The sequence below is a fragment of the Castor canadensis genome, chromosome 4, assembly GCF_047511655.1.
Source record: "Castor canadensis chromosome 4, mCasCan1.hap1v2, whole genome shotgun sequence".
In the NCBI taxonomy this organism is placed as follows: Eukaryota; Metazoa; Chordata; class Mammalia; order Rodentia; family Castoridae; genus Castor; species Castor canadensis.
This window is the reverse complement of record NC_133389.1, coordinates 72,591,203-72,663,291: the sequence shown is the minus strand read 5'-3', so window position 1 is coordinate 72,663,291 and position 72,089 is coordinate 72,591,203.

The window sequence follows — 72,089 nt, the reverse complement described above, 5'->3', positions numbered from 1 at the left end:
CTCCAACTTGAAAACCATGATTTGCAGGAAGTATTCTTTTAGAAAACTAACTCAGTTCTCACAGGGAATCAATGTGCTAGATGCTTCAGCTTCTAACATAAATAGTTTCTTCAGAGAGCACCATGAGTTTCTTCAACTCAGCTGAATAGTGCCATTTGGAAGAAAATGAGCCTTTCTGCAACTTGAAAACTATAATTTGCAGGTTGTATTCCTTTCAAGCACTAGATCAATTCTCATAGGGAATCAATCTGCTACATGCTGCAGATTCTAATAAAAATAGTTTTCTTCAGAGAGATACATGTGTTTCTTCAACTCAACTGAATAGGCCTATCTAGAGAAAATAGCGCCAATTGCCACCTTGAAAAGTGTGATTTGCAGGAAGTCTTCCTTTCCTAAACTAACTCAGTTCTCACAGGGAAACACAGTGCTAGATGGTCCTTCATTTAACAGAGATGGTGTTCTTTCGAGAGATACATGTGTTTCCTCAACTCTGCTGAATAGGCCTATTTGGACCAAATAGAGCCTACCTCCACATGAAACACCTCAGTTGCAGAAGTATTCCCTTCTAAAACTAACTCAATTGACAGAATGAAACAATGCACAGGATTTTCCTCATTCTACCATACTTTGTTTTCTTCCTAGAGATTCAAGTGTTCCTTCAACTCAGCTGAATAGACCTATCAGGAGCAACGGAGCCTTACTACACCTTGAAAACTGTGAATTGCTTGAAGGATTTCTTTCAAAAATTTACTCAATTTTCACAGTGAAACAATGCACTAGACACTCCCACAGCTAACGCAGATGTTTTTCTTTCAAGTGATACATGTGTTTGTTCAAGTTAGCTGAATAGGACTACTTGGAGCCAACAGAGCCTACATCCACGTTGAAAACTACAATTTGCAGGAAGCATTCCTTTCAAAAATTAACTCAATTCTCAAAGAGAAACAGAGTAGTACACGCTGCACCTACTGACATACATGGTATCCTTTGGAGAGATACGTGTGTTTAACTCAGCTGAAGAGGCCAATTTGGAGCAAACAGTGCCTATCTCCCCCTTGAATCACCTAAATTGCAGACAGTATTCCTTTCAAAAACTAACTCAATTCTCACAGGGAAACAATGGGCTACAACCTGCACCATCGAACATAGATGATTTTCTTTGGAGAGTTCCATGTTTTACTTCAACTCCACTTTAAAGGCCTATTTGGAGCAAACACACCCTATCTGCACAGTAAAAACTGTGCTTCATAGGAAGCATTCCTTTCAAACACTAACTAAATTGTCAAAGGGAAACAATGTGCCAGATGCTGCAGCTTCTAACATAGATGGTTTTCTTTATAGAGCTACAGGTGCTTGTTCTACTTAGCTGAATAGAGCTAATTGGAGCAAACAGAGCCAATCTTCACCTTGAAAACTAGGATTTCCAGGAAGTATTCCTTTCAAAAACTTACTCAATTCTCACAGGGAGGCAATGTTCTAGATGCTGAAGCTTCTAACATAGATGGATTTCTTTGGAGATAGACATGTGTTTCTTCAACTCAACTGAATAAGCCTATTTGGAATGAAGAGAGCCTATCACCACGTTCCAAAACCTACGTTGCAGGAAGTATTCCTTTCAAAATCCAGCTCAACTCTCACAGGGAAAGAAAGTGCTAGATGCTCCTGCTTCTGACCCTGAAGGTTGTTTTTGGAGAGATGATGTGCTTCTTCAACTCAGCCGTATAGGCCTGTTGGAACAAAATGAGCTTTTCTCCACCTTTAAAATTCTGACTTGCAGGAGTATTACTTTCAAATCTATCTAAATTCTCACAGGGAAATAATGTGCTTGATGTTGTGGCTTATAACGTAGATGGTTTTCTTTGGAGAGATACATTCAACTCAACTGAATAGGCCCATTTGGAACAAAATGAGCCTTTTTCCAGCATGAAAACTATGATTTGCAGGAAGTATTCCTTTCAAAGAGTAACTCAGTTCTCACAGGGGAACAATGTGCTACATGCTGAAGCTTCTAACACACATTGTTTTCTTTGGAGTGAAACTTGTGTTTCTTCAACTCAGCTGAATAGGCCTATTGGAGCAAACAGAGAATATCTCTACTTTGAAAAGTATGATTTGCAGGAAGTATTCCTTTCAAAAACGAATTCCATTCTCACAGAGAGACCTTGTGCCCGATGCTCCCGCTTCTAACACACATGCTTTTCTTTATGGAGATACATGTTTTTCTTCAACTTAGCTCAATAGGCCTATTTGAAGCAAAGAGAGCATATCAACTTCTAGAAACACCTAAGTTGCATGAAGTATTCCTTTCACAATTTAACTCCGTTCTCATAGTGAAACAATGTGCTACATGGTGCAGCATCTGACAGAGATGATTTCCTTTGTAGAGATACATGTGTTTCTTCAACTCAGCATAATAGGCCTTTCTGGAGCAAACACAGCCTATCTCCACAATGAAAACTAGGATTTGCAGGAAGTATTTCTTTCAAAACCTAACTCAATTCTCACACAGAAGCAATGTGCTAGACGCTGCAGCTTCTATCATAGATGGTTTGCTTCGGACAGATACATTTGTTTATTCAACTCAGCTGAATAGGCCACTTTGGAAAAAACTGAGCCTTTCTCCACCTTGCAAACTGTGATTTGCTGGAAGTGTTCCTTTCAAAAACTAACTCAATCCTCTAGGGAAACAAAGTGTATGGGAACCTGCTACTAACATAGATGGTTTTCTTGGGGAAATACGTGTGTTTCTTCAACTATGTTGAATAGTGTTTATAGGAGAAAACAGAGCCTATCTCTCCCTTCAAGCACCTGGTTGTAGGAAGTATTCCTTTCAAACACTAATTCAGTTCTCACAGGGAAACAATCTGCTAGATGTTCCTCATTCCACCATAGTTGGTTATCTTCATAGATATACCAGTGTTCCTTGATCTCAGATGAATAGGCCTATTTGGAACAATATTTGTCTTTCTCCACCTGGAAATCTACGATTTTCAGGAAGTATTCCTTGCAAAAACTAAAGCAATTGTGAGAAGGGAACAATGAACTACATGCTACTTCTAACAGAGATGGTTTTCTTTGAGGAGAAACGTGTTTCTTCAACTCAGCTGAATAGGCCTATTTGGAGAAAACAGAGTCTGTCGCCACCTGAAACACCTAAGATGCAGGAAGTATTCCTTTCAAACACGAACCCGATTCTCACAGGGAAACAATATGCTACGTGCTCCTGCTTCTCACACAGATGGTTTTCTTGCGAGAGATACATGTGTTTCTTCAACTTAGCTGAATAGGCCACTTTGGAGCAACAAGAGCTTTTCTCCCCCTTGACAACTATGAATTGCAGGAGTAGTCCTTTCAAAAGCTAACTCAACTTTCATACTGAAACAACGTTCTAGGTGCTCCTGCTCTAACACAGATGGCTTCCTTTGGAGACATACATGTGGTTCTTAATCTTAGCAGAACACGCCTATTTGGAGCAAACACAAGCTATCTCCACCTTGAAAACTATGATTTCCAGGAAGTATTCCTTTCAAAAACTAACTCAATTCTCACAGGGAATCAATCTCCTTGATGCATCAGGTTCTAACATAAATAGTTTCTTCTGAGAGATGCAAGAGTTTATTCAACTCAGCTGAATAGCCTTATTTGCAAGAAAATGTCCTTTTCTCCAACTTGAAAACCATGATTTGCAGGAAGTATTCTTTTAGAAAACTAACTCAGTTCTCACAGGGAATCAATGTGCTAGATGCTTCAGCTTCTAACATAAATAGTTTCTTCAGAGAGCACCATGAGTTTCTTCAACTCAGCTGAATAGTGCCATTTGGAAGAAAATGAGCCTTTCTGCAACTTGAAAACTATAATTTGCAGGTTGTATTCCTTTCAAGCACTAGATCAATTCTCATAGGGAATCAATCTGCTACATGCTGCAGATTCTAATAAAAATAGTTTTCTTCAGAGAGATACATGTGTTTCTTCAACTCAACTGAATAGGCCTATCTAGAGAAAATAGCGCCAATTGCCACCTTGAAAAGTGTGATTTGCAGGAAGTCTTCCTTTCCTAAACTAACTCAGTTCTCACAGGGAAACACAGTGCTAGATGGTCCTTCATTTAACAGAGATGGTGTTCTTTCGAGAGATACATGTGTTTCCTCAACTCTGCTGAATAGGCCTATTTGGACCAAATAGAGCCTACCTCCACCTGAAACACCTCAGTTGCAGAAGTATTCCCTTCTAAAACTAACTCAATTGACAGAATGAAACAATGCACAGGATTTTCCTCATTCTACCATACTTTGTTTTCTTCCTAGAGATTCAAGTGTTCCTTCAACTCAGCTGAATAGACCTATCAGGAGCAACGGAGCCTTACTACACCTTGAAAACTATGAATTGCTTGAAGGATTTCTTTCAAAAATTTACTCAATTTTCACAGTGAAACAATGCACTAGACACTCCCACAGCTAACGCAGATGTTTTTCTTTCAAGTGATACATGTGTTTGTTCAAGTTAGCTGAATAGGACTACTTGGAGCCAACAGAGCCTACATCCACGTTGAAAACTACAATTTGCAGGAAGTATTCCTTTCAAAAATTAACTCAATTCTCAAAGAGAAACAGAGTAGTACACGCTGCACCTACTGACATACATGGTATCCTTTGGAGAGATACGTGTGTTTAACTCAGCTGAAGAGGCCAATTTGGAGCAAACAGTGCCTATCTCCCCCTTGAATCACCTAAATTGCAAACAGTATTCCTTTCAAAAACTAACTCAATTCTCACAGGGAAACAATGGGCTACAACCTGCACCATCGAACATAGATGATTTTCTTTGGAGAGTTCCATGTTTTACTTCAACTCCACTTTAAAGGCCTATTTGGAGCAAACACACCCTATCTGCACAGTAAAAACTGTGCTTCATAGGAAGCATTCCTTTCAAACACTAACTAAATTGTCAAAGGGAAACAATGTGCCAGATGCTGCAGCTTCTAACATAGATGGTTTTCTTTATAGAGCTACAGGTGCTTGTTCTACTTAGCTGAATAGAGCTAATTGGAGCAAACAGAGCCAATCTTCACCTTGAAAACTAGGATTTCCAGGAAGTATTCCTTTCAAAAACTTACTCAATTCTCACAGGGAGGCAATGTTCTAGATGCTGAAGCTTCTAACATAGATGGATTTCTTTGGAGATAGACATGTGTTTCTTCAACTCAACTGAATAAGCCTATTTGGAATGAAGAGAGCCTATCACCACGTTCCAAAACCTACGTTGCAGGAAGTATTCCTTTCAAAATCCAGCTCAACTCTCACAGGGAAAGAAAGTGCTAGATGCTCCTGCTTCTGACCCTGAAGGTTGTTTTTGGAGAGATGATGTGCTTCTTCAACTCAGCCGTATAGGCCTGTTGGAACAAAATGAGCTTTTCTCCACCTTTAAAATTCTGACTTGCAGGAGTATTACTTTCAAATCTATCTAAATTCTCACAGGGAAATAATGTGCTTGATGTTGTGGCTTATAACGTAGATGGTTTTCTTTGGAGAGATACATTCAACTCAACTGAATAGGCCCATTTGGAACAAAATGAGCCTTTTTCCAGCATGAAAACTATGATTTGCAGGAAGTATTCCTTTCAAAGAGTGACTCAGTTCTCACAGGGGAACAATGTGCTACATGCTGAAGCTTCTAACACACATTGTTTTCTTTGGAGTGAAACTTGTGTTTCTTCAACTCAGCTGAATAGGCCTATTGGAGCAAACAGAGAATATCTCTACTTTGAAAAGTATGATTTGCAGGAAGTATTCCTTTCAAAAACGAATTCCATTCTCACAGAGAGACCTTGTGCCCAATGCTCGCGCTTCTAACACACATGCTTTTCTTTATGGAGATACATGTTTTTCTTCAACTTAGCTCAATAGGCCTATTTGAAGCAAAGAGAGCATATCAACTTCTAGAAACACCTAAGTTGCATGAAGTATTCCTTTCACAATTTAACTCCGTTCTCATAGTGAAATAATGTGCTACGTGGTGCAGCATCTGACAGAGATGATTTCCTTTGTAGAGATACATGTGTTTCTTCAACTCAGCATAATAGGCCTTTCTGGAGCAAACACAGCCTATCTCCACAATGAAAACTAGGATTTGCAGGAAGTATTTCTTTCAAAACCTAACTCAATTCTCACACAGAAGCAATGTGCTAGACGCTGCAGCTTTTATCATAGATGGTTTGCTTCGGACAGATACATTTGTTTATTCAACTCAGCTGAATAGGCCACTTTGGAAAAAAATGAGCCTTTCTCCACCTTGCAAACTGTGATTTGCTGGAAGTGTTCCTTTCAAAAACTAACTCAATCCTCTAGGGAAACAAAGTGTATGGGAACCTGCTACTAACATAGATGGTTTTCTTGGGGAAATACGTGTGTTTCTTCAACTATGTTGAATAGTGTTTATAGGAGAAAACAGAGCCTATCTCTCCCTTCAAGCACCTGGTTGTAGGAAGTATTCCTTTCAAACACTAATTCAGTTCTCACAGGGAAACAATGTGCTAGATGTTCCTCATTCCACCATAGTTGGTTATCTTCATAGATATACCAGTGTTCCTTGATCTCAGATGAATAGGCCTATTTGGAACAATATTTGTCTTTCTCCACCTGGAAATCTACGATTTTCAGGAAGTATTCCTTGCAAAAACTAAAGCAATTGTGAGAAGGGAACAATGAACTACATGCTACTTCTAACAGAGATGGTTTTCTTTGAGGAGAAACGTGTTTCTTCAACTCAGCTGAATAGGCCTATTTGAAGAAAACAGAGTCTGTCGCCACCTGAAACACCTAAGATGCAGGAAGTATTCCTTTCAAACACGAACCCGATTCTCACAAGGAAACAATATGCTACATGCTCCTGCTTCTCACACAGATGGTTTTCTTGCGAGAGATACATGTGTTTCTTCAACTTAGCTGAATAGGCCACTTTGGAGCAACAAGAGCTTTTCTCCCCCTTGACAACTATGAATTGCAGGAGTAGTCCTTTCAAAAGCTAACTCAACTTTCATACTGAAACAACGTTCTAGGTGCTCCTGCTCTAACACAGATGGCTTCCTTTGGAGAGATACATGTGGTTCTTAATCTTAGCAGAACACGCCTATTTGGAGCAAACACAAGCTATCTCCACCTTGAAAACTATGATTTCCAGGAAGTATTCCTTTCAAAAACTAACTCAATTCTCACAGGGAATCAATCTCCTTGATGCATCAGGTTCTAACATAAATAGTTTCTTCTGAGAGATGCAAGAGTTTATTCAACTCAGCTGAATAGCCTTATTTGCAAGAAAATGTCCTTTTCTCCAACTTGAAAACCATGATTTGCAGGAAGTATTCTTTTAGAAAACTAACTCAGTTCTCACAGGGAATCAATGTGCTAGATGCTTCAGCTTCTAACATAAATAGTTTCTTCAGAGAGCACCATGAGTTTCTTCAACTCAGCTGAATAGTGCCATTTGGAAGAAAATGAGCCTTTCTGCAACTTGAAAACTATAATTTGCAGGTTGTATTCCTTTCAAGCACTAGATCAATTCTCATAGGGAATCAATCTGCTACATGCTGCAGATTCTAATAAAAATAGTTTTCTTCAGAGAGATACATGTGTTTCTTCAACTCAACTGAATAGGCCTATCTAGAGAAAATAGCGCCAATTGCCACCTTGAAAAGTGTGATTTGCAGGAAGTCTTCCTTTCCTAAACTAACTCAGTTCTCACAGGGAAACACAGTGCTAGATGGTCCTTCATTTAACAGAGATGGTGTTCTTTCGAGAGATACATGTGTTTCCTCAACTCTGCTGAATAGGCCTATTTGGACCAAATAGAGCCTACCTCCACCTGAAACACCTCAGTTGCAGAAGTATTCCCTTCTAAAACTAACTCAATTGACAGAATGAAACAATGCACAGGATTTTCCTCATTCTACCATACTTTGTTTTCTTCCTAGAGATTCAAGTGTTCCTTCAACTCAGCTGAGTAGACCTATCAGGAGCAACGGAGCCTTACTACACCTTGAAAACTATGAATTGCTTGAAGGATTTCTTTCAAAAATTTACTCAATTTTCACAGTGAAACAATGCACTAGACACTCCCACAGCTAGCGCAGATGTTTTTCTTTCAAGTGATACATGTGTTTGTTCAAGTTAGCTGAATAGGACTACTTGGAGCCAACAGAGGCTACATCCACGTTGAAAACAACAATTTGCAGGAAGTATTCCTTTCAAAAATTAACTCAATTCTCAAAGAGAAACAGAGTAGTACACGCTGCACCTACTGACATACATGGTATCCTTTGGAGAGATATGTGTGTTTAACTCAGCTGAATAGGCCAATTTGGAGCAAACAGTGCCTATCTCCCCCTTGAATCACCTAAATTGCAGACAGTATTCCTTTCAAAAACTAACTCAATTCTCACAGGGAAACAATGGGCTACAACCTGCACCATCGAACATAGATGATTTTCTTTGGAGAGTTCCATGTTTTACTTCAACTCCACTTTAAAGGCCTATTTGGAGCAAACACACCCTATCTGCACAGTAAAAACTGTGCTTCATAGGAAGCATTCCTTTCAAACACTAACTAAATTGTCAAAGGGAAACAATGTGCCAGATGCTGCAGCTTCTAACATAGATGGTTTTCTTTATAGAGCTACAGGTGCTTGTTCTACTTAGCTGAATAGAGCTAATTGGAGCAAACAGAGCCAATCTTCACCTTGAAAACTAGGATTTCCAGGAAGTATTCCTTTCAAAAACTTACTCAATTCTCACAGGGAGGCAATGTTCTAGATGCTGAAGCTTCTAACATAGATGGATTTCTTTGGAGATAGACATGTGTTTCTTCAACTCAACTGAATAAGCCTATTTGGAATGAAGAGAGCCTATCACCACGTTCCAAAACCTACGTTGCAGGAAGTATTCCTTTCAAAATCCAGCTCAACTCTCACAGGGAAAGAAAGTGCTAGATGCTCCTGCTTCTGACCCTGAAGGTTGTTTTTGGAGAGATGATGTGCTTCTTAAACTCAGCCGTATAGGCCTGTTGGAACAAAATGAGCTTTTCTCCACCTTTAAAATTCTGACTTGCAGGAGTATTACTTTCAAATCTATCTAAATTCTCACAGGGAAATAATGTGCTTGATGCTGTGGCTTATAACGTAGATGGTTTTCTTTGGAGAGATACATTCAACTCAACTGAATAGGCCCATTTGGAACAAAATGACCCTTTTTCCAGCATGAAAACTATGATTTGCAGGAAGTATTCCTTTCAAAGAGTAACTCAGTTCTCACAGGGGAACAATGTGCTACATGCTGAAGCTTCTAACACACATTGTTTTCTTTGGAGTGAAACTTGTGTTTCTTCAACTCAGCTGAATAGGCCTATTGGAGCAAACAGAGAATATCTCTACTTTGAAAAGTATGATTTGCAGGAAGTATTCCTTTCAAAAACGAATTCCATTCTCACAGAGAGACCTTGTGCCCGATGCTCCCGCTTCTAACACACATGCTTTTCTTTATGGAGATACATGTTTTTCTTCAACTTAGCTCAATAGGCCTATTTGAAGCAAAGAGAGCATATCAACTTCTAGAAACACCTAAGTTGCATGAAGTATTCCTTTCACAATTTAACTCCGTTCTCATAGTGAAACAATGTGCTACATGGTGCAGCATCTGACAGAGATGATTTCCTTTGTAGAGATACATGTGTTTCTTCAACTCAGCATAATAGGCCTTTCTGGAGCAAACACAGCCTATCTCCACAATGAAAACTAGGATTTGCAGGAAGTATTTCTTTCAAAACCTAACTCAATTCTCACACAGAAGCAATGTGCTAGACGCTGCAGCTTCTATCATAGATGGTTTGCTTCGGACAGATACATTTGTTTATTCAACTCAGCTGAATAGGCCACTTTGGAAAAAAATGAGCCTTTCTCCACCTTGCAAACTGTGATTTGCTGGAAGTGTTCCTTCCAAAAACTAACTCAATCCTCTAGGGAAACAAAGTGTATGGGAACCTGCTACTAACATAGATGGTTTTCTTGGGGAAATACGTGTGTTTCTTCAACTATGTTGAATAGTGTTTATAGGAGAAAACAGAGCCTATCTCTCCCTTCAAGCACCTGGTTGTAGGAAGTATTCCTTTCAAACACTAATTCAGTTCTCACAGGGAAACAATCTGCTAGATGTTCCTCATTCCACCATAGTTGGTTATCTTCATAGATATACCAGTGTTCCTTGATCTCAGATGAATAGGCCTATTTGGAACAATATTTGTCTTTCTCCACCTGGAAATCTACGATTTTCAGGAAGTATTCCTTGCAAAAACTAAAGCAATTGTGAGAAGGGAACAATGAACTACATGCTACTTCTAACAGAGATGGTTTTCTTTGAGGAGAAACGTGTTTCTTCAACTCAGCTGAATAGGCCTATTTGGAGAAAACAGAGTCTGTCGCCACCTGAAACACCTAAGATGCAGGAAGTATTCCTTTCAAACACGAACCCGATTCTCACAGGGAAACAATATGCTACGTGCTCCTGCTTCTCACACAGATGGTTTTCTTGCGAGAGATACATGTGTTTCTTCAACTTAGCTGAATAGGCCACTTTGGAGCAACAAGAGCTTTTCTCCCCCTTGACAACTATGAATTGCAGGAGTAGTCCTTTCAAAAGCTAACTCAACTTTCATACTGAAACAACGTTCTAGGTGCTCCTGCTCTAACACAGATGGCTTCCTTTGGAGAGATACATGTGGTTCTTAATCTTAGCAGAACACGCCTATTTGGAGCAAACACAAGCTATCTCCACCTTGAAAACTATGATTTCCAGGAAGTATTCCTTTCAAAAACTAACTCAATTCTCACAGGGAATCAATCTCCTTGATGCATCAGGTTCTAACATAAATAGTTTCTTCTGAGAGATGCAAGAGTTTATTCAACTCAGCTGAATAGCCTTATTTGCAAGAAAATGTCCTTTTCTCCAACTTGAAAACCATGATTTGCAGGAAGTATTCTTTTAGAAAACTAACTCAGTTCTCACAGGGAATCAATGTGCTAGATGCTTCAGCTTCTAACATAAATAGTTTCTTCAGAGAGCACCATGAGTTTCTTCAACTCAGCTGAATAGTGCCATTTGGAAGAAAATGAGCCTTTCTGCAACTTGAAAACTATAATTTGCAGGTTGTATTCCTTTCAAGCACTAGATCAATTCTCATAGGGAATCAATCTGCTACATGCTGCAGATTCTAATAAAAATAGTTTTCTTCAGAGAGATACATGTGTTTCTTCAACTCAACTGAATAGGCCTATCTAGAGAAAATAGCGCCAATTGCCACCTTGAAAAGTGTGATTTGCAGGAAGTCTTCCTTTCCTAAACTAACTCAGTTCTCACAGGGAAACACAGTGCTAGATGGTCCTTCATTTAACAGAGATGGTGTTCTTTCGAGAGATACATGTGTTTCCTCAACTCTGCTGAATAGGCCTATTTGGACCAAATGGAGCCTACCTCCACCTGAAACACCTCAGTTGCAGAAGTATTCCCTTCTAAAACTAACTCAATTGACAGAATGAAACAATGCACAGGATTTTCCTCATTCTACCATACTTTGTTTTCTTCCTAGAGATTCAAGTGTTCCTTCAACTCAGCTGAGTAGACCTATCAGGAGCAACGGAGCCTTACTACACCTTGAAAACTATGAATTGCTTGAAGGATTTCTTTCAAAAATTTACTCAATTTTCACAGTGAAACAATGCACTAGACACTCCCACAGCTAACGCAGATGTTTTTCTTTCAAGTGATACATGTGTTTGTTCAAGTTAGCTGAATAGGACTACTTGGAGCCAACAGAGCCTACATCCACGTTGAAAACTACAATTTGCAGGAAGTATTCCTTTCAAAAATTAACTCAATTCTCAAAGAGAAACAGAGTAGTACACGCTGCACCTACTGACATACATGGTATCCTTTGGAGAGATACGTGTGTTTAACTCAGCTGAAGAGGCCAATTTGGAGCAAACAGTGCCTATCTCCCCCTTGAATCACCTAAATTGCAGACAGTATTCCTTTCAAAAACTAACTCAATTCTCACAGGGAAACAATGGGCTACAACCTGCACCATCGAACATAGATGATTTTCTTTGGAGAGTTCCATGTTTTACTTCAACTCCACTTTAAAGGCCTATTTGGAGCAAACACACCCTATCTGCACAGTAAAAACTGTGCTTCATAGGAAGCATTCCTTTCAAACACTAACTAAATTGTCAAAGGGAAACAATGTGCCAGATGCTGCAGCTTCTAACATAGATGGTTTTCTTTATAGAGCTACAGGTGCTTGTTCTACTTAGCTGAATAGAGCTAATTGGAGCAAACAGAGCCAATCTTCACTTTGAAAACTAGGATTTCCAGGAAGTATTCCTTTCAAAAACTTACTCAATTCTCACAGGGAGGCAATGTTCTAGATGCTGAAGCTTCTAACATAGATGGATTTCTTTGGAGATAGACATGTGTTTCTTCAACTCAACTGAATAAGCCTATTTGGAATGAAGAGAGCCTATCACCACGTTCCAAAACCTACGTTGCAGGAAGTATTCCTTTCAAAATCCAGCTCAACTCTCACAGGGAAAGAAAGTGCTAGATGCTCCTGCTTCTGACCCTGAAGGTTGTTTTTGGAGAGATGATGTGCTTCTTAAACTCAGCCGTATAGGCCTGTTGGAACAAAATGAGCTTTTCTCCACCTTTAAAATTCTGACTTGCAGGAGTATTACTTTCAAATCTATCTAAATTCTCACAGGGAAATAATGTGCTTGATGCTGTGGCTTATAACGTAGATGGTTTTCTTTGGAGAGATACATTCAACTCAACTGAATAGGCCCATTTGGAACAAAATGAGCCTTTTTCCAGCATGAAAACTATGATTTGCAGGAAGTATTCCTTTCAAAGAGTAACTCAGTTCTCACAGGGGAACAATGTGCTACATGCTGAAGCTTCTAACACACATTGTTTTCTTTGGAGTGAAACTTGTGTTTCTTCAACTCAGCTGAATAGGCCTATTGGAGCAAACAGAGAATATCTCTACTTTGAAAAGTATGATTTGCAGGAAGTATTCCTTTCAAAAACGAATTCCATTCTCACAGAGAGACCTTGTGCCCGATGCTCCCGCTTCTAACACACATGCTTTTCTTTATGGAGATACATGTTTTTCTTCAACTTAGCTCAATAGGCCTATTTGAAGCAAAGAGAGCATATCAACTTCTAGAAACACCTAAGTTGCATGAAGTATTCCTTTCACAATTTAACTCCGTTCTCATAGTGAAACAATGTGCTACATGGTGCAGCATCTGACAGAGATGATTTCCTTTGTAGAGATACATGTGTTTCTTCAACTCAGCATAATAGGCCTTTCTGGAGCAAACACAGCCTATCTCCACAATGAAAACTAGGATTTGCAGGAAGTATTTCTTTCAAAACCTAACTCAATTCTCACACAGAAGCAATGTGCTAGACGCTGCAGCTTCTATCATAGATGGTTTGCTTCGGACAGATACATTTGTTTATTCAACTCAGCTGAATAGGCCACTTTGGAAAAAAATGAGCCTTTCTCCACCTTGCAGACTGTGATTTGCTGGAAGTGTTCCTTTCAAAAACTAACTCAATCCTCTAGGGAAACAAAGTGTATGGGAACCTGCTACTAACATAGATGGTTTTCTTGGGGAAATACGTGTGTTTCTTCAACTATGTTGAATAGTGTTTCTAGGAGAAAACAGAGCCTATCTCTCCCTTCAAGCACCTGGTTGTAGGAAGTATTCCTTTCAAACACTAATTCAGTTCTCACAGGGAAACAATGTGCTAGATGTTCCTCATTCCACCATAGTTGGTTATCTTCATAGATATACCAGTGTTCCTTGATCTCAGATGAATAGGCCTATTTGGAACAATATTTGTCTTTCTCCACCTGGAAATCTACGATTTTCAGGAAGTATTCCTTGCAAAAACTAAAGCAATTGTGAGAAGGGAACAATGAACTACATGCTACTTCTAACAGAGATGGTTTTCTTTGAGGAGAAACGTGTTTCTTCAACTCAGCTGAATAGGCCTATTTGGAGAAAACAGAGTCTGTCGCCACCTGAAACACCTAAGATGCAGGAAGTATTCCTTTCAAACACGAACCCGATTCTCACAGGGAAACAATATGCTACGTGCTCCTGCTTCTCACACAGATGGTTTTCTTGCGAGAGATACATGTGTTTCTTCAACTTAGCTGAATAGGCCACTTTGGAGCAACAAGAGCTTTTCTCCCCCTTGACAACTATGAATTGCAGGAGTAGTCCTTTCAAAAGCTAACTCAACTTTCATACTGAAACAACGTTCTAGGTGCTCCTGCTCTAACACAGATGGCTTCCTTTGGAGAGATACATGTGGTTCTTAATCTTAGCAGAACACGCCTATTTGGAGCAAACACAAGCTATCTCCACCTTGAAAACTATGATTTCCAGGAAGTATTCCTTTCAAAAACTAACTCAATTCTCACAGGGAATCAATCTCCTTGATGCATCAGGTTCTAACATAAATAGTTTCTTCTGAGAGATGCAAGAGTTTATTCAACTCAGCTGAATAGCCTTATTTGCAAGAAAATGTCCTTTTCTCCAACTTGAAAACCATGATTTGCAGGAAGTATTCTTTTAGAAAACTAACTCAGTTCTCACAGGGAATCAATGTGCTAGATGCTTCAGCTTCTAACATAAATAGTTTCTTCAGAGAGCACCATGAGTTTCTTCAACTCAGCTGAATAGTGCCATTTGGAAGAAAATGAGCCTTTCTGCAACTTGAAAACTATAATTTGCAGGTTGTATTCCTTTCAAGCACTAGATCAATTCTCATAGGGAATCAATCTGCTACATGCTGCAGATTCTAATAAAAATAGTTTTCTTCAGAGAGATACATGTGTTTCTTCAACTCAACTGAATAGGCCTATCTAGAGAAAATAGCGCCAATTGCCACCTTGAAAAGTGTGATTTGCAGGAAGTCTTCCTTTCCTAAACTAACTCAGTTCTCACAGGGAAACACAGTGCTAGATGGTCCTTCATTTAACAGAGATGGTGTTCTTTCGAGAGATACATGTGTTTCCTCAACTCTGCTGAATAGGCCTATTTGGACCAAATAGAGCCTACCTCCACCTGAAACACCTCAGTTGCAGAAGTATTCCCTTCTAAAACTAACTCAATTGACAGAATGAAACAATGCACAGGATTTTCCTCATTCTACCATACTTTGTTTTCTTCCTAGAGATTCAAGTGTTCCTTCAACTCAGCTGAGTAGACCTATCAGGAGCAACGGAGCCTTACTACACCTTGAAAACTATGAATTGCTTGAAGGATTTCTTTCAAAAATTTACTCAATTTTCACAGTGAAACAATGCACTAGACACTCCCACAGCTAACGCAGATGTTTTTCTTTCAAGTGATACATGTGTTTGTTCAAGTTAGCTGAATAGGACTACTTGGAGCCAACAGAGCCTACATCCACGTTGAAAACTACAATTTGCAGGAAGTATTCCTTTCAAAAATTAACTCAATTCTCAAAGAGAAACAGAGTAGTACACGCTGCACCTACTGACATACATGGTATCCTTTGGAGAGATACGTGTGTTTAACTCAGCTGAAGAGGCCAATTTGGAGCAAACAGTGCCTATCTCCCCCTTGAATCACCTAAATTGCAGACAGTATTCCTTTCAAAAACTAACTCAATTCTCACAGGGAAACAATGGGCTACAACCTGCACCATCGAACATAGATGATTTTCTTTGGAGAGTTCCATGTTTTACTTCAACTCCACTTTAAAGGCCTATTTGGAGCAAACACACCCTATCTGCACAGTAAAAACTGTGCTTCATAGGAAGCATTCCTTTCAAACACTAACTAAATTGTCAAAGGGAAACAATGTGCCAGATGCTGCAGCTTCTAACATAGATGGTTTTCTTTATAGAGCTACAGGTGCTTGTTCTACTTAGCTGAATAGAGCTAATTGGAGCAAACAGAGCCAATCTTCACTTTGAAAACTAGGATTTCCAGGAAGTATTCCTTTCAAAAACTTACTCAATTCTCACAGGGAGGCAATGTTCTAGATGCTGAAGCTTCTAACATAGATGGATTTCTTTGGAGATAGACATGTGTTTCTTCAACTCAACTGAATAAGCCTATTTGGAATGAAGAGAGCCTATCACCACGTTCCAAAACCTACGTTGCAGGAAGTATTCCTTTCAAAATCCAGCTCAACTCTCACAGGGAAAGAAAGTGCTAGATGCTCCTGCTTCTGACCCTGAAGGTTGTTTTTGGAGAGATGATGTGCTTCTTAAACTCAGCCGTATAGGCCTGTTGGAACAAAATGAGCTTTTCTCCACCTTTAAAATTCTGACTTGCAGGAGTATTACTTTCAAATCTATCTAAATTCTCACAGGGAAATAATGTGCTTGATGCTGTGGCTTATAACGTAGATGGTTTTCTTTGGAGAGATACATTCAACTCAACTGAATAGGCCCATTTGGAACAAAATGAGCCTTTTTCCAGCATGAAAACTATGATTTGCAGGAAGTATTCCTTTCAAAGAGTAACTCAGTTCTCACAGGGGAACAATGTGCTACATGCTGAAGCTTCTAACACACATTGTTTTCTTTGGAGTGAAACTTGTGTTTCTTCAACTCAGCTGAATAGGCCTATTGGAGCAAACAGAGAATATCTCTACTTTGAAAAGTATGATTTGCAGGAAGTATTCCTTTCAAAAACGAATTCCATTCTCACAGAGAGACCTTGTGCCCGATGCTCCCGCTTCTAACACACATGCTTTTCTTTATGGAGATACATGTTTTTCTTCAACTTAGCTCAATAGGCCTATTTGAAGCAAAGAGAGCATATCAACTTCTAGAAACACCTAAGTTGCATGAAGTATTCCTTTCACAATTTCACTCCGTTCTCATAGTGAAACAATGTGCTACATGGTGCAGCATCTGACAGAGATGATTTCCTTTGTAGAGATACATGTGTTTCTTCAACTCAGCATAATAGGCCTTTCTGGAGCAAACACAGCCTATCTCCACAATGAAAACTAGGATTTGCAGGAAGTATTTCTTTCAAAACCTAACTCAATTCTCACACAGAAGCAATGTGCTAGACGCTGCAGCTTCTATCATAGATGGTTTGCTTCGGACAGATACATTTGTTTATTCAACTCAGCTGAATAGGCCACTTTGGAAAAAAATGAGCCTTTCTCCACCTTGCAAACTGTGATTTGCTGGAAGTGTTCCTTTCAAAAACTAACTCAATCCTCTAGGGAAACAAAGTGTATGGGAACCTGCTACTAACATAGATGGTTTTCTTGGGGAAATACGTGTGTTTCTTCAACTATGTTGAATAGTGTTTATAGGAGAAAACAGAGCCTATCTCTCCCTTCAAGCACCTGGTTGTAGGAAGTATTCCTTTCAAACACTAATTCAGTTCTCACAGGGAAACAATCTGCTAGATGTTCCTCATTCCACCATAGTTGGTTATCTTCATAGATATACCAGTGTTCCTTGATCTCAGATGAATAGGCCTATTTGGAACAATATTTGTCTTTCTCCACCTGGAAATCTACGATTTTCAGGAAGTATTCCTTGCAAAAACTAAAGCAATTGTGAGAAGGGAACAATGAACTACATGCTACTTCTAACAGAGATGGTTTTCTTTGAGGAGAAACGTGTTTCTTCAACTCAGCTGAATAGGCCTATTTGGAGAAAACAGAGTCTGTCGCCACCTGAAACACCTAAGATGCAGGAAGTATTCCTTTCAAACACGAACCCGATTCTCACAGGGAAACAATATGCTACGTGCTCCTGCTTCTCACACAGATGGTTTTCTTGCGAGAGATACATGTGTTTCTTCAACTTAGCTGAATAGGCCACTTTGGAGCAACAAGAGCTTTTCTCCCCCTTGACAACTATGAATTGCAGGAGTAGTCCTTTCAAAAGCTAACTCAACTTTCATACTGAAACAACGTTCTAGGTGCTCTTGCTCTGACACAGATGGATTCCTTTGGAGAGATACATGTGGTTCTTAATCTTAGCAGAACACGCCTATTTGGAGCAAACACAAGCTATCTCCACCTTGAAAACTATGATTTCCAGGAAGTATTCCTTTCAAAAACTAACTCAATTCTCACAGGGAATCAATCTCCTTGATGCATCAGGTTCTAACATAAATAGTTTCTTCTGAGAGATGCAAGAGTTTATTCAACTCAGCTGAATAGCCTTATTTGCAAGAAAATGTCCTTTTCTCCAACTTGAAAACCATGATTTGCAGGAAGTATTCTTTTAGAAAACTAACTCAGTTCTCACAGGGAATCAATGTGCTAGATGCTTCAGCTTCTAACATAAATAGTTTCTTCAGAGAGCACCATGAGTTTCTTCAACTCAGCTGAATAGTGCCATTTGGAAGAAAATGAGCCTTTCTGCAACTTGAAAACTATAATTTGCAGGTTGTATTCCTTTCAAGCACTAGATCAATTCTCATAGGGAATCAACCTGCTACATGCTGCAGATTCTAATAAAAATAGTTTTCTTCAGAGAGATACATGTGTTTCTTCAACTCAACTGAATAGGCCTATCTAGAGAAAATAGCGCCAATTGCCACCTTGAAAAGTGTGATTTGCAGGAAGTCTTCCTTTCCTAAACTAACTCAGTTCTCACAGGGAAACACAGTGCTAGATGGTCCTTCATTTAACAGAGATGGTGTTCTTTCGAGAGATACATGTGTTTCCTCAACTCTGCTGAATAGGCGTATTTGGACCAAATAGAGCCTACCTCCACCTGAAACACCTCAGTTGCAGAAGTATTCCCTTCTAAAACTAACTCAATTGACAGAATGAAACAATGCACAGGATTTTCCTCATTCTACCATACTTTGTTTTCTTCCTAGAGATTCAAGTGTTCCTTCAACTCAGCTGAATAGACCTATCAGGAGCAACGGAGCCTTACTACACCTTGAAAACTATGAATTGCTTGAAGGATTTCTTTCAAAAATTTACTCAATTTTCACAGTGAAACAATGCACTAGACACTCCCACAGCTAACGCAGATGTTTTTCTTTCAAGTGATACATGTGTTTGTTCAAGTTAGCTGAATAGGACTACTTGGAGCCAACAGAGCCTACATCCACGTTGAAAACTACAATTTGCAGGAAGTATTCCTTTCAAAAATTAACTCAATTCTCAAAGAGAAACAGAGTAGTACACGCTGCACCTACTGACATACATGGTATCCTTTGGAGAGATACGTGTGTTTAACTCAGCTGAAGAGGCCAATTTGGAGCAAACAGTGCCTATCTCCCCCTTGAATCACCTAAATTGCAGACAGTATTCCTTTCAAAAACTAACTCAATTCTCACAGGGAAACAATGGGCTACAACCTGCACCATCGAACATAGATGATTTTCTTTGGAGAGTTCCATGTTTTACTTCAACTCCACTTTAAAGGCCTATTTGGAGCAAACACACCCTATCTGCACAGTAAAAACTGTGCTTCATAGGAAGCATTCCTTTCAAACACTAACTAAATTGTCAAAGGGAAACAATGTGCCAGATGCTGCAGCTTCTAACATAGATGGTTTTCTTTATAGAGCTACAGGTGCTTGTTCTACTTAGCTGAATAGAGCTAATTGGAGCAAACAGAGCCAATCTTCACCTTGAAAACTAGGATTTCCAGGAAGTATTCCTTTCAAAAACTTACTCAATTCTCACAGGGAGGCAATGTTCTAGATGCTGAAGCTTCTAACATAGATGGATTTCTTTGGAGATAGACATGTGTGTCTTCAACTCAACTGAATAAGCCTATTTGGAATGAAGAGAGCCTATCACCACGTTCCAAAACCTACGTTGCAGGAAGTATTCCTTTCAAAATCCAGCTCAACTCTCACAGGGAAAGAAAGTGCGAGATGCTCCTGCTTCTGACCCTGAAGGTTGTTTTTGGAGAGATGATGTGCTTCTTAAACTCAGCCGTATAGGCCTGTTGGAACAAAATGAGCTTTTCTCCACCTTTAAAATTCTGACTTGCAGGAGTATTACTTTCAAATCTATCTAAATTCTCACAGGGAAATAATGTGCTTGATGCTGTGGCTTATAACGTAGATGGTTTTCTTTGGAGAGATACATTCAACTCAACTGAATAGGCCCATTTGGAACAAAATGACCCTTTTTCCAGCATGAAAACTATGATTTGCAGGAAGTATTCCTTTCAAAGAGTGACTCAGTTCTCACAGGGGAACAATGTGCTACATGCTGAAGCTTCTAACACACATTGTTTTCTTTGGAGTGAAACTTGTGTTTCTTCAACTCAGCTGAATAGGCCTATTGGAGCAAACAGAGAATATCTCTACTTTGAAAAGTATGATTTGCAGGAAGTATTCCTTTGAAAAACTATTTCCATTCTCACAGAGAGACCTTGTGCCTGATGCTCGCGCTTCTAACACACATGCTTTTCTTTATGGAGATACATGTTTTTCTTCAACTTAGCTCAATAGGCCTATTTGAAGCAAAGAGAGCATATCAACTTCTAGAAACACCTAAGTTGCATGAAGTATTCCTTTCACAATTTAACTCCGTTCTCATAGTGAAACAATGTGCTACATGGTGCAGCATCTGACAGAGATGATTTCCTTTGTAGAGATACATGTGTTTCTTCAACTCAGCATAATAGGCCTTTCTGGAACAAACACAGCCTATCTCCACAATGAAAACTAGGATTTGCAGGAAGTATTTCTTTCAAAACCTAACTCAATTCTCACACAGAAGCAATGTGCTAGACGCTGCAGCTTCTATCATAGATGGTTTGCTTCGGACAGATACATTTCTTTATTCAACTCAGCTGAATAGGCCACTTTGGAAAAAAATGAGCCTTTCTCCACCTTGCAAACTGTGATTTGCTAGAAGTGTTCCTTTCAAAAACTAACTCAATCCTCTAGGGAAACAAAGTGTATGGGAACCTGCTACTAACATAGATGGTTTTCTTGGGGAAATATGTGTGTTTCTTCAACTATGTTGAATAGTGTTTCTAGGAGAAAACAGAGCCTATCTCTCCCTTCAAGCACCTGGTTGTAGGAAGTATTCCTTTCAAACACTAATTCAGTTCTCACAGGGAAACAATGTGCTAGATGTTCCTCATTCCACCATAGTTGGTTATCTTCATAGATATACCAGTGTTCCTTGATCTCAGATGAATAGGCCTATTTGGAACAATATTTGTCTTTCTCCACCTGGAAATCTACGATTTTCAGGAAGTATTCCTTGCAAAAACTAAAGCAATTGTGAGAAGGGAACAATGAACTACATGCTACTTCTAACAGAGATGGTTTTCTTTGAGGAGAAACGTGTTTCTTCAACTCAGCTGAATAGGCCTATTTGGAGAAAACAGAGTCTGTCGCCACCTGAAACACCTAAGATGCAGGAAGTATTCCTTTCAAACACGAACCCGATTCTCACAGGGAAACAATATGCTACGTGCTCCTGCTTCTCACACAGATGGTTTTCTTGCGAGAGATACATGTGTTTCTTCAACTTAGCTGAATAGGCCACTTTGGAGCAACAAGAGCTTTTCTCCCCCTTGACAACTATGAATTGCAGGAGTAGTCCTTTCAAAAGCTAACTCAACTTTCATACTGAAACAACGTTCTAGGTGCTCCTGCTCTAACACAGATGGCTTCCTTTGGAGACATACATGTGGTTCTTAATCTTAGCAGAACACGCCTATTTGGAGCAAACACAAGCTATCTCCACCTTGAAAACTATGATTTCCAGGAAGTATTCCTTTCAAAAACTAACTCAATTCTCACAGGGAATCAATCTCCTTGATGCATCAGGTTCTAACATAAATAGTTTCTTCTGAGAGATGCAAGAGTTTATTCAACTCAGCTGAATAGCCTTATTTGCAAGAAAATGTCCTTTTCTCCAACTTGAAAACCATGATTTGCAGGAAGTATTCTTTTAGAAAACTAACTCAGTTCTCACAGGGAATCAATGTGCTAGATGCTTCAGCTTCTAACATAAATAGTTTCTTCAGAGAGCACCATGAGTTTCTTCAACTCAGCTGAATAGTGCCATTTGGAAGAAAATGAGCCTTTCTGCAACTTGAAAACTATAATTTGCAGGTTGTATTCCTTTCAAGCACTAGATCAATTCTCATAGGGAATCAATCTGCTACATGCTGCAGATTCTAATAAAAATAGTTTTCTTCAGAGAGATACATGTGTTTCTTCAACTCAACTGAATAGGCCTATCTAGAGAAAATAGCGCCAATTGCCACCTTGAAAAGTGTGATTTGCAGGAAGTCTTCCTTTCCTAAACTAACTCAGTTCTCACAGGGAAACACAGTGCTAGATGGTCCTTCATTTAACAGAGATGGTGTTCTTTCGAGAGATACATGTGTTTCCTCAACTCTGCTGAATAGGCCTATTTGGACCAAATAGAGCCTACCTCCACCTGAAACACCTCAGTTGCAGAAGTATTCCCTTCTAAAACTAACTCAATTGACAGAATGAAACAATGCACAGGATTTTCCTCATTCTACCATACTTTGTTTTCTTCCTAGAGATTCAAGTGTTCCTTCAACTCAGCTGAGTAGACCTATCAGGAGCAACGGAGCCTTACTACACCTTGAAAACTGTGAATTGCTTGAAGGATTTCTTTCAAAAATTTACTCAATTTTCACAGTGAAACAATGCACTAGACACTCCCACAGCTAACGCAGATGTTTTTCTTTCAAGTGATACATGTGTTTGTTCAAGTTAGCTGAATAGGACTACTTGGAGCCAACAGAGCCTACATCCACGTTGAAAACTACAATTTGCAGGAAGCATTCCTTTCAAAAATTAACTCAATTCTCAAAGAGAAACAGAGTAGTACACGCTGCACCTACTGACATACATGGTATCCTTTGGAGAGATACGTGTGTTTAACTCAGCTGAAGAGGCCAATTTGGAGCAAACAGTGCCTATCTCCCCCTTGAATCACCTAAATTGCAGACAGTATTCCTTTCAAAAACTAACTCAATTCTCACAGGGAAACAATGGGCTACAACCTGCACCATCGAACATAGATGATTTTCTTTGGAGAGTTCCATGTTTTACTTCAACTCCACTTTAAAGGCCTATTTGGATCAAACACACCCTATCTGCACAGTAAAAACTGTGCTTCATAGGAAGCATTCCTTTCAAACACTAACTAAATTGTCAAAGGGAAACAATGTGCCAGATGCTGCAGCTTCTAACATAGATGGTTTTCTTTATAGAGCTACAGGTGCTTGTTCTACTTAGCTGAATAGAGCTAATTGGAGCAAACAGAGCCAATCTTCACTTTGAAAACTAGGATTTCCAGGAAGTATTCCTTTCAAAAACTTACTCAATTCTCACAGGGAGGCAATGTTCTAGATGCTGAAGCTTCTAACATAGATGGATTTCTTTGGAGATAGACATGTGTTTCTTCAACTCAACTGAATAAGCCTATTTGGAATGAAGAGAGCCTATCACCACGTTCCAAAACCTACGTTGCAGGAAGTATTCCTTTCAAAATCCAGCTCAACTCTCACAGGGAAAGAAAGTGCTAGATGCTCCTGCTTCTGACCCTGAAGGTTGTTTTTGGAGAGATGATGTGCTTCTTAAACTCAGCCGTATAGGCCTGTTGGAACAAAATGAGCTTTTCTCCACCTTTAAAATTCTGACTTGCAGGAGTATTACTTTCAAATCTATCTAAATTCTCACAGGGAAATAATGTGCTTGATGCTGTGGCTTATAACGTAGATGGTTTTCTTTGGAGAGATACATTCAACTCAACTGAATAGGCCCATTTGGAACAAAATGAGCCTTTTTCCAGCATGAAAACTATGATTTGCAGGAAGTATTCCTTTCAAAGAGTAACTCAGTTCTCACAGGGGAACAATGTGCTACATGCTGAAGCTTCTAACACACATTGTTTTCTTTGGAGTGAAACTTGTGTTTCTTCAACTCAGCTGAATAGGCCTATTGGAGCAAACAGAGAATATCTCTACTTTGAAAAGTATGATTTGCAGGAAGTATTCCTTTCAAAAACGAATTCCATTCTCACAGAGAGACCTTGTGCCCGATGCTCCCGCTTCTAACACACATGCTTTTCTTTATGGAGATACATGTTTTTCTTCAACTTAGCTCAATAGGCCTATTTGAAGCAAAGAGAGCATATCAACTTCTAGAAACACCTAAGTTGCATGAAGTATTCCTTTCACAATTTAACTCCGTTCTCATAGTGAAACAATGTGCTACATGGTGCAGCATCTGACAGAGATGATTTCCTTTGTAGAGATACATGTGTTTCTTCAACTCAGCATAATAGGCCTTTCTGGAGCAAACACAGCCTATCTCCACAATGAAAACTAGGATTTGCAGGAAGTATTTCTTTCAAAACCTAACTCAATTCTCACACAGAAGCAATGTGCTAGACGCTGCAGCTTCTATCATAGATGGTTTGCTTCGGACAGATACATTTGTTTATTCAACTCAGCTGAATAGGCCACTTTGGAAAAAAATGAGCCTTTCTCCACCTTGCAAACTGTGATTTGCTGGAAGTGTTCCTTTCAAAAACTAACTCAATCCTCTAGGGAAACAAAGTGTATGGGAACCTGCTACTAACATAGATGGTTTTCTTGGGGAAATACGTGTGTTTCTTCAACTATGTTGAATAGTGTTTCTAGGAGAAAACAGAGCCTATCTCTCCCTTCAAGCACCTGGTTGTAGGAAGTATTCCTTTCAAACACTAATTCAGTTCTCACAGGGAAACAATGTGCTAGATGTTCCTCATTCCACCATAGTTGGTTATCTTCATAGATATACCAGTGTTCCTTGATCTCAGATGAATAGGCCTATTTGGAACAATATTTGTCTTTCTCCACCTGGAAATCTACGATTTTCATGAAGTATTCCTTGCAAAAACTAAAGCAATTGTGAGAAGGGAACAATGAACTACATGCTACTTCTAACAGAGATGGTTTTCTTTGAGAAGAAACGTGTTTCTTCAACTCAGCTGAATAGGCCTATTTGGAGAAAACAGAGTCTGTCGCCACCTGAAACACCTAAGATGCAGGAAGTATTCCTTTCAAACACGAACCCGATTCTCACAGGGAAACAATATGCTACGTGCTCCTGCTTCTCACACAGATGGTTTTCTTGCGAGAGATACATGTGTTTCTTCAACTTAGCTGAATAGGCCACTTTGGAGCAACAAGAGCTTTTCTCCCCCTTGACAACTATGAATTGCAGGAGTAGTCCTTTCAAAAGCTAACTCAACTTTCATACTGAAACAACGTTCTAGGTGCTCCTGCTCTAACACAGATGGCTTCCTTTGGAGAGATACATGTGGTTCTTAATCTTAGCAGAACACGCCTATTTGGAGCAAACACAAGCTATCTCCACCTTGAAAACTATGATTTCCAGGAAGTATTCCTTTCAAAAACTAACTCAATTCTCACAGGGAATCAATCTCCTTGATGCATTAGGTTCTAACATAAATAGTTTCTTCTGAGAGATGCAAGAGTTTATTCAACTCAGCTGAATAGCCTTATTTGCAAGAAAATGTCCTTTTCTCCAACTTGAAAACCATGATTTGCAGGAAGTATTCTTTTAGAAAACTAACTCAGTTCTCACAGGGAATCAATGTGCTAGATGCTTCAGCTTCTAACATAAATAGTTTCTTCAGAGAGCACCATGAGTTTCTTCAACTCAGCTGAATAGTGCCATTTGGAAGAAAATGAGCCTTTCTGCAACTTGAAAACTATAATTTGCAGGTTGTATTCCTTTCAAGCACTAGATCAATTCTCATAGGGAATCAATCTGCTACATGCTGCAGATTCTAATAAAAATAGTTTTCTTCAGAGAGATACATGTGTTTCTTCAACTCAACTGAATAGGCCTATCTAGAGAAAATAGCGCCAATTGCCACCTTGAAAAGTGTGATTTGCAGGAAGTCTTCCTTTCCTAAACTAACTCAGTTCTCACAGGGAAACACAGTGCTAGATGGTCCTTCATTTAACAGAGATGGTGTTCTTTCGAGAGATACATGTGTTTCCTCAACTCTGCTGAATAGGCCTATTTGGACCAAATAGAGCCTACCTCCACATGAAACACCTCAGTTGCAGAAGTATTCCCTTCTAAAACTAACTCAATTGACAGAATGAAACAATGCACAGGATTTTCCTCATTCTACCATACTTTGTTTTCTTCCTAGAGATTCAAGTGTTCCTTCAACTCAGCTGAATAGACCTATCAGGAGCAACGGAGCCTTACTACACCTTGAAAACTGTGAATTGCTTGAAGGATTTCTTTCAAAAATTTACTCAATTTTCACAGTGAAACAATGCACTAGACACTCCCACAGCTAACGCAGATGTTTTTCTTTCAAGTGATACATGTGTTTGTTCAAGTTAGCTGAATAGGACTACTTGGAGCCAACAGAGCCTACATCCACGTTGAAAACTACAATTTGCAGGAAGCATTCCTTTCAAAAATTAACTCAATTCTCAAAGAGAAACAGAGTAGTACACGCTGCACCTACTGACATACATGGTATCCTTTGGAGAGATACGTGTGTTTAACTCAGCTGAAGAGGCCAATTTGGAGCAAACAGTGCCTATCTCCCCCTTGAATCACCTAAATTGCAGACAGTATTCCTTTCAAAAACTAACTCAATTCTCACAGGGAAACAATGGGCTACAACCTGCACCATCGAACATAGATGATTTTCTTTGGAGAGTTCCATGTTTTACTTCAACTCCACTTTAAAGGCCTATTTGGATCAAACACACCCTATCTGCACAGTAAAAACTGTGCTTCATAGGAAGCATTCCTTTCAAACACTAACTAAATTGTCAAAGGGAAACAATGTGCCAGATGCTGCAGCTTCTAACATAGATGGTTTTCTTTATAGAGCTACAGGTGCTTGTTCTACTTAGCTGAATAGAGCTAATTGGAGCAAACAGAGCCAATCTTCACTTTGAAAACTAGGATTTCCAGGAAGTATTCCTTTCAAAAACTTACTCAATTCTCACAGGGAGGCAATGTTCTAGATGCTGAAGCTTCTAACATAGATGGATTTCTTTGGAGATAGACATGTGTTTCTTCAACTCAACTGAATAAGCCTATTTGGAATGAAGAGAGCCTATCACCACGTTCCAAAACCTACGTTGCAGGAAGTATTCCTTTCAAAATCCAGCTCAACTCTCACAGGGAAAGAAAGTGCTAGATGCTCCTGCTTCTGACCCTGAAGGTTGTTTTTGGAGAGATGATGTGCTTCTTAAACTCAGCCGTATAGGCCTGTTGGAACAAAATGAGCTTTTCTCCACCTTTAAAATTCTGACTTGCAGGAGTATTACTTTCAAATCTATCTAAATTCTCACAGGGAAATAATGTGCTTGATGCTGTGGCTTATAACGTAGATGGTTTTCTTTGGAGAGATACATTCAACTCAACTGAATAGGCCCATTTGGAACAAAATGAGCCTTTTTCCAGCATGAAAACTAAGATTTGCAGGAAGTATTCCTTTCAAAGAGTAACTCAGTTCTCACAGGGGAACAATGTGCTACATGCTGAAGCTTCTAACACACATTGTTTTCTTTGGAGTGAAACTTGTGTTTCTTCAACTCAGCTGAATAGGCCTATTGGAGCAAACAGAGAATATCTCTACTTTGAAAAGTATGATTTGCAGGAAGTATTCCTTTCAAAAACGAATTCCATTCTCACAGAGAGACCTTGTGCCCGATGCTCCCGCTTCTAACACACATGCTTTTCTTTATGGAGATACATGTTTTTCTTCAACTTAGCTCAATAGGCCTATTTGAAGCAAAGAGAGCATATCAACTTCTAGAAACACCTAAGTTGCATGAAGTATTCCTTTCACAATTTCACTCCGTTCTCATAGTGAAACAATGTGCTACATGGTGCAGCATCTGACAGAGATGATTTCCTTTGTAGAGATACATGTGTTTCTTCAACTCAGCATAATAGGCCTTTCTGGAGCAAACACAGCCTATCTCCACAATGAAAACTAGGATTTGCAGGAAGTATTTCTTTCAAAACCTAACTCAATTCTCACACAGAAGCAATGTGCTAGACGCTGCAGCTTCTATCATAGATGGTTTGCTTCGGACAGATACATTTGTTTATTCAACTCAGCTGAATAGGCCACTTTGGAAAAAAATGAGCCTTTCTCCACCTTGCAAACTGTGATTTGCTGGAAGTGTTCCTTTCAAAAACTAACTCAATCCTCTAGGGAAACAAAGTGTATGGGAACCTGCTACTAACATAGATGGTTTTCTTGGGGAAATACGTGTGTTTCTTCAACTATGTTGAATAGTGTTTCTAGGAGAAAACAGAGCCTATCTCTCCCTTCAAGCACCTGGTTGTAGGAAGTATTCCTTTCAAACACTAATTCAGTTCTCACAGGGAAACAATGTGCTAGATGTTCCTCATTCCACCATAGTTGGTTATCTTCATAGATATACCAGTGTTCCTTGATCTCAGATGAATAGGCCTATTTGGAACAATATTTGTCTTTCTCCACCTGGAAATCTACGATTTTCAGGAAGTATTCCTTGCAAAAACTAAAGCAATTGTGAGAAGGGAACAATGAACTACATGCTACTTCTAACAGAGATGGTTTTCTTTGAGGAGAAACGTGTTTCTTCAACTCAGCTGAATAGGCCTATTTGGAGAAAACAGAGTCTGTCGCCACCTGAAACACCTAAGATGCAGGAAGTATTCCTTTCAAACACGAACCCGATTCTCACAGGGAAACAATATGCTACGTGCTCCTGCTTCTCACACAGATGGTTTTCTTGCGAGAGATACATGTGTTTCTTCAACTTAGCTGAATAGGCCACTTTGGAGCAACAAGAGCTTTTCTCCCCCTTGACAACTATGAATTGCAGGAGTAGTCCTTTCAAAAGCTAACTCAACTTTCATACTGAAACAACGTTCTAGGTGCTCCTGCTCTAACACAGATGGCTTCCTTTGGAGAGATACATGTGGTTCTTAATCTTAGCAGAACACGCCTATTTGGAGCAAACACAAGCTATCTCCACCTTGAAAACTATGATTTCCAGGAAGTATTCCTTTCAAAAACTAACTCAATTCTCACAGGGAATCAATCTCCTTGATGCATCAGGTTCTAACATAAATAGTTTCTTCTGAGAGATGCAAGAGTTTATTCAACTCAGCTGAATAGCCTTATTTGCAAGAAAATGTCCTTTTCTCCAACTTGAAAACCATGATTTGCAGGAAGTATTCTTTTAGAAAACTAACTCAGTTCTCACAGGGAATCAATGTGCTAGATGCTTCAGCTTCTAACATAAATAGTTTCTTCAGAGAGCACCATGAGTTTCTTCAACTCAGCTGAATAGTGCCATTTGGAAGAAAATGAGCCTTTCTGCAACTTGAAAACTATAATTTGCAGGTTGTATTCCTTTCAAGCACTAGATCAATTCTCATAGGGAATCAATCTGCTACATGCTGCAGATTCTAATAAAAATAGTTTTCTTCAGAGAGATACATGTGTTTCTTCAACTCAACTGAATAGGCCTATCTAGAGAAAATAGCGCCAATTGCCACCTTGAAAAGTGTGATTTGCAGGAAGTCTTCCTTTCCTAAACTAACTCAGTTCTCACAGGGAAACACAGTGCTAGATGGTCCTTCATTTAACAGAGATGGTGTTCTTTCGAGAGATACATGTGTTTCCTCAACTCTGCTGAATAGGCCTATTTGGACCAAATAGAGCCTACCTCCACCTGAAACACCTCAGTTGCAGAAGTATTCCCTTCTAAAACTAACTCAATTGACAGAATGAAACAATGCACAGGATTTTCCTCATTCTACCATACTTTGTTTTCTTCCTAGAGATTCAAGTGTTCCTTCAACTCAGCTGAATAGACCTATCAGGAGCAACGGAGCCTTACTACACCTTGAAAACTATGAATTGCTTGAAGGATTTCTTTCAAAAATTTACTCAATTTTCACAGTGAAACAATGCACTAGACACTCCCACAGCTAACGCAGATGTTTTTCTTTCAAGTGATACATGTGTTTGTTCAAGTTAGCTGAATAGGACTACTTGGAGCCAACAGAGCCTACATCCACGTTGAAAACTACAATTTGCAGGAAGCATTCCTTTCAAAAATTAACTCAATTCTCAAAGAGAAACAGAGTAGTACACGCTGCACCTACTGACATACATGGTATCCTTTGGAGAGATACGTGTGTTTAACTCAGCTGAAGAGGCCAATTTGGAGCAAACAGTGCCTATCTCCCCCTTGAATCACCTAAATTGCAGACAGTATTCCTTTCAAAAACTAACTCAATTCTCACAGGGAAACAATGGGCTACAACCTGCACCATCGAACATAGATGATTTTCTTTGGAGAGTTCCATGTTTTACTTCAACTCCACTTTAAAGGCCTATTTGGAGCAAACACACCCTATCTGCACAGTAAAAACTGTGCTTCATAGGAAGCATTCCTTTCAAACACTAACTAAATTGTCAAAGGGAAACAATGTGCCAGATGCTGCAGCTTCTAACATAGATGGTTTTCTTTATAGAGCTACAGGTGCTTGTTCTACTTAGCTGAATAGAGCTAATTGGAGCAAACAGAGCCAATCTTCACCTTGAAAACTAGGATTTCCAGGAAGTATTCCTTTCAAAAACTTACTCAATTCTCACAGGGAGGCAATGTTCTAGATGCTGAAGCTTCTAACATAGATGGATTTCTTTGGAGATAGACATGTGTTTCTTCAACTCAACTGAATAAGCCTATTTGGAATGAAGAGAGCCTATCACCACGTTCCAAAACCTACGTTGCAGGAAGTATTCCTTTCAAAATCCAGCTCAACTCTCACAGGGAAAGAAAGTGCTAGATGCTCCTGCTTCTGACCCTGAAAGTTGTTTTTGGAGAGATGATGTGCTTCTTAAACTCAGCCGTATAGGCCTGTTGGAACAAAATGAGTTTTTCTCCACCTTTAAAATTCTGACTTGCAGGAGTATTACTTTCAAATCTATCTAAATTCTCACAGGGAAATAATGTGCTTGATGCTGTGGCTTATAACGTAGATGGTTTTCTTTGGAGAGATACATTCAACTCAACTGAATAGGCCCATTTGGAACAAAATGAGCCTTTTTCCAGCATGAAAACTATGATTTGCAGGAAGTATTCCTTTCAAAGAGTAACTCAGTTCTCACAGGGGAACAATGTGCTACATGCTGAAGCTTCTAACACACATTGTTTTCTTTGGAGTGAAACTTGTGTTTCTTCAACTCAGCTGAATAGGCCTATTGGAGCAAACAGAGAATATCTCTACTTTGAAAAGTATGATTTGCAGGAAGTATTCCTTTCAAAAACGAATTCCATTCTCACAGAGAGACCTTGTTCCCGATGCTCCCGCTTCTAACACACATGCTTTTCTTTATGGAGATACATGTTTTTCTTCAACTTAGCTCAATAGGCCTATTTGAAGCAAAGAGAGCATATCAACTTCTAGAAACACCTAAGTTGCATGAAGTATTCCTTTCACAATTTAACTCCGTTCTCATAGTGAAACAATGTGCTACATGGTGCAGCATCTGACAGAGATGATTTCCTTTGTAGAGATACATGTGTTTCTTCAACTCAGCATAATAGGCCTTTCTGGAGCAAACACAGCCTATCTCCACAATGAAAACTAGGATTTGCAGGAAGTATTTCTTTCAAAACCTAACTCAATTCTCACACAGAAGCAATGTGCTAGACGCTGCAGCTTCTATCATAGATGGTTTGCTTCGGACAGATACATTTGTTTATTCAACTCAGCTGAATAGGCCACTTTGGAAAAAAATGAGCCTTTCTCCACCTTGCAAACTGTGATTTGCTGGAAGTGTTCCTTTCAAAAACTAACTCAATCCTCTAGGGAAACAAAGTGTATGGGAACCTGCTACTAACATAGATGGTTTTCTTGGGGAAATACGTGTGTTTCTTCAACTATGTTGAATAGTGTTTCTAGGAGAAAACAGAGCCTATCTCTCCCTTCAAGCACCTGGTTGTAGGAAGTATTCCTTTCAAACACTAATTCAGTTCTCACAGGGAAACAATGTGCTAGATGTTCCTCATTCCACCATAGTTGGTTATCTTCATAGATATACCAGTGTTCCTTGATCTCAGATGAATAGGCCTATTTGGAACAATATTTGTCTTTCTCCACCTGGAAATCTACGATTTTCAGGAAGTATTCCTTGCAAAAACTAAAGCAATTGTGAGAAGGGAACAATGAACTACATGCTACTTCTAACAGAGATGGTTTTCTTTGAGGAGAAACGTGTTTCTTCAACTCAGCTGAATAGGCCTATTTGGAGAAAACAGAGTCTGTCGCCACCTGAAACACCTAAGATGCAGGAAGTATTCCTTTCAAACACGAACCCGATTCTCACAGGGAAACAATATGCTACGTGCTCCTGCTTCTCACACAGATGGTTTTCTTGCGAGAGATACATGTGTTTCTTCAACTTAGCTGAATAGGCCACTTTGGAGCAACAAGAGCTTTTCTCCCCCTTGACAACTATGAATTGCAGGAGTAGTCCTTTCAAAAGCTAACTCAACTTTCATACTGAAACAACGTTCTAGGTGCTCCTGCTCTGACACAGATGGCTTCCTTTGGAGAGATACATGTGGTTCTTAATCTTAGCAGAACACGCCTATTTGGAGCAAACACAAGCTATCTCCACCTTGAAAACTATGATTTCCAGGAAGTATTCCTTTCAAAAACTAACTCAATTCTCACAGGGAATCAATCTCCTTGATGCATCAGGTTCTAACATAAATAGTTTCTTCTGAGAGATGCAAGAGTTTATTCAACTCAGCTGAATAGCCTTATTTGCAAGAAAATGTCCTTTTCTCCAACTTGAAAACCATGATTTGCAGGAAGTATTCTTTTAGAAAACTAACTCAGTTCTCACAGGGAATCAATGTGCTAGATGCTTCAGCTTCTAACATAAATAGTTTCTTCAGAGAGCACCATGAGTTTCTTCAACTCAGCTGAATAGTGCCATTTGGAAGAAAATGAGCCTTTCTGCAACTTGAAAACTATAATTTGCAGGTTGTATTCCTTTCAAGCACTAGATCAATTCTCATAGGGAATCAATCTGCTAGATGCTGCAGATTCTAATAAAAATAGTTTTCTTCAGAGAGATACATGTGTTTCTTCAACTCAACTGAATAGGCCTATCTAGAGAAAATAGCGCCAATTGCCACCTTGAAAAGTGTGATTTGCAGGAAGTCTTCCTTTCCTAAACTAACTCAGTTCTCACAGGGAAACACAGTGCTAGATGGTCCTTCATTTAACAGAGATGGTGTTCTTTCGAGAGATACATGTGTTTCCTCAACTCTGCTGAATAGGCCTATTTGGACCAAATAGAGCCTACCTCCACATGAAACACCTCAGTTGCAGAAGTATTCCCTTCTAAAACTAACTCAATTGACAGAATGAAACAATGCACAGGATTTTCCTCATTCTACCATACTTTGTTTTCTTCCTAGAGATTCAAGTGTTCCTTCAACTCAGCTGAATAGACCTATCAGGAGCAACGGAGCCTTACTACACCTTGAAAACTATGAATTGCTTGAAGGATTTCTTTCAAAAATTTACTCAATTTTCACAGTGAAACAATGCACTAGACACTCCCACAGCTAACGCAGATGTTTTTCTTTCAAGTGATACATGTGTTTGTTCAAGTTAGCTGAATAGGACTACTTGGAGCCAACAGAGCCTACATCCACGTTGAAAACTACAATTTGCAGGAAGCATTCCTTTCAAAAATTAACTCAATTCTCAAAGAGAAACAGAGTAGTACACGCTGCACCTACTGACATACATGGTATCCTTTGGAGAGATACGTGTGTTTAACTCAGCTGAAGAGGCCAATTTGGAGCAAACAGTGCCTATCTCCCCCTTGAATCACCTAAATTGCAGACAGTATTCCTTTCAAAAACTAACTCAATTCTCACAGGGAAACAATGGGCTACAACCTGCACCATCGAACATAGATGATTTTCTTTGGAGAGTTCCATGTTTTACTTCAACTCCACTTTAAAGGCCTATTTGGAGCAAACACACCCTATCTGCACAGTAAAAACTGTGCTTCATAGGAAGCATTCCTTTCAAACACTAACTAAATTGTCAAAGGGAAACAATGTGCCAGATGCTGCAGCTTCTAACATAGATGGTTTTCTTTATAGAGCTACAGGTGCTTGTTCTACTTAGCTGAATAGAGCTAATTGGAGCAAACAGAGCCAATCTTCACCTTGAAAACTAGGATTTCCAGGAAGTATTCCTTTCAAAAACTTACTCAATTCTCACAGGGAGGCAATGTTCTAGATGCTGAAGCTTCTAACATAGATGGATTTCTTTGGAGATAGACATGTGTTTCTTCAACTCAACTGAATAAGCCTATTTGGAATGAAGAGAGCCTATCACCACGTTCCAAAACCTACGTTGCAGGAAGTATTCCTTTCAAAATCCAGCTCAACTCTCACAGGGAAAGAAAGTGCTAGATGCTCCTGCTTCTGACCCTGAAGGTTGTTTTTGGAGAGATGATGTGCTTCTTAAACTCAGCCGTATAGGCCTGTTGGAACAAAATGAGCTTTTCTCCACCTTTAAAATTCTGACTTGCAGGAGTATTACTTTCAAATCTATCTAAATTCTCACAGGGAAATAATGTGCTTGATGCTGTGGCTTATAACGTAGATGGTTTTCTTTGGAGAGATACATTCAACTCAACTGAATAGGCCCATTTGGAACAAAATGAGCCTTTTTCCAGCATGAAAACTATGATTTGCAGGAAGTATTCCTTTCAAAGAGTAACTCAGTTCTCACAGGGGAACAATGTGCTACATGCTGAAGCTTCTAACACACATTGTTTTCTTTGGAGTGAAACTTGTGTTTCTTCAACTCAGCTGAATAGGCCTATTGGAGCAAACAGAGAATATCTCTACTTTGAAAAGTATGATTTGCAGGAAGTATTCCTTTCAAAAACGAATTCCATTCTCACAGAGAGACCTTGTGCCCGATGCTCCCGCTTCTAACACACATGCTTTTCTTTATGGAGATACATGTTTTTCTTCAACTTAGCTCAATAGGCCTATTTGAAGCAAAGAGAGCATATCAACTTCTAGAAACACCTAAGTTGCATGAAGTATTCCTTTCACAATTTAACTCCGTTCTCATAGTGAAACAATGTGCTACATGGTGCAGCATCTGACAGAGATGATTTCCTTTGTAGAGATACATGTGTTTCTTCAACTCAGCATAATAGGCCTTTCTGGAGCAAACACAGCCTATCTCCACAATGAAAACTAGGATTTGCAGGAAGTATTTCTTTCAAAACCTAACTCAATTCTCACACAGAAGCAATGTGCTAGACGCTGCAGCTTCTATCATAGATGGTTTGCTTCGGACAGATACATTTGTTTATTCAACTCAGCTGAATAGGCCACTTTGGAAAAAAATGAGCCTTTCTCCACCTTGCAAACTGTGATTTGCTGGAAGTGTTCCTTTCAAAAACTAACTCAATCCTCTAGGGAAACAAAGTGTATGGGAACCTGCTACTAACATAGATGGTTTTCTTGGGGAAATAGGTGTGTTTCTTCAACTATGTTGAATAGTGTTTATAGGAGAAAACAGAGCCTATCTCTCCCTTCAAGCACCTGGTTGTAGGAAGTATTCCTTTCAAACACTAATTCAGTTCTCACAGGGAAACAATCTGCTAGATGTTCCTCATTCCACCATAGTTGGTTATCTTCATAGATATACCAGTGTTCCTTGATCTCAGATGAATAGGCCTATTTGGAACAATATTTGTCTTTCTCCACCTGGAAATCTACGATTTTCAGGAAGTATTCCTTGCAAAAACTAAAGCAATTGTGAGAAGGGAACAATGAACTACATGCTACTTCTAACAGAGATGGTTTTCTTTGAGGAGAAACGTGTTTCTTCAACTCAGCTGAATAGGCCTATTTGGAGAAAACAGAGTCTGTCGCCACCTGAAACACCTAAGATGCAGGAAGTATTCCTTTCAAACACGAACCCGATTCTCACAGGGAAACAATATGCTAAGTGCTCCTGCTTCTCACACAGATGGTTTTCTTGCGAGAGATACATGTGTTTCTTCAACTTAGCTGAATAGGCCACTTTGGAGCAACAAGAGCTTTTCTCCCCCTTGACAACTATGAATTGCAGGAGTAGTCCTTTCAAAAGCTAACTCAACTTTCATACTGAAACAACGTTCTAGGTGCTCCTGCTCTGACACAGATGGCTTCCTTTGGAGAGATACATGTGGTTCTTAATCTTAGCAGAACACGCCTATTTGGAGCAAACACAAGCTATCTCCACCTTGAAAACTATGATTTCCAGGAAGTATTCCTTTCAAAAACTAACTCAATTCTCACAGGGAATCAATCTCCTTGATGTATCAGGTTCTAACATAAATAGTTTCTTCTGAGAGATGCAAGAGTTTATTCAACTCAGCTGAATAGCCTTATTTGCAAGAAAATGTCCTTTTCTCCAACTTGAAAACCATGATTTGCAGGAAGTATTCTTTTAGAAAACTAACTCAGTTCTCACAGGGAATCAATGTGCTAGATGCTTCAGCTTCTAACATAAATAGTTTCTTCAGAGAGCACCATGAGTTTCTTCAACTCAGCTGAATAGTGCCATTTGGAAGAAAATGAGCCTTTCTGCAACTTGAAAACTGTAATTTGCAGGTTGTATTCCTTTCAAGCACTAGATCAATTCTCATAGGGAATCAACCTGCTACATGCTGCAGATTCTAATAAAAATAGTTTTCTTCAGAGAGATACATGTGTTTCTTCAACTCAACTGAATAGGCCTATCTAGAGAAAATAGCGCCAATTGCCACCTTGAAAAGTGTGATTTGCAGGAAGTCTTCCTTTCCTAAACTAACTCAGTTCTCACAGGGAAACACAGTGCTAGATGGTCCTTCATTTAACAGAGATGGTGTTCTTTCGAGAGATACATGTGTTTCCTCAACTCTGCTGAATAGGCCTATTTGGACCAAATAGAGCCTACCTCCACCTGAAACACCTCAGTTGCAGAAGTATTCCCTTCTAAAACTAACTCAATTGACAGAATGAAACAATGCACAGGATTTTCCTCATTCTACCATACTTTGTTTTCTTCCTAGAGATTCAAGTGTTCCTTCAACTCAGCTGAGTAGACCTATCAGGAGCAACGGAGCCTTACTACACCTTGAAAACTATGAATTGCTTGAAGGATTTCTTTCAAAAATTTACTCAATTTTCACAGTGAAACAATGCACTAGACACTCCCACAGCTAGCGCAGATGTTTTTCTTTCAAGTGATACATGTGTTTGTTCAAGTTAGCTGAATAGGACTACTTGGAGCCAACAGAGCCTACATCCACGTTGAAAACTACAATTTGCAGGAAGCATTCCTTTCAAAAATTAACTCAATTCTCAAAGAGAAACAGAGTAGTACACGCTGCACCTACTGACATACATGGTATCCTTTGGAGAGATACGTGTGTTTAACTCAGCTGAAGAGGCCAATTTGGAGCAAACAGTGCCTATCTCCCCCTTGAATCACCTAAATTGCAGACAGTATTCCTTTCAAAAACTAACTCAATTCTCACAGGGAAACAATGGGCTACAACCTGCACCATCGAACATAGATGATTTTCTTTGGAGAGTTCCATGTTTTACTTCAACTCCACTTTAAAGGCCTATTTGGAGCAAACACACCCTATCTGCACAGTAAAAACTGTGCTTCATAGGAAGCATTCCTTTCAAACACTAACTAAATTGTCAAAGGGAAACAATGTGCCAGATGCTGCAGCTTCTAACATAGATGGTTTTCTTTATAGAGCTACAGGTGCTTGTTCTACTTAGCTGAATAGAGCTAATTGGAGCAAACAGAGCCAATCTTCACCTTGAAAACTAGGATTTCCAGGAAGTATTCCTTTCAAAAACTTACTCAATTCTCACAGGGAGGCAATGTTCTAGATGCTGAAGCTTCTAACATAGATGGATTTCTTTGGAGATAGACATGTGTTTCTTCAACTCAACTGAATAAGCCTATTTGGAATGAAGAGAGCCTATCACCACGTTCCAAAACCTACGTTGCAGGAAGTATTCCTTTCAAAATCCAGCTCAACTCTCACAGGGAAAGAAAGTGCTAGATGCTCCTGCTTCTGACCCTGAAGGTTGTTTTTGGAGAGATGATGTGCTTCTTAAACTCAGCCGTATAGGCCTGTTGGAACAAAATGAGCTTTTCTCCACCTTTAAAATTCTGACTTGCAGGAGTATTACTTTCAAATCTATCTAAATTCTCACAGGGAAATAATGTGCTTGATGCTGTGGCTTATAACGTAGATGGTTTTCTTTGGAGAGATACATTCAACTCAACTGAATAGGCCCATTTGGAACAAAATGACCCTTTTTCCAGCATGAAAACTATGATTTGCAGGAAGTATTCCTTTCAAAGAGTGACTCAGTTCTCACAGGGGAACAATGTGCTACATGCTGAAGCTTCTAACACACATTGTTTTCTTTGGAGTGAAACTTGTGTTTCTTCAACTCAGCTGAATAGGCCTATTGGAGCAAACAGAGAATATCTCTACTTTGAAAAGTATGATTTGCAGGAAGTATTCCTTTGAAAAACTTTTTCCATTCTCACAGAGAGACCTTGTGCCCGATGCTCCCGCTTCTAACACACATGCTTTTCTTTATGGAGATACATGTTTTTCTTCAACTTAGCTCAATAGGCCTATTTGAAGCAAAGAGAGCATATCAACTTCTAGAAACACCTAAGTTGCATGAAGTATTCCTTTCACAATTTAACTCCGTTCTCATAGTGAAACAATGTGCTACATGGTGCAGCATCTGACAGAGATGATTTCCTTTGTAGAGATACATGTGTTTCTTCAACTCAGCATAATAGGCCTTTCTGGAGCAAACACAGCCTATCTCCACAATGAAAACTAGGATTTGCAGGAAGTATTTCTTTCAAAACCTAACTCAATTCTCACACAGAAGCAATGTGCTAGACGCTGCAGCTTCTATCATAGATGGTTTGCTTCGGACAGATACATTTGTTTATTCAACTCAGCTGAATAGGCCACTTTGGAAAAAAATGAGCCTTTCTCCACCTTGCAAACTGTGATTTGCTGGAAGTGTTCCTTTCAAAAACTAACTCAATCCTCTAGGGAAACAAAGTGTATGGGAACCTGCTACTAACATAGATGGTTTTCTTGGGGAAATACGTGTGTTTCTTCAACTATGTTGAATAGTGTTTATAGGAGAAAACAGAGCCTATCTCTCCCTTCAAGCACCTGGTTGTAGGAAGTATTCCTTTCAAACACTAATTCAGTTCTCACAGGGAAACAATGTGCTAGATGTTCCTCATTCCACCATAGTTGGTTATCTTCATAGATATACCAGTGTTCCTTGATCTCAGATGAATAGGCCTATTTGGAACAATATTTGTCTTTCTCCACCTGGAAATCTACGATTTTCAGGAAGTATTCCTTGCAAAAACTAAAGCAATTGTGAGAAGGGAACAATGAACTACATGCTACTTCTAACAGAGATGGTTTTCTTTGAGGAGAAACGTGTTTCTTCAACTCAGCTGAATAGGCCTATTTGGAGAAAACAGAGTCTGTCGCCACCTGAAACACCTAAGATGCAGGAAGTATTCCTTTCAAACACGAACCCGATTCTCACAGGGAAACAATATGCTACGTGCTCCTGCTTCTCACACAGATGGTTTTCTTGCGAGAGATACATGTGTTTCTTCAACTTAGCTGAATAGGCCACTTTGGAGCAACAAGAGCTTTTCTCCCCCTTGACAACTATGAATTGCAGGAGTAGTCCTTTCAAAAGCTAACTCAACTTTCATACTGAAACAACGTTCTAGGTGCTCCTGCTCTGACACAGATGGCTTCCTTTGGAGAGATACATGTGGTTCTTAATCTTAGCAGAACACGCCTATTTGGAGCAAACACAAGCTATCTCCACCTTGAAAACTATGATTTCCAGGAAGTATTCCTTTCAAAAACTAACTCAATTCTCACAGGGAATCAATCTCCTTGATGTATCAGGTTCTAACATAAATAGTTTCTTCTGAGAGATGCAAGAGTTTATTCAACTCAGCTGAATAGCCTTATTTGCAAGAAAATGTCCTTTTCTCCAACTTGAAAACCATGATTTGCAGGAAGTATTCTTTTAGAAAACTAACTCAGTTCTCACAGGGAATCAATGTGCTAGATGCTTCAGCTTCTAACATAAATAGTTTCTTCAGAGAGCACCATGAGTTTCTTCAACTCAGCTGAATAGTGCCATTTGGAAGAAAATGAGCCTTTCTGCAACTTGAAAACTATAATTTGCAGGTTGTATTCCTTTCAAGCACTAGATCAATTCTCATAGGGAATCAATCTGCTACATGCTGCAGATTCTAATAAAAATAGTTTTCTTCAGAGAGATACATGTGTTTCTTCAACTCAACTGAATAGGCCTATCTAGAGAAAATAGCGCCAATTGCCACCTTGAAAAGTGTGATTTGCAGGAAGTCTTCCTTTCCTAAACTAACTCAGTTCTCACAGGGAAACACAGTGCTAGATGGTCCTTCATTTAACAGAGATGGTGTTCTTTCGAGAGATACATGTGTTTCCTCAACTCTGCTGAATAGGCCTATTTGGACCAAATAGAGCCTACCTCCACCTGAAACACCTCAGTTGCAGAAGTATTCCCTTCTAAAACTAACTCAATTGACAGAATGAAACAATGCACAGGATTTTCCTCATTCTACCATACTTTGTTTTCTTCCTAGAGATTCAAGTGTTCCTTCAACTCAGCTGAATAGACCTATCAGGAGCAACGGAGCCTTACTACACCTTGAAAACTATGAATTGCTTGAAGGATTTCTTTCAAAAATTTACTCAATTTTCACAGTGAAACAATGCACTAGACACTCCCACAGCTAACGCAGATGTTTTTCTTTCAAGTGATACATGTGTTTGTTCAAGTTAGCTGAATAGGACTACTTGGAGCCAACAGAGCCTACATCCACGTTGAAAACTACAATTTGCAGGAAGTATTCCTTTCAAAAATTAACTCAATTCTCAAAGAGAAACAGAGTAGTACACGCTGCACCTACTGACATACATGGTATCCTTTGGAGAGATACGTGTGTTTAACTCAGCTGAAGAGGCCAATTTGGAGCAAACAGTGCCTATCTCCCCCTTGAATCACCTAAATTGCAGACAGTATTCCTTTCAAAAACTAACTCAATTCTCACAGGGAAACAATGGGCTACAACCTGCACCATCGAACATAGATGATTTTCTTTGGAGAGTTCCATGTTTTACTTCAACTCCACTTTAAAGGCCTATTTGGAGCAAACACACCCTATCTGCACAGTAAAAACTGTGCTTCATAGGAAGCATTCCTTTCAAACACTAACTAAATTGTCAAAGGGAAACAATGTGCCAGATGCTGCAGCTTCTAACATAGATGGTTTTCTTTATAGAGCTACAGGTGCTTGTTCTACTTAGCTGAATAGAGCTAATTGGAGCAAACAGAGCCAATCTTCACTTTGAAAACTAGGATTTCCAGGAAGTATTCCTTTCAAAAACTTACTCAATTCTCACAGGGAGGCAATGTTCTAGATGCTGAAGCTTCTAACATAGATGGATTTCTTTGGAGATAGACATGTGTTTCTTCAACTCAACTGAATAAGCCTATTTGGAATGAAGAGAGCCTATCACCACGTTCCAAAACCTACGTTGCAGGAAGTATTCCTTTCAAAATCCAGCTCAACTCTCACAGGGAAAGAAAGTGCTAGATGCTCCTGCTTCTGACCCTGAAGGTTGTTTTTGGAGAGATGATGTGCTTCTTAAACTCAGCCGTATAGGCCTGTTGGAACAAAATGAGCTTTTCTCCACCTTTAAAATTCTGACTTGCAGGAGTATTACTTTCAAATCTATCTAAATTCTCACAGGGAAATAATGTGCTTGATGCTGTGGCTTATAACGTAGATGGTTTTCTTTGGAGAGATACATTCAACTCAACTGAATAGGCCCATTTGGAACAAAATGAGCCTTTTTCCAGCATGAAAACTATGATTTGCAGGAAGTATTCCTTTCAAAGAGTAACTCAGTTCTCACAGGGGAACAATGTGCTACATGCTGAAGCTTCTAACACACATTGTTTTCTTTGGAGTGAAACTTGTGTTTCTTCAACTCAGCTGAATAGGCCTATTGGAGCAAACAGAGAATATCTCTACTTTGAAAAGTATGATTTGCAGGAAGTATTCCTTTCAAAAACGAATTCCATTCTCACAGAGAGACCTTGTTCCCGATGCTCCCGCTTCTAACACACATGCTTTTCTTTATGGAGATACATGTTTTTCTTCAACTTAGCTCAATAGGCCTATTTGAAGCAAAGAGAGCATATCAACTTCTAGAAACACCTAAGTTGCATGAAGTATTCCTTTCACAATTTAACTCCGTTCTCATAGTGAAACAATGTGCTACATGGTGCAGCATCTGACAGAGATGATTTCCTTTGTAGAGATACATGTGTTTCTTCAACTCAGCATAATAGGCCTTTCTGGAGCAAACACAGCCTATCTCCACAATGAAAACTAGGATTTGCAGGAAGTATTTCTTTCAAAACCTAACTCAATTCTCACACAGAAGCAATGTGCTAGACGCTGCAGCTTCTATCATAGATGGTTTGCTTCGGACAGATACATTTGTTTATTCAACTCAGCTGAATAGGCCACTTTGGAAAAAAATGAGCCTTTCTCCACCTTGCAAACTGTGATTTGCTGGAAGTGTTCCTTTCAAAAACTAACTCAATCCTCTAGGGAAACAAAGTGTATGGGAACCTGCTACTAACATAGATGGTTTTCTTGGGGAAATACGTGTGTTTCTTCAACTATGTTGAATAGTGTTTATAGGAGAAAACAGAGCCTATCTCTCCCTTCAAGCACCTGGTTGTAGGAAGTATTCCTTTCAAACACTAATTCAGTTCTCACAGGGAAACAATGTGCTAGATGTTCCTCATTCCACCATAGTTGGTTATCTTCATAGATATACCAGTGTTCCTTGATCTCAGATGAATAGGCCTATTTGGAACAATATTTGTCTTTCTCCACCTGGAAATCTACGATTTTCAGGAAGTATTCCTTGCAAAAACTAAAGCAATTGTGAGAAGGGAACAATGAACTACATGCTACTTCTAACAGAGATGGTTTTCTTTGAGGAGAAACGTGTTTCTTCAACTCAGCTGAATAGGCCTATTTGGAGAAAACAGAGTCTGTCGCCACCTGAAACACCTAAGATGCAGGAAGTATTCCTTTCAAACACGAACCCGATTCTCACAGGGAAACAATATGCTACGTGCTCCTGCTTCTCACACAGATGGTTTTCTTGCGAGAGATACATGTGTTTCTTCAACTTAGCTGAATAGGCCACTTTGGAGCAACAAGAGCTTTTCTCCCCCTTGACAACTATGAATTGCAGGAGTAGTCCTTTCAAAAGCTAACTCAACTTTCATACTGAAACAACGTTCTAGGTGCTCCTGCTCTGACACAGATGGCTTCCTTTGGAGAGATACATGTGGTTCTTAATCTTAGCAGAACACGCCTATTTGGAGCAAACACAAGCTATCTCCACCTTGAAAACTATGATTTCCAGGAAGTATTCCTTTCAAAAACTAACTCAATTCTCACAGGGAATCAATCTCCTTGATGTATCAGGTTCTAACATAAATAGTTTCTTCTGAGAGATGCAAGAGTTTATTCAACTCAGCTGAATAGCCTTATTTGCAAGAAAATGTCCTTTTCTCCAACTTGAAAACCATGATTTGCAGGAAGTATTCTTTTAGAAAACTAACTCAGTTCTCACAGGGAATCAATGTGCTAGATGCTTCAGCTTCTAACATAAATAGTTTCTTCAGAGAGCACCATGAGTTTCTTCAACTCAGCTGAATAGTGCCATTTGGAAGAAAATGAGCCTTTCTGCAACTTGAAAACTATAATTTGCAGGTTGTATTCCTTTCAAGCACTAGATCAATTCTCATAGGGAATCAACCTGCTACATGCTGCAGATTCTAATAAAAATAGTTTTCTTCAGAGAGATACATGTGTTTCTTCAACTCAACTGAATAGGCCTATCTAGAGAAAATAGCGCCAATTGCCACCTTGAAAAGTGTGATTTGCAGGAAGTCTTCCTTTCCTAAACTAACTCAGTTCTCACAGGGAAACACAGTGCTAGATGGTCCTTCATTTAACAGAGATGGTGTTCTTTCGAGAGATACATGTGTTTCCTCAACTCTGCTGAATAGGCCTATTTGGACCAAATAGAGCCTACCTCCACCTGAAACACCTCAGTTGCAGAAGTATTCCCTTCTAAAACTAACTCAATTGACAGAATGAAACAATGCACAGGATTTTCCTCATTCTACCATACTTTGTTTTCTTCCTAGAGATTCAAGTGTTCCTTCAACTCAGCTGAGTAGACCTATCAGGAGCAACGGAGCCTTACTACACCTTGAAAACTATGAATTGCTTGAAGGATTTCTTTCAAAAATTTACTCAATTTTCACAGTGAAACAATGCACTAGACACTCCCACAGCTAGCGCAGATGTTTTTCTTTCAAGTGATACATGTGTTTGTTCAAGTTAGCTGAATAGGACTACTTGGAGCCAACAGAGCCTACATCCACGTTGAAAACTACAATTTGCAGGAAGCATTCCTTTCAAAAATTAACTCAATTCTCAAAGAGAAACAGAGTAGTACACGCTGCACCTACTGACATACATGGTATCCTTTGGAGAGATACGTGTGTTTAACTCAGCTGAAGAGGCCAATTTGGAGCAAACAGTGCCTATCTCCCCCTTGAATCACCTAAATTGCAGACAGTATTCCTTTCAAAAACTAACTCAATTCTCACAGGGAAACAATGGGCTACAACCTGCACCATCGAACATAGATGATTTTCTTTGGAGAGTTCCATGTTTTACTTCAACTCCACTTTAAAGGCCTATTTGGAGCAAACACACCCTATCTGCACAGTAAAAACTGTGCTTCATAGGAAGCATTCCTTTCAAACACTAACTAAATTGTCAAAGGGAAACAATGTGCCAGATGCTGCAGCTTCTAACATAGATGGTTTTCTTTATAGAGCTACAGGTGCTTGTTCTACTTAGCTGAATAGAGCTAATTGGAGCAAACAGAGCCAATCTTCACCTTGAAAACTAGGATTTCCAGGAAGTATTCCTTTCAAAAACTTACTCAATTCTCACAGGGAGGCAATGTTCTAGATGCTGAAGCTTCTAACATAGATGGATTTCTTTGGAGATAGACATGTGTTTCTTCAACTCAACTGAATAAGCCTATTTGGAATGAAGAGAGCCTATCACCACGTTCCAAAACCTACGTTGCAGGAAGTATTCCTTTCAAAATCCAGCTCAACTCTCACAGGGAAAGAAAGTGCTAGATGCTCCTGCTTCTGACCCTGAAGGTTGTTTTTGGAGAGATGATGTGCTTCTTAAACTCAGCCGTATAGGCCTGTTGGAACAAAATGAGCTTTTCTCCACCTTTAAAATTCTGACTTGCAGGAGTATTACTTTCAAATCTATCTAAATTCTCACAGGGAAATAATGTGCTTGATGCTGTGGCTTATAACGTAGATGGTTTTCTTTGGAGAGATACATTCAACTCAACTGAATAGGCCCATTTGGAACAAAATGACCCTTTTTCCAGCATGAAAACTATGATTTGCAGGAAGTATTCCTTTCAAAGAGTGACTCAGTTCTCACAGGGGAACAATGTGCTACATGCTGAAGCTTCTAACACACATTGTTTTCTTTGGAGTGAAACTTGTGTTTCTTCAACTCAGCTGAATAGGCCTATTGGAGCAAACAGAGAATATCTCTACTTTGAAAAGTATGATTTGCAGGAAGTATTCCTTTGAAAAACTTTTTCCATTCTCACAGAGAGACCTTGTGCCCAATGCTCCCGCTTCTAACACACATGCTTTTCTTTATGGAGATACATGTTTTTCTTCAACTTAGCTCAATAGGCCTATTTGAAGCAAAGAGATCATATCAACTTCTAGAAACACCTAAGTTGCATGAAGTATTCCTTTCACAATTTAACTCTGTTCTCATAGTGAAACAATGTGCTACATGGTGCAGCATCTGACAGAGATGATTTCCTTTGTAGAGATACATGTGTTTCTTCAACTCAGCATAATAGGCCTTTCTGGAGCAAACACAGCCTATCTCCACAATGAAAACTAGGATTTGCAGGAAGTATTTCTTTCAAAACCTAACTCAATTCTCACACAGAAGCAATGTGCTAGACGCTGCAGCTTCTATCATAGATGGTTTGCTTCGGACAGATACATTTGTTTATTCAACTCAGCTGAATAGGCCACTTTGGAAAAAAATGAGCCTTTCTCCACCTTGCAAACTGTGATTTGCTGGAAGTGTTCCTTTCAAAAACTAACTCAATCCTCTAGGGAAACAAAGTGTATGGGAACCTGCTACTAACATAGATGGTTTTCTTGGGGAAATACGTGTGTTTCTTCAACTATGTTGAATAGTGTTTATAGGAGAAAACAGAGCCTATCTCTCCCTTCAAGCACCTGGTTGTAGGAAGTATTCCTTTCAAACACTAATTCAGTTCTCACAGGGAAACAATCTGCTAGATGTTCCTCATTCCACCATAGTTGGTTATCTTCATAGATATACCAGTGTTCCTTGATCTCAGATGAATAGGCCTATTTGGAACAATATTTGTCTTTCTCCACCTGGAAATCTACGATTTTCAGGAAGTATTCCTTGCAAAAACTAAAGCAATTGTGAGAAGGGAACAATGAACTACATGCTACTTCTAACAGAGATGGTTTTCTTTGAGGAGAAACGTGTTTCTTCAACTCAGCTGAATAGGCCTATTTGGAGAAAACAGAGTCTGTCGCCACCTGAAACACCTAAGATGCAGGAAGTATTCCTTTCAAACACGAACCCGATTCTCACAGGGAAACAATATGCTACGTGCTCCTGCTTCTCACACAGATGGTTTTCTTGCGAGAGATACATGTGTTTCTTCAACTTAGCTGAATAGGCCACTTTGGAGCAACAAGAGCTTTTCTCCCCCTTGACAACTATGAATTGCAGGAGTAGTCCTTTCAAAAGCTAACTCAACTTTCATACTGAAACAACGTTCTAGGTGCTCCTGCTCTGACACAGATGGCTTCCTTTGGAGAGATACATGTGGTTCTTAATCTTAGCAGAACACGCCTATTTGGAGCAAACACAAGCTATCTCCACCTTGAAAACTATGATTTCCAGGAAGTATTCCTTTCAAAAACTAACTCAATTCTCACAGGGAATCAATCTCCTTGATGTATCAGGTTCTAACATAAATAGTTTCTTCTGAGAGATGCAAGAGTTTATTCAACTCAGCTGAATAGCCTTATTTGCAAGAAAATGTCCTTTTCTCCAACTTGAAAACCATGATTTGCAGGAAGTATTCTTTTAGAAAACTAACTCAGTTCTCACAGGGAATCAATGTGCTAGATGCTTCAGCTTCTAACATAAATAGTTTCTTCAGAGAGCACCATGAGTTTCTTCAACTCAGCTGAATAGTGCCATTTGGAAGAAAATGAGCCTTTCTGCAACTTGAAAACTATAATTTGCAGGTTGTATTCCTTTCAAGCACTAGATCAATTCTCATAGGGAATCAATCTGCTACATGCTGCAGATTCTAATAAAAATAGTTTTCTTCAGAGAGATACATGTGTTTCTTCAACTCAACTGAATAGGCCTATCTAGAGAAAATAGCGCCAATTGCCACCTTGAAAAGTGTGATTTGCAGGAAGTCTTCCTTTCCTAAACTAACTCAGTTCTCACAGGGAAACACAGTGCTAGATGGTCCTTCATTTAACAGAGATGGTGTTCTTTCGAGAGATACATGTGTTTCCTCAACTCGGACCAAATAGAGCCTACCTCCACCTGAAACACCTCAGTTGCAGAAGTATTCCCTTCTAAAACTAACTCAATTGACAGAATGAAACAATGCACAGGATTTTCCTCATTCTACCATACTTTGTTTTCTTCCTAGAGATTCAAGTGTTCCTTCAACTCAGCTGAATAGACCTATCAGGAGCAACGGAGCCTTACTACACCTTGAAAACTATGAATTGCTTGAAGGATTTCTTTCAAAAATTTACTCAATTTTCACAGTGAAACAATGCACTAGACACTCCCACAGCTAACGCAGATGTTTTTCTTTCAAGTGATACATGTGTTTGTTCAAGTTAGCTGAATAGGACTACTTGGAGCCAACAGAGCCTACATCCACGTTGAAAACTACAATTTGCAGGAAGTATTCCTTTCAAAAATTAACTCAATTCTCAAAGAGAAACAGAGTAGTACACGCTGCACCTACTGACATACATGGTATCCTTTGGAGAGATACGTGTGTTTAACTCAGCTGAAGAGGCCAATTTGGAGCAAACAGTGCCTATCTCCCCCTTGAATCACCTAAATTGCAAACAGTATTCCTTTCAAAAACGAACTCAATTCTCACAGGGAAACAATGGGCTACAACCTGCACCATCGAACATAGATGATTTTCTTTGGAGAGTTCCATGTTTTACTTCAACTCCACTTTAAAGGCCTATTTGGAGCAAACACACCCTATCTGCACAGTAAAAACTGTGCTTCATAGGAAGCATTCCTTTCAAACACTAACTAAATTGTCAAAGGGAAACAATGTGCCAGATGCTGCAGCTTCTAACATAGATGGTTTTCTTTATAGAGCTACAGGTGCTTGTTCTACTTAGCTGAATAGAGCTAATTGGAGCAAACAGAGCCAATCTTCACTTTGAAAACTAGGATTTCCAGGAAGTATTCCTTTCAAAAACTTACTCAATTCTCACAGGGAGGCAATGTTCTAGATGCTGAAGCTTCTAACATAGATGGATTTCTTTGGAGATAGACATGTGTTTCTTCAACTCAACTGAATAAGCCTATTTGGAATGAAGAGAGCCTATCACCACGTTCCAAAACCTACGTTGCAGGAAGTATTCCTTTCAAAATCCAGCTCAACTCTCACAGGGAAAGAAAGTGCTAGATGCTCCTGCTTCTGACCCTGAAGGTTGTTTTTGGAGAGATGATGTGCTTCTTAAACTCAGCCGTATAGGCCTGTTGGAACAAAATGAGCTTTTCTCCACCTTTAAAATTCTGACTTGCAGGAGTATTACTTTCAAATCTATCTAAATTCTCACAGGGAAATAATGTGCTTGATGCTGTGGCTTATAACGTAGATGGTTTTCTTTGGAGAGATACATTCAACTCAACTGAATAGGCCCATTTGGAACAAAATGAGCCTTTTTCCAGCATGAAAACTATGATTTGCAGGAAGTATTCCTTTCAAAGAGTAACTCAGTTCTCACAGGGGAACAATGTGCTACATGCTGAAGCTTCTAACACACATTGTTTTCTTTGGAGTGAAACTTGTGTTTCTTCAACTCAGCTGAATAGGCCTATTGGAGCAAACAGAGAATATCTCTACTTTGAAAAGTATGATTTGCAGGAAGTATTCCTTTCAAAAACGAATTCCATTCTCACAGAGAGACCTTGTGCCCGATGCTCCCGCTTCTAACACACATGCTTTTCTTTATGGAGATACATGTTTTTCTTCAACTTAGCTCAATAGGCCTATTTGAAGCAAAGAGAGCATATCAACTTCTAGAAACACCTAAGTTGCATGAAGTATTCCTTTCACAATTTAACTCCGTTCTCATAGTGAAACAATGTGCTACATGGTGCAGCATCTGACAGAGATGATTTCCTTTGTAGAGATACATGTGTTTCTTCAACTCAGCATAATAGGCCTTTCTGGAGCAAACACAGCCTATCTCCACAATGAAAACTAGGATTTGCAGGAAGTATTTCTTTCAAAACCTAACTCAATTCTCACACAGAAGCAATGTGCTAGACGCTGCAGCTTCTATCATAGATGGTTTGCTTCGGACAGATACATTTGTTTATTCAACTCAGCTGAATAGGCCACTTTGGAAAAAAATGAGCCTTTCTCCACCTTGCAAACTGTGATTTGCTGGAAGTGTTCCTTTCAAAAACTAACTCAATCCTCTAGGGAAACAAAGTGTATGGGAACCTGCTACTAACATAGATGGTTTTCTTGGGGAAATACGTGTGTTTCTTCAACTATGTTGAATAGTGTTTATAGGAGAAAACAGAGCCTATCTCTCCCTTCAAGCACCTGGTTGTAGGAAGTATTCCTTTCAAACACTAATTCAGTTCTCACAGGGAAACAATGTGCTAGATGTTCCTCATTCCACCATAGTTGGTTATCTTCATAGATATACCAGTGTTCCTTGATCTCAGATGAATAGGCCTATTTGGAACAATATTTGTCTTTCTCCACCTGGAAATCTACGATTTTCAGGAAGTATTCCTTGCAAAAACTAAAGCAATTGTGAGAAGGGAACAATGAACTACATGCTACTTCTAACAGAGATGGTTTTCTTTGAGGAGAAACGTGTTTCTTCAACTCAGCTGAATAGGCCTATTTGGAGAAAACAGAGTCTGTCGCCACCTGAAACACCTAAGATGCAGGAAGTATTCCTTTCAAACACGAACCCGATTCTCACAGGGAAACAATATGCTACGTGCTCCTGCTTCTCACACAGATGGTTTTCTTGCGAGAGATACATGTGTTTCTTCAACTTAGCTGAATAGGCCACTTTGGAGCAACAAGAGCTTTTCTCCCCCTTGACAACTATGAATTGCAGGAGTAGTCCTTTCAAAAGCTAACTCAACTTTCATACTGAAACAACGTTCTAGGTGCTCCTGCTCTGACACAGATGGCTTCCTTTGGAGAGATACATGTGGTTCTTAATCTTAGCAGAACACGCCTATTTGGAGCAAACACAAGCTATCTCCACCTTGAAAACTATGATTTCCAGGAAGTATTCCTTTCAAAAACTAACTCAATTCTCACAGGGAATCAATCTCCTTGATGTATCAGGTTCTAACATAAATAGTTTCTTCTGAGAGATGCAAGAGTTTATTCAACTCTGCTGAATAGCCTTATTTGCAAGAAAATGTCCTTTTCTCCAACTTGAAAACCATGATTTGCAGGAAGTATTCTTTTAGAAAACTAACTCAGTTCTCACAGGGAATCAATGTGCTAGATGCTTCAGCTTCTAACATAAATAGTTTCTTCAGAGAGCACCATGAGTTTCTTCAACTCAGCTGAATAGTGCCATTTGGAAGAAAATGAGCCTTTCTGCAACTTGAAAACTATAATTTGCAGGTTGTATTCCTTTCAAGCACTAGATCAATTCTCATAGGGAATCAATCTGCTACATGCTGCAGATTCTAATAAAAATAGTTTTCTTCAGAGAGATACATGTGTTTCTTCAACTCAACTGAATAGGCCTATCTAGAGAAAATAGCGCCAATTGCCACCTTGAAAAGTGTGATTTGCAGGAAGTCTTCCTTTCCTAAACTAACTCAGTTCTCACAGGGAAACACAGTGCTAGATGGTCCTTCATTTAACAGAGATGGTGTTCTTTCGAGAGATACATGTGTTTCCTCAACTCTGCTGAATAGGCCTATTTGGACCAAATAGAGCCTACCTCCACCTGAAACACCTCAGTTGCAGAAGTATTCCCTTCTAAAACTAACTCAATTGACAGAATGAAACAATGCACAGGATTTTCCTCATTCTACCATACTTTGTTTTCTTCCTAGAGATTCAAGTGTTCCTTCAACTCAGCTGAATAGACCTATCAGGAGCAACGGAGCCTTACTACACCTTGAAAACTATGAATTGCTTGAAGGATTTCTTTCAAAAATTTACTCAATTTTCACAGTGAAACAATGCACTAGACACTCCCACAGCTAACGCAGATGTTTTTCTTTCAAGTGATACATGTGTTTGTTCAAGTTAGCTGAATAGGACTACTTGGAGCCAACAGAGCCTACATCCACGTTGAAAACTACAATTTGCAGGAAGTATTCCTTTCAAAAATTAACTCAATTCTCAAAGAGAAACAGAGTAGTACACGCTGCACCTACTGACATACATGGTATCCTTTGGAGAGATACGTGTGTTTAACTCAGCTGAAGAGGCCAATTTGGAGCAAACAGTGCCTATCTCCCCCTTGAATCACCTAAATTGCAGACAGTATTCCTTTCAAAAACTAACTCAATTCTCACAGGGAAACAATGGGCTACAACCTGCACCATCGAACATAGATGATTTTCTTTGGAGAGTTCCATGTTTTACTTCAACTCCACTTTAAAGGCCTATTTGGAGCAAACACACCCTATCTGCACAGTAAAAACTGTGCTTCATAGGAAGCATTCCTTTCAAACACTAACTAAATTGTCAAAGGGAAACAATGTGCCAGATGCTGCAGCTTCTAACATAGATGGTTTTCTTTATAGAGCTACAGGTGCTTGTTCTACTTAGCTGAATAGAGCTAATTGGAGCAAACAGAGCCAATCTTCACTTTGAAAACTAGGATTTCCAGGAAGTATTCCTTTCAAAAACTTACTCAATTCTCACAGGGAGGCAATGTTCTAGATGCTGAAGCTTCTAACATAGATGGATTTCTTTGGAGATAGACATGTGTTTCTTCAACTCAACTGAATAAGCCTATTTGGAATGAAGAGAGCCTATCACCACGTTCCAAAACCTACGTTGCAGGAAGTATTCCTTTCAAAATCCAGCTCAACTCTCACAGGGAAAGAAAGTGCTAGATGCTCCTGCTTCTGACCCTGAAGGTTGTTTTTGGAGAGATGATGTGCTTCTTAAACTCAGCCGTATAGGCCTGTTGGAACAAAATGAGCTTTTCTCCACCTTTAAAATTCTGACTTGCAGGAGTATTACTTTCAAATCTATCTAAATTCTCACAGGGAAATAATGTGCTTGATGCTGTGGCTTATAACGTAGATGGTTTTCTTTGGAGAGATACATTCAACTCAACTGAATAGGCCCATTTGGAACAAAATGAGCCTTTTTCCAGCATGAAAACTATGATTTGCAGGAAGTATTCCTTTCAAAGAGTAACTCAGTTCTCACAGGGGAACAATGTGCTACATGCTGAAGCTTCTAACACACATTGTTTTCTTTGGAGTGAAACTTGTGTTTCTTCAACTCAGCTGAATAGGCCTATTGGAGCAAACAGAGAATATCTCTACTTTGAAAAGTATGATTTGCAGGAAGTATTCCTTTCAAAAACGAATTCCATTCTCACAGAGAGACCTTGTTCCCGATGCTCCCGCTTCTAACACACATGCTTTTCTTTATGGAGATACATGTTTTTCTTCAACTTAGCTCAATAGGCCTATTTGAAGCAAAGAGAGCATATCAACTTCTAGAAACACCTAAGTTGCATGAAGTATTCCTTTCACAATTTAACTCCGTTCTCATAGTGAAACAATGTGCTACATGGTGCAGCATCTGACAGAGATGATTTCCTTTGTAGAGATACATGTGTTTCTTCAACTCAGCATAATAGGCCTTTCTGGAGCAAACACAGCCTATCTCCACAATGAAAACTAGGATTTGCAGGAAGTATTTCTTTCAAAACCTAACTCAATTCTCACACAGAAGCAATGTGCTAGACGCTGCAGCTTCTATCATAGATGGTTTGCTTCGGACAGATACATTTGTTTATTCAACTCAGCTGAATAGGCCACTTTGGAAAAAAATGAGCCTTTCTCCACCTTGCAAACTGTGATTTGCTGGAAGTGTTCCTTTCAAAAACTAACTCAATCCTCTAGGGAAACAAAGTGTATGGGAACCTGCTACTAACATAGATGGTTTTCTTGGGGAAATACGTGTGTTTCTTCAACTATGTTGAATAGTGTTTATAGGAGAAAACAGAGCCTATCTCTCCCTTCAAGCACCTGGTTGTAGGAAGTATTCCTTTCAAACACTAATTCAGTTCTCACAGGGAAACAATGTGCTAGATGTTCCTCATTCCACCATAGTTGGTTATCTTCATAGATATACCAGTGTTCCTTGATCTCAGATGAATAGGCCTATTTGGAACAATATTTGTCTTTCTCCACCTGGAAATCTACGATTTTCAGGAAGTATTCCTTGCAAAAACTAAAGCAATTGTGAGAAGGGAACAATGAACTACATGCTACTTCTAACAGAGATGGTTTTCTTTGAGGAGAAACGTGTTTCTTCAACTCAGCTGAATAGGCCTATTTGGAGAAAACAGAGTCTGTCGCCACCTGAAACACCTAAGATGCAGGAAGTATTCCTTTCAAACACGAACCCGATTCTCACAGGGAAACAATATGCTACGTGCTCCTGCTTCTCACACAGATGGTTTTCTTGCGAGAGATACATGTGTTTCTTCAACTTAGCTGAATAGGCCACTTTGGAGCAACAAGAGCTTTTCTCCCCCTTGACAACTATGAATTGCAGGAGTAGTCCTTTCAAAAGCTAACTCAACTTTCATACTGAAACAACGTTCTAGGTGCTCCTGCTCTGACACAGATGGCTTCCTTTGGAGAGATACATGTGGTTCTTAATCTTAGCAGAACACGCCTATTTGGAGCAAACACAAGCTATCTCCACCTTGAAAACTATGATTTCCAGGAAGTATTCCTTTCAAAAACTAACTCAATTCTCACAGGGAATCAATCTCCTTGATGTATCAGGTTCTAACATAAATAGTTTCTTCTGAGAGATGCAAGAGTTTATTCAACTCAGCTGAATAGCCTTATTTGCAAGAAAATGTCCTTTTCTCCAACTTGAAAACCATGATTTGCAGGAAGTATTCTTTTAGAAAACTAACTCAGTTCTCACAGGGAATCAATGTGCTAGATGCTTCAGCTTCTAACATAAATAGTTTCTTCAGAGAGCACCATGAGTTTCTTCAACTCAGCTGAATAGTGCCATTTGGAAGAAAATGAGCCTTTCTGCAACTTGAAAACTATAATTTGCTGGTTGTATTCCTTTCAAGCACTAGATCAATTCTCATAGGGAATCAATCTGCTACATGCTGCAGATTCTAATAAAAATAGTTTTCTTCAGAGAGATACATGTGTTTCTTCAACTCAACTGAATAGGCCTATCTAGAGAAAATAGCGCCAATTGCCACCTTGAAAAGTGTGATTTGCAGGAAGTCTTCCTTTCCTAAACTAACTCAGTTCTCACAGGGAAACACAGTGCTAGATGGTCCTTCATTTAACAGAGATGGTGTTCTTTCGAGAGATACATGTGTTTCCTCAACTCTGCTGAATAGGCCTATTTGGACCAAATAGAGCCTACCTCCACCTGAAACACCTCAGTTGCAGAAGTATTCCCTTCTAAAACTAACTCAATTGACAGAATGAAACGATGCACAGGATTTTCCTCATTCTACCATACTTTGTTTTCTTCCTAGAGATTCAAGTGTTCCTTCAACTCAGCTGAATAGACCTATCAGGAGCAACGGAGCCTTACTACACCTTGAAAACTATGAATTGCTTGAAGGATTTCTTTCAAAAATTTACTCAATTTTCACAGTGAAACAATGCACTAGACACTCCCACAGCTAACGCAGATGTTTTTCTTTCAAGTGATACATGTGTTTGTTCAAGTTAGCTGAATAGGACTACTTGGAGCCAACAGAGCCTACATCCACGTTGAAAACTACAATTTGCAGGAAGTATTCCTTTCAAAAATTAACTCAATTCTCAAAGAGAAACAGAGTAGTACACGCTGCACCTACTGACATACATGGTATCCTTTGGAGAGATACGTGTGTTTAACTCAGCTGAAGAGGCCAATTTGGAGCAAACAGTGCCTATCTCCCCCTTGAATCACCTAAATTGCAGACAGTATTCCTTTCAAAAACTAACTCAATTCTCACAGGGAAACAATGGGCTACAACCTGCACCATCGAACATAGATGATTTTCTTTGGAGAGTTCCATGTTTTACTTCAACTCCACTTTAAAGGCCTATTTGGAGCAAACACACCCTATCTGCACAGTAAAAACTGTGCTTCATAGGAAGCATTCCTTTCAAACACTAACTAAATTGTCAAAGGGAAACAATGTGCCAGATGCTGCAGCTTCTAACATAGATGGTTTTCTTTATAGAGCTACAGGTGCTTGTTCTACTTAGCTGAATAGAGCTAATTGGAGCAAACAGAGCCAATCTTCACTTTGAAAACTAGGATTTCCAGGAAGTATTCCTTTCAAAAACTTACTCAATTCTCACAGGGAGGCAATGTTCTAGATGCTGAAGCTTCTAACATAGATGGATTTCTTTGGAGATAGACATGTGTTTCTTCAACTCAACTGAATAAGCCTATTTGGAATGAAGAGAGCCTATCACCACGTTCCAAAACCTACGTTGCAGGAAGTATTCCTTTCAAAATCCAGCTCAACTCTCACAGGGAAAGAAAGTGCTAGATGCTCCTGCTTCTGACCCTGAAGGTTGTTTTTGGAGAGATGATGTGCTTCTTAAACTCAGCCGTATAGGCCTGTTGGAACAAAATGAGCTTTTCTCCACCTTTAAAATTCTGACTTGCAGGAGTATTACTTTCAAATCTATCTAAATTCTCACAGGGAAATAATGTGCTTGATGCTGTGGCTTATAACGTAGATGGTTTTCTTTGGAGAGATACATTCAACTCAACTGAATAGGCCCATTTGGAACAAAATGAGCCTTTTTCCAGCATGAAAACTATGATTTGCAGGAAGTATTCCTTTCAAAGAGTAACTCAGTTCTCACAGGGGAACAATGTGCTACATGCTGAAGCTTCTAACCCACATTGTTTTCTTTGGAGTGAAACTTGTGTTTCTTCAACTCAGCTGAATAGGCCTATTGGAGCAAACAGAGAATATCTCTACTTTGAAAAGTATGATTTGCAGGAAGTATTCCTTTCAAAAACGAATTCCATTCTCACAGAGAGACCTTGTGCCCGATGCTCCCGCTTCTAACACACATGCTTTTCTTTATGGAGATACATGTTTTTCTTCAACTTAGCTCAATAGGCCTATTTGAAGCAAAGAGAGCATATCAACTTCTAGAAACACCTAAGTTGCATGAAGTATTCCTTTCACAATTTAACTCCGTTCTCATAGTGAAACAATGTGCTACATGGTGCAGCATCTGACAGAGATGATTTCCTTTGTAGAGATACATGTGTTTCTTCAACTCAGCATAATAGGCCTTTCTGGAGCAAACACAGCCTATCTCCACAATGAAAACTAGGATTTGCAGGAAGTATTTCTTTCAAAACCTAACTCAATTCTCACACAGAAGCAATGTGCTAGACGCTGCAGCTTCTATCATAGATGGTTTGCTTCGGACAGATACATTTGTTTATTCAACTCAGCTGAATAGGCCACTTTGGAAAAAAATGAGCCTTTCTCCACCTTGCAAACTGTGATTTGCTGGAAGTGTTCCTTTCAAAAACTAACTCAATCCTCTAGGGAAACAAAGTGTATGGGAACCTGCTACTAACATAGATGGTTTTCTTGGGGAAATACGTGTGTTTCTTCAACTATGTTGAATAGTGTTTATAGGAGAAAACAGAGCCTATCTCTCCCTTCAAGCACCTGGTTGTAGGAAGTATTCCTTTCAAACACTAATTCAGTTCTCACAGGGAAACAATGTGCTAGATGTTCCTCATTCCACCATAGTTGGTTATCTTCATAGATATACCAGTGTTCCTTGATCTCAGATGAATAGGCCTATTTGGAACAATATTTGTCTTTCTCCACCTGGAAATCTACGATTTTCAGGAAGTATTCCTTGCAAAAACTAAAGCAATTGTGAGAAGGGAACAATGAACTACATGCTACTTCTAACAGAGATGGTTTTCTTTGAGGAGAAACGTGTTTCTTCAACTCAGCTGAATAGGCCTATTTGGAGAAAACAGAGTCTGTCGCCACCTGAAACACCTAAGATGCAGGAAGTATTCCTTTCAAACACGAACCCGATTCTCACAGGGAAACAATATGCTACGTGCTCCTGCTTCTCACACAGATGGTTTTCTTGCGAGAGATACATGTGTTTCTTCAACTTAGCTGAATAGGCCACTTTGGAGCAACAAGAGCTTTTCTCCCCCTTGACAACTATGAATTGCAGGAGTAGTCCTTTCAAAAGCTAACTCAACTTTCATACTGAAACAACGTTCTAGGTGCTCCTGCTCTGACACAGATGGCTTCCTTTGGAGAGATACATGTGGTTCTTAATCTTAGCAGAACACGCCTATTAGGAGCAAACACAAGCTATCTCCACCTTGAAAACTATGATTTCCAGGAAGTATTCCTTTCAAAAACTAACTCAATTCTCACAGGGAATCAATCTCCTTGATGTATCAGGTTCTAACATAAATAGTTTCTTCTGAGAGATGCAAGAGTTTATTCAACTCAGCTGAATAGCCTTATTTGCAAGAAAATGTCCTTTTCTCCAACTTGAAAACCATGATTTGCAGGAAGTATTCTTTTAGAAAACTAACTCAGTTCTCACAGGGAATCAATGTGCTAGATGCTTCAGCTTCTAACATAAATAGTTTCTTCAGAGAGCACCATGAGTTTCTTCAACTCAGCTGAATAGTGCCATTTGCAAGAAAATGAGCCTTTCTGCAACTTGAAAACTATAATTTGCAGGTTGTATTCCTTTCAAGCACTAGATCAATTCTCATAGGGAATCAACCTGCTACATGCTGCAGATTCTAATAAAAATAGTTTTCTTCAGAGAGATACATGTGTTTCTTCAACTCAACTGAATAGCCCTATCTAGAGAAAATAGCGCCAATTGCCACCTTGAAAAGTGTGATTTGCAGGAAGTCTTCCTTTCCTAAACTAACTCAGTTCTCACAGGGAAACACAGTGCTAGATGGTCCTTCATTTAACAGAGATGGTGTTCTTTCGAGAGATACATGTGTTTCCTCAACTCTGCTGAATAGGCCTATTTGGACCAAATAGAGCCTACCTCCACCTGAAACACCTCAGTTGCAGAAGTATTCCCTTCTAAAACTAACTCAATTGACAGAATGAAACAATGCACAGGATTTTCCTCATTCTACCATACTTTGTTTTCTTCCTAGAGATTCAAGTGTTCCTTCAACTCAGCTGAGTAGACCTATCAGGAGCAACGGAGCCTTACTACACCTTGAAAACTATGAATTGCTTGAAGGATTTCTTTCAAAAATTTACTCAATTTTCACAGTGAAACAATGCACTAGACACTCCCACAGCTAGCGCAGATGTTTTTCTTTCAAGTGATACATGTGTTTGTTCAAGTTAGCTGAATAGGACTACTTGGAGCCAACAGAGCCTACATCCACGTTGAAAACTACAATTTGCAGGAAGCATTCCTTTCAAAAATTAACTCAATTCTCAAAGAGAAACAGAGTAGTACACGCTGCACCTACTGACATACATGGTATCCTTTGGAGAGATACGTGTGTTTAACTCAGCTGAAGAGGCCAATTTGGAGCAAACAGTGCCTATCTCCCCCTTGAATCACCTAAATTGCAAACAGTATTCCTTTCAAAAACTAACTCAATTCTCACAGGGAAACAATGGGCTACAACCTGCACCATCGAACATAGATGATTTCCTTTGGAGAGTTCCATGTTTTACTTCAACTCCACTTTAAAGGCCTATTTGGAGCAAACACACCCTATCTGCACAGTAAAAACTGTGCTTCATAGGAAGCATTCCTTTCAAACACTAACTAAATTGTCAAAGGGAAACAATGTGCCAGATGCTGCAGCTTCTAACATAGATGGTTTTCTTTATAGAGCTACAGGTGCTTGTTCTACTTAGCTGAATAGAGCTAATTGGAGCAAACAGAGCCAATCTTCACTTTGAAAACTAGGATTTCCAGGAAGTATTCCTTTCAAAAACTTACTCAATTCTCACAGGGAGGCAATGTTCTAGATGCTGAAGCTTCTAACATAGATGGATTTCTTTGGAGATAGACATGTGTTTCTTCAACTCAACTGAATAAGCCTATTTGGAATGAAGAGAGCCTATCACCACGTTCCAAAACCTACGTTGCAGGAAGTATTCCTTTCAAAATCCAGCTCAACTCTCACAGGGAAAGAAAGTGCTAGATGCTCCTGCTTCTGACCCTGAAGGTTGTTTTTGGAGAGATGATGTGCTTCTTAAACTCAGCCGTATAGGCCTGTTGGAACAAAATGAGCTTTTCTCCACCTTTAAAATTCTGACTTGCAGGAGTATTACTTTCAAATCTATCTAAATTCTCACAGGGAAATAATGTGCTTGATGCTGTGGCTTATAACGTAGATGGTTTTCTTTGGAGAGATACATTCAACTCAACTGAATAGGCCCATTTGGAACAAAATGAGCCTTTTTCCAGCATGAAAACTATGATTTGCAGGAAGTATTCCTTTCAAAGAGTAACTCAGTTCTCACAGGGGAACAATGTGCTACATGCTGAAGCTTCTAACCCACATTGTTTTCTTTGGAGTGAAACTTGTGTTTCTTCAACTCAGCTGAATAGGCCTATTGGAGCAAACAGAGAATATCTCTACTTTGAAAAGTATGATTTGCAGGAAGTATTCCTTTCAAAAACGAATTCCATTCTCACAGAGAGACCTTGTGCCCGATGCTCCCGCTTCTAACACACATGCTTTTCTTTATGGAGATACATGTTTTTCTTCAACTTAGCTCAATAGGCCTATTTGAAGCAAAGAGAGCATATCAACTTCTAGAAACACCTAAGTTGCATGAAGTATTCCTTTCACAATTTAACTCCGTTCTCATAGTGAAACAATGTGCTACATGGTGCAGCATCTGACAGAGATGATTTCCTTTGTAGAGATACATGTGTTTCTTCAACTCAGCATAATAGGCCTTTCTGGAGCAAACACAGCCTATCTCCACAATGAAAACTAGGATTTGCAGGAAGTATTTCTTTCAAAACCTAACTCAATTCTCACACAGAAGCAATGTGCTAGACGCTGCAGCTTCTATCATAGATGGTTTGCTTCGGACAGATACATTTGTTTATTCAACTCAGCTGAATAGGCCACTTTGGAAAAAAATGAGCCTTTCTCCACCTTGCAAACTGTGATTTGCTGGAAGTGTTCCTTTCAAAAACTAACTCAATCCTCTAGGGAAACAAAGTGTATGGGAACCTGCTACTAACATAGATGGTTTTCTTGGGGAAATACGTGTGTTTCTTCAACTATGTTGAATAGTGTTTATAGGAGAAAACAGAGCCTATCTCTCCCTTCAAGCACCTGGTTGTAGGAAGTATTCCTTTCAAACACTAATTCAGTTCTCACAGGGAAACAATGTGCTAGATGTTCCTCATTCCACCATAGTTGGTTATCTTCATAGATATACCAGTGTTCCTTGATCTCAGATGAATAGGCCTATTTGGAACAATATTTGTCTTTCTCCACCTGGAAATCTACGATTTTCAGGAAGTATTCCTTGCAAAAACTAAAGCAATTGTGAGAAGGGAACAATGAACTACATGCTACTTCTAACAGAGATGGTTTTCTTTGAGGAGAAACGTGTTTCTTCAACTCAGCTGAATAGGCCTATTTGGAGAAAACAGAGTCTGTCGCCACCTGAAACACCTAAGATGCAGGAAGTATTCCTTTCAAACACGAACCCGATTCTCACAGGGAAACAATATGCTACGTGCTCCTGCTTCTCACACAGATGGTTTTCTTGCGAGAGATACATGTGTTTCTTCAACTTAGCTGAATAGGCCACTTTGGAGCAACAAGAGCTTTTCTCCCCCTTGACAACTATGAATTGCAGGAGTAGTCCTTTCAAAAGCTAACTCAACTTTCATACTGAAACAACGTTCTAGGTGCTCCTGCTCTGACACAGATGGCTTCCTTTGGAGAGATACATGTGGTTCTTAATCTTAGCAGAACACGCCTATTTGGAGCAAACACAAGCTATCTCCACCTTGAAAACTATGATTTCCAGGAAGTATTCCTTTCAAAAACTAACTCAATTCTCACAGGGAATCAATCTCCTTGATGTATCAGGTTCTAACATAAATAGTTTCTTCTGAGAGATGCAAGAGTTTATTCAACTCAGCTGAATAGCCTTATTTGCAAGAAAATGTCCTTTTCTCCAACTTGAAAACCATGATTTGCAGGAAGTATTCTTTTAGAAAACTAACTCAGTTCTCACAGGGAATCAATGTGCTAGATGCTTCAGCTTCTAACATAAATAGTTTCTTCAGAGAGCACCATGAGTTTCTTCAACTCAGCTGAATAGTGCCATTTGGAAGAAAATGAGCCTTTCTGCAACTTGAAAACTATAATTTGCAGGTTGTATTCCTTTCAAGCACTAGATCAATTCTCATAGGGAATCAACCTGCTACATGCTGCAGATTCTAATAAAAATAGTTTTCTTCAGAGAGATACATGTGTTTCTTCAACTCAACTGAATAGCCCTATCTAGAGAAAATAGCGCCAATTGCCACCTTGAAAAGTGTGATTTGCAGGAAGTCTTCCTTTCCTAAACTAACTCAGTTCTCACAGGGAAACACAGTGCTAGATGGTCCTTCATTTAACAGAGATGGTGTTCTTTCGAGAGATACATGTGTTTCCTCAACTCTGCTGAATAGGCCTATTTGGACCAAATAGAGCCTACCTCCACCTGAAACACCTCAGTTGCAGAAGTATTCCCTTCTAAAACTAACTCAATTGACAGAATGAAACAATGCACAGGATTTTCCTCATTCTACCATACTTTGTTTTCTTCCTAGAGATTCAAGTGTTCCTTCAACTCAGCTGAGTAGACCTATCAGGAGCAACGGAGCCTTACTACACCTTGAAAACTATGAATTGCTTGAAGGATTTCTTTCAAAAATTTACTCAATTTTCACAGTGAAACAATGCACTAGACACTCCCACAGCTAGCGCAGATGTTTTTCTTTCAAGTGATACATGTGTTTGTTCAAGTTAGCTGAATAGGACTACTTGGAGCCAACAGAGCCTACATCCACGTTGAAAACTACAATTTGCAGGAAGCATTCCTTTCAAAAATTAACTCAATTCTCAAAGAGAAACAGAGTAGTACACGCTGCACCTACTGACATACATGGTATCCTTTGGAGAGATACGTGTGTTTAACTCAGCTGAAGAGGCCAATTTGGAGCAAACAGTGCCTATCTCCCCCTTGAATCACCTAAATTGCAGACAGTATTCCTTTCAAAAACTAACTCAATTCTCACAGGGAAACAATGGGCTACAACCTGCACCATCGAACATAGATGATTTCCTTTGGAGAGTTCCATGTTTTACTTCAACTCCACTTTAAAGGCCTATTTGGAGCAAACACACCCTATCTGCACAGTAAAAACTGTGCTTCATAGGAAGCATTCCTTTCAAACACTAACTAAATTGTCAAAGGGAAACAATGTGCCAGATGCTGCAGCTTCTAACATAGATGGTTTTCTTTATAGAGCTACAGGTGCTTGTTCTACTTAGCTGAATAGAGCTAATTGGAGCAAACAGAGCCAATCTTCACTTTGAAAACTAGGATTTCCAGGAAGTATTCCTTTCAAAAACTTACTCAATTCTCACAGGGAGGCAATGTTCTAGATGCTGAAGCTTCTAACATAGATGGATTTCTTTGGAGATAGACATGTGTTTCTTCAACTCAACTGAATAAGCCTATTTGGAATGAAGAGAGCCTATCACCACGTTCCAAAACCTACGTTGCAGGAAGTATTCCTTTCAAAATCCAGCTCAACTCTCACAGGGAAAGAAAGTGCTAGATGCTCCTGCTTCTGACCCTGAAGGTTGTTTTTGGAGAGATGATGTGCTTCTTAAACTCAGCCGTATAGGCCTGTTGGAACAAAATGAGCTTTTCTCCACCTTTAAAATTCTGACTTGCAGGAGTATTACTTTCAAATCTATCTAAATTCTCACAGGGAAATAATGTGCTTGATGCTGTGGCTTATAACGTAGATGGTTTTCTTTGGAGAGATACATTCAACTCAACTGAATAGGCCCATTTGGAACAAAATGACCCTTTTTCCAGCATGAAAACTATGATTTGCAGGAAGTATTCCTTTCAAAGAGTGACTCAGTTCTCACAGGGGAACAATGTGCTACATGCTGAAGCTTCTAACACACATTGTTTTCTTTGGAGTGAAACTTGTGTTTCTTCAACTCAGCTGAATAGGCCTATTGGAGCAAACAGAGAATATCTCTACTTTGAAAAGTATGATTTGCAGGAAGTATTCCTTTCAAAAACGAATTCCATTCTCACAGAGAGACCTTGTGCCCGATGCTCCCGCTTCTAACACACATGCTTTTCTTTATGGAGATACATGTTTTTCTTCAACTTAGCTCAATAGGCCTATTTGAAGCAAAGAGAGCATATCAACTTCTAGAAACACCTAAGTTGCATGAAGTATTCCTTTCACAATTTAACTCCGTTCTCATAGTGAAACAATGTGCTACATGGTGCAGCATCTGACAGAGATGATTTCCTTTGTAGAGATACATGTGTTTCTTCAACTCAGCATAATAGGCCTTTCTGGAGCAAACACAGCCTATCTCCACAATGAAAACTAGGATTTGCAGGAAGTATTTCTTTCAAAACCTAACTCAATTCTCACACAGAAGCAATGTGCTAGACGCTGCAGCTTCTATCATAGATGGTTTGCTTCGGACAGATACATTTGTTTATTCAACTCAGCTGAATAGGCCACTTTGGAAAAAAATGAGCCTTTCTCCACCTTGCAAACTGTGATTTGCTGGAAGTGTTCCTTTCAAAAACTAACTCAATCCTCTAGGGAAACAAAGTGTATGGGAACCTGCTACTAACATAGATGGTTTTCTTGGGGAAATACGTGTGTTTCTTCAACTATGTTGAATAGTGTTTATAGGAGAAAACAGAGCCTATCTCTCCCTTCAAGCACCTGGTTGTAGGAAGTATTCCTTTCAAACACTAATTCAGTTCTCACAGGGAAACAATGTGCTAGATGTTCCTCATTCCACCATAGTTGGTTATCTTCATAGATATACCAGTGTTCCTTGATCTCAGATGAATAGGCCTATTTGGAACAATATTTGTCTTTCTCCACCTGGAAATCTACGATTTTCAGGAAGTATTCCTTGCAAAAACTAAAGCAATTGTGAGAAGGGAACAATGAACTACATGCTACTTCTAACAGAGATGGTTTTCTTTGAGGAGAAACGTGTTTCTTCAACTCAGCTGAATAGGCCTATTTGGAGAAAACAGAGTCTGTCGCCACCTGAAACACCTAAGATGCAGGAAGTATTCCTTTCAAACACGAACCCGATTCTCACAGGGAAACAATATGCTACGTGCTCCTGCTTCTCACACAGATGGTTTTCTTGCGAGAGATACATGTGTTTCTTCAACTTAGCTGAATAGGCCACTTTGGAGCAACAAGAGCTTTTCTCCCCCTTGACAACTATGAATTGCAGGAGTAGTCCTTTCAAAAGCTAACTCAACTTTCATACTGAAACAACGTTCTAGGTGCTCCTGCTCTGACACAGATGGCTTCCTTTGGAGAGATACATGTGGTTCTTAATCTTAGCAGAACACGCCTATTTGGAGCAAACACAAGCTATCTCCACCTTGAAAACTATGATTTCCAGGAAGTATTCCTTTCAAAAACTAACTCAATTCTCACAGGGAATCAATCTCCTTGATGTATCAGGTTCTAACATAAATAGTTTCTTCTGAGAGATGCAAGAGTTTATTCAACTCAGCTGAATAGCCTTATTTGCAAGAAAATGTCCTTTTCTCCAACTTGAAAACCATGATTTGCAGGAAGTATTCTTTTAGAAAACTAACTCAGTTCTCACAGGGAATCAATGTGCTAGATGCTTCAGCTTCTAACATAAATAGTTTCTTCAGAGAGCACCATGAGTTTCTTCAACTCAGCTGAATAGTGCCATTTGGAAGAAAATGAGCCTTTCTGCAACTTGAAAACTATAATTTGCAGGTTGTATTCCTTTCAAGCACTAGATCAATTCTCATAGGGAATCAACCTGCTACATGCTGCAGATTCTAATAAAAATAGTTTTCTTCAGAGAGATACATGTGTTTCTTCAACTCAACTGAATAGGCCTATCTAGAGAAAATAGCGCCAATTGCCACCTTGAAAAGTGTGATTTGCAGGAAGTCTTCCTTTCCTAAACTAACTCAGTTCTCACAGGGAAACACAGTGCTAGATGGTCCTTCATTTAACAGAGATGGTGTTCTTTCGAGAGATACATGTGTTTCCTCAACTCTGCTGAATAGGCCTATTTGGACCAAATAGAGCCTACCTCCACCTGAAACACCTCAGTTGCAGAAGTATTCCCTTCTAAAACTAACTCAATTGACAGAATGAAACAATGCACAGGATTTTCCTCATTCTACCATACTTTGTTTTCTTCCTAGAGATTCAAGTGTTCCTTCAACTCAGCTGAATAGACCTATCAGGAGCAACGGAGCCTTACTACACCTTGAAAACTATGAATTGCTTGAAGGATTTCTTTCAAAAATTTACTCAATTTTCACAGTGAAACAATGCACTAGACACTCCCACAGCTAGCGCAGATGTTTTTCTTTCAAGTGATACATGTGTTTGTTCAAGTTAGCTGAATAGGACTACTTGGAGCCAACAGAGCCTACATCCACGTTGAAAACTACAATTTGCAGGAAGCATTCCTTTCAAAAATTAACTCAATTCTCAAAGAGAAACAGAGTAGTACACGCTGCACCTACTGACATACATGGTATCCTTTGGAGAGATACGTGTGTTTAACTCAGCTGAAGAGGCCAATTTGGAGCAAACAGTGCCTATCTCCCCCTTGAATCACCTAAATTGCAAACAGTATTCCTTTCAAAAACTAACTCAATTCTCACAGGGAAACAATGGGCTACAACCTGCACCATCGAACATAGATGATTTTCTTTGGAGAGTTCCATGTTTTACTTCAACTCCACTTTAAAGGCCTATTTGGAGCAAACACACCCTATCTGCACAGTAAAAACTGTGCTTCATAGGAAGCATTCCTTTCAAACACTAACTAAATTGTCAAAGGGAAACAATGTGCCAGATGCTGCAGCTTCTAACATAGATGGTTTTCTTTATAGAGCTACAGGTGCTTGTTCTACTTAGCTGAATAGAGCTAATTGGAGCAAACAGAGCCAATCTTCACTTTGAAAACTAGGATTTCCAGGAAGTATTCCTTTCAAAAACTTACTCAATTCTCACAGGGAGGCAATGTTCTAGATGCTGAAGCTTCTAACATAGATGGATTTCTTTGGAGATAGACATGTGTTTCTTCAACTCAACTGAATAAGCCTATTTGGAATGAAGAGAGCCTATCACCACGTTCCAAAACCTACGTTGCAGGAAGTATTCCTTTCAAAATCCAGCTCAACTCTCACAGGGAAAGAAAGTGCTAGATGCTCCTGCTTCTGACCCTGAAGGTTGTTTTTGGAGAGATGATGTGCTTCTTAAACTCAGCCGTATAGGCCTGTTGGAACAAAATGAGCTTTTCTCCACCTTTAAAATTCTGACTTGCAGGAGTATTACTTTCAAATCTATCTAAATTCTCACAGGGAAATAATGTGCTTGATGCTGTGGCTTATAACGTAGATGGTTTTCTTTGGAGAGATACATTCAACTCAACTGAATAGGCCCATTTGGAACAAAATGAGCCTTTTTCCAGCATGAAAACTATGATTTGCAGGAAGTATTCCTTTCAAAGAGTAACTCAGTTCTCACAGGGGAACAATGTGCTACATGCTGAAGCTTCTAACACACATTGTTTTCTTTGGAGTGAAACTTGTGTTTCTTCAACTCAGCTGAATAGGCCTATTGGAGCAAACAGAGAATATCTCTACTTTGAAAAGTATGATTTGCAGGAAGTATTCCTTTCAAAAACGAATTCCATTCTCACAGAGAGACCTTGTGCCCGATGCTCCCGCTTCTAACACACATGCTTTTCTTTATGGAGATACATGTTTTTCTTCAACTTAGCTCAATAGGCCTATTTGAAGCAAAGAGAGCATATCAACTTCTAGAAACACCTAAGTTGCATGAAGTATTCCTTTCACAATTTAACTCCGTTCTCATAGTGAAACAATGTGCTACATGGTGCAGCATCTGACAGAGATGATTTCCTTTGTAGAGATACATGTGTTTCTTCAACTCAGCATAATAGGCCTTTCTGGAGCAAACACAGCCTATCTCCACAATGAAAACTAGGATTTGCAGGAAGTATTTCTTTCAAAACCTAACTCAATTCTCACACAGAAGCAATGTGCTAGACGCTGCAGCTTCTATCATAGATGGTTTGCTTCGGACAGATACATTTGTTTATTCAACTCAGCTGAATAGGCCACTTTGGAAAAAAATGAGCCTTTCTCCACCTTGCAAACTGTGATTTGCTGGAAGTGTTCCTTTCAAAAACTAACTCAATCCTCTAGGGAAACAAAGTGTATGGGAACCTGCTACTAACATAGATGGTTTTCTTGGGGAAATACGTGTGTTTCTTCAACTATGTTGAATAGTGTTTATAGGAGAAAACAGAGCCTATCTCTCCCTTCAAGCACCTGGTTGTAGGAAGTATTCCTTTCAAACACTAATTCAGTTCTCACAGGGAAACAATCTGCTAGATGTTCCTCATTCCACCATAGTTGGTTATCTTCATAGATATACCAGTGTTCCTTGATCTCAGATGAATAGGCCTATTTGGAACAATATTTGTCTTTCTCCACCTGGAAATCTACGATTTTCAGGAAGTATTCCTTGCAAAAACTAAAGCAATTGTGAGAAGGGAACAATGAACTACATGCTACTTCTAACAGAGATGGTTTTCTTTGAGGAGAAACGTGTTTCTTCAACTCAGCTGAATAGGCCTATTTGGAGAAAACAGAGTCTGTGGCCACCTGAAACACCTAAGATGCAGGAAGTATTCCTTTCAAACACGAACCCGATTCTCACAGGGAAACAATATGCTACGTGCTCCTGCTTCTCACACAGATGGTTTTCTTGCGAGAGATACATGTGTTTCTTCAACTTAGCTGAATAGGCCACTTTGGAGCAACAAGAGCTTTTCTCCCCCTTGACAACTATGAATTGCAGGAGTAGTCCTTTCAAAAGCTAACTCAACTTTCATACTGAAACAACGTTCTAGGTGCTCCTGCTCTGACACAGATGGCTTCCTTTGGAGAGATACATGTGGTTCTTAATCTTAGCAGAACACGCCTATTTGGAGCAAACACAAGCTATCTCCACCTTGAAAACTATGATTTCCAGGAAGTATTCCTTTCAAAAACTAACTCAATTCTCACAGGGAATCAATCTCCTTGATGTATCAGGTTCTAACATAAATAGTTTCTTCTGAGAGATGCAAGAGTTTATTCAACTCAGCTGAATAGCCTTATTTGCAATAAAATGTCCTTTTCTCCAACTTGAAAACCATGATTTGCAGGAAGTATTCTTTTAGAAAACTAACTCAGTTCTCACAGGGAATCAATGTGCTAGATGCTTCAGCTTCTAACATAAATAGTTTCTTCAGAGAGCACCATGAGTTTCTTCAACTCAGCTGAATAGTGCCATTTGGAAGAAAATGAGCCTTTCTGCAACTTGAAAACTGTAATTTGCAGGTTGTATTCCTTTCAAGCACTAGATCAATTCTCATAGGGAATCAATCTGCTACATGCTGCAGATTCTAATAAAAATAGTTTTCTTCAGAGAGATACATGTGTTTCTTCAACTCAACTGAATAGGCCTATCTAGAGAAAATAGCGCCAATTGCCACCTTGAAAAGTGTGATTTGCAGGAAGTCTTCCTTTCCTAAACTAACTCAGTTCTCACAGGGAAACACAGTGCTAGATGGTCCTTCATTTAACAGAGATGGTGTTCTTTCGAGAGATACATGTGTTTCCTCAACTCGGACCAAATAGAGCCTACCTCCACCTGAAACACCTCAGTTGCAGAAGTATTCCCTTCTAAAACTAACTCAATTGACAGAATGAAACAATGCACAGGATTTTCCTCATTCTACCATACTTTGTTTTCTTCCTAGAGATTCAAGTGTTCCTTCAACTCAGCTGAATAGACCTATCAGGAGCAACGGAGCCTTACTACACCTTGAAAACTATGAATTGCTTGAAGGATTTCTTTCAAAAATTTACTCAATTTTCACAGTGAAACAATGCACTAGACACTCCCACAGCTAACGCAGATGTTTTTCTTTCAAGTGATACATGTGTTTGTTCAAGTTAGCTGAATAGGACTACTTGGAGCCAACAGAGCCTACATCCACGTTGAAAACTACAATTTGCAGGAAGTATTCCTTTCAAAAATTAACTCAATTCTCAAAGAGAAACAGAGTAGTACACGCTGCACCTACTGACATACATGGTATCCTTTGGAGAGATACGTGTGTTTAACTCAGCTGAAGAGGCCAATTTGGAGCAAACAGTGCCTATCTCCCCCTTGAATCACCTAAATTGCAAACAGTATTCCTTTCAAAAACTAACTCAATTCTCACAGGGAAACAATGGGCTACAACCTGCACCATCGAACATAGATGATTTTCTTTGGAGAGTTCCATGTTTTACTTCAACTCCACTTTAAAGGCCTATTTGGAGCAAACACACCCTATCTGCACAGTAAAAACTGTGCTTCATAGGAAGCATTCCTTTCAAACACTAACTAAATTGTCAAAGGGAAACAATGTGCCAGATGCTGCAGCTTCTAACATAGATGGTTTTCTTTATAGAGCTACAGGTGCTTGTTCTACTTAGCTGAATAGAGCTAATTGGAGCAAACAGAGCCAATCTTCACTTTGAAAACTAGGATTTCCAGGAAGTATTCCTTTCAAAAACTTACTCAATTCTCACAGGGAGGCAATGTTCTAGATGCTGAAGCTTCTAACATAGATGGATTTCTTTGGAGATAGACATGTGTTTCTTCAACTCAACTGAATAAGCCTATTTGGAATGAAGAGAGCCTATCACCACGTTCCAAAACCTACGTTGCAGGAAGTATTCCTTTCAAAATCCAGCTCAACTCTCACAGGGAAAGAAAGTGCTAGATGCTCCTGCTTCTGACCCTGAAGGTTGTTTTTGGAGAGATGATGTGCTTCTTAAACTCAGCCGTATAGGCCTGTTGGAACAAAATGAGCTTTTCTCCACCTTTAAAATTCTGACTTGCAGGAGTATTACTTTCAAATCTATCTAAATTCTCACAGGGAAATAATGTGCTTGATGCTGTGGCTTATAACGTAGATGGTTTTCTTTGGAGAGATACATTCAACTCAACTGAATAGGCCCATTTGGAACAAAATGAGCCTTTTTCCAGCATGAAAACTATGATTTGCAGGAAGTATTCCTTTCAAAGAGTAACTCAGTTCTCACAGGGGAACAATGTGCTACATGCTGAAGCTTCTAACACACATTGTTTTCTTTGGAGTGAAACTTGTGTTTCTTCAACTCAGCTGAATAGGCCTATTGGAGCAAACAGAGAATATCTCTACTTTGAAAAGTATGATTTGCAGGAAGTATTCCTTTCAAAAACGAATTCCATTCTCACAGAGAGACCTTGTGCCCGATGCTCCCGCTTCTAACACACATGCTTTTCTTTATGGAGATACATGTTTTTCTTCAACTTAGCTCAATAGGCCTATTTGAAGCAAAGAGAGCATATCAACTTCTAGAAACACCTAAGTTGCATGAAGTATTCCTTTCACAATTTAACTCCGTTCTCATAGTGAAACAATGTGCTACATGGTGCAGCATCTGACAGAGATGATTTCCTTTGTAGAGATACATGTGTTTCTTCAACTCAGCATAATAGGCCTTTCTGGAGCAAACACAGCCTATCTCCACAATGAAAACTAGGATTTGCAGGAAGTATTTCTTTCAAAACCTAACTCAATTCTCACACAGAAGCAATGTGCTAGACGCTGCAGCTTCTATCATAGATG